General features: G+C 42.0%; 1 protein-coding gene across 1 annotated transcript; it reads left to right on the top strand.

The window, feature by feature from the left end:
- Nucleotides 1-30,895: 30,895 nt before the first annotated feature.
- Nucleotides 30,896-53,519, top strand: GRPR (gastrin releasing peptide receptor). The gene is made up of 3 exons (XM_058849876.1): nucleotides 30,896-31,980; nucleotides 49,056-49,407; nucleotides 51,908-53,519. The coding sequence occupies exons 1-3, from the start codon at nucleotides 31,562-31,564 to the stop codon at nucleotides 52,298-52,300; spliced, it is 1,164 nt and encodes a 387-aa protein (XP_058705859.1). The 5' UTR covers nucleotides 30,896-31,561; the 3' UTR covers nucleotides 52,301-53,519.
- Nucleotides 53,520-72,089: the final 18,570 nt, after the last annotated feature.

Raw genomic sequence — 72,089 nt, 5'->3', positions numbered from 1 at the left:
TCAAATTAATGTTTCTATTGGGCTCCTGCTGTCTTAAATGATGCAGAAAATATGTTTTTCAAAATAGAAATTGGTTTATTTACCAGAAATAGGTTTTACTTACTATTCATAATTTTGAATATATTTATCTGGCCTTATATAATTCACACCACTAAAATTAATACCCTCTTAAATGATCTTTTAAGCATTATATGATTTTTAATATATCCTTTCTAATCATGAACAGACAAGTGCAATTACTACTCACTTCCTGATTTTCTCCTCATAACAACTACTTAGTCTGCATTAAGCCACTCCAAATGGGAGTCCTTCATCAAGCTAAGGAACAATGTCTTTTGTGACTGAAAATTATAATGATGAAATTCTGAATAGCATGCTCTTTGCTTAGGATCAGTTACAAAATGTGACACACTGTTTTTAGATACAATACCAGAACAGGAAGTTCAGGTGGGGGCAAAGGTCCCTTCCAACCCAAAATAGTTTATAACCAAGGGAAGTGTCTTTTCCCACACTCCTTGCACAGGGGCCATTCCCAGCTACTTTCCTGTGTTTCCTGAACCTGGCTCAGCTTAAAAAACAACACATCTGCCCACGTTTGTGGGGAGTCTCATCTTTCCAGGTCTGCCATGTGGACTAATTGGGTGCTGTTAGGTGCTGGTACTGTAAGGAATACATTCACTCCCTGTATAATGTAGTGTAGCACCTTTGCTTCTTGTTTACCTGTCAGAGGAAGGAAACACAACATCTTCCACAGTGAGTTTCATCTCGCTAAATCTAGATGTATGCAGCTTCTTTGACCTGAGGTGGGTTCTTTGTCTTCCTTGTGGAAGTGGAGAAGCAGGAGTTTCCAGGACATGAGTCATTACATCTCGACACAGGCACCTGAAGTCAGACTAATTTCACTCTGTTGTCTTTCTCTCTACTGCCTAGAGGCAGTCAGATTTTTCATCAGTTCGACTGGAGAACCCCATCCGTCCCATTCTTTCTGGAAAAAATTGAACCAAGAAATTTTGAATCAAAAGCTGCTCAGTCTTGGATGGAGAAAGGCAGTCACTGCCTCTATTTTAAGTGATAAACACATTTTATTAACAGCTTAGGGTACATTTTGACTTGCCAGAAACTACATGTCTTATCTATCATGCACAGTGTTTGCAAGTGATCTTGTCCTAGAGATGGGTAAGACTGTTCAGACCCCACACCCCTGGAGATTTGGGCATGTATCAGAAGCCCTACTTGTGTCACTGTGGCTCTAGAGCCATTGTATATCACTGCCAAAATGTGCCATATTTTCCATGTTGTGCTGAAAAAGTCCAGCCAGTACTGTGTCCATTTCCTGTTCTGAAACTTGTTTATAGAGGATAACTTTCTGTTGGTTTGTTTGTTTATTTTTCTGAGAACCATCCCCCTTTCCTGACAAAACCAGTACAAAGAAAAAACCAGAAATCCTTCTGAAAGAAATTTTTGGAAAAAAAAAAAAAGAAATCCTTTTACTCCAGATGTTAATGCAAATATCTAATTTGGAGTTGAACTGGAAGTGAATGCGTAAATGGACTTCGCTCCCCCGCCACCCCTTTTTCTTAAACTCTTCCAAGACAAGTATTCAGGTATTCGTCTTGGTATTTTGATGGAGAAAAAATTGATGTGAAAACTTATGTATGTCTGGTCAGAGTTTTTACAGTTTAAATAAAGATGTATTTCACAGGAGAGAAGCAGAAAGAAGCTCAGTGAGCGTCAATGCCACAGTGAGCTAATTGAGGCTATAAATGAGAAGTGCTGTTTTTTCTGGAATATTCACTTCAGTGAATCTGTTTGAACAGGTAGGTCAGGAACAGGGGTCATTTGAGACTGGGTAATTAAAATCACCCTGGTGGAAATTCTAGGTAAGGACAAACTGTGGAAACTGAGCCTCTTATTTTTGGAGTGGCAATGGAGGAGCATTTTACAGGACCAATCCCAGTGTAGACATAAACACCATTGGTAATTACATGAAACTGTTTTTTCCTAGACACCTTATCTTTTTTAGTACATATTTAGTAGCTCTTTATTGTCATATTTTTCTCAGTTTTGTCTCCATATTTTACCTCCTGCAGGTTATTGAAACTACACAGTGAAGGCAGAACTATTTGCTTCTTCCCATGATGCCTATTTTATGTGAGATTTGTTAATGACTCGTATTTTTTACACACCCAGCAAATGAGTGGGGATCCACTTTACAAAGAGGGATCTGAGACACAGCTATTAGAGTTAAAAACATGCATTAATTTTGAGTACCCAATTAGACATAGTTTCAAACTTACTTTTTCAAAGCCTTTTATAGCAAATTTTAACTCAAGCAACAAATCTGAGTGTTCAGTGCTTTGACAGACCAGATACCAGGGTTTCATATCACATATCACAGAAAACAAGGAACATTTTGACCATATGTGAAAAGCTCACCATATGCCTTGAATGCCCTTGCACAGGAACATGGTGGCAGAGGCAATAATTGTAGCTGATCCTCCACAGCATCACTTGGCCATTCTTTTCTCCTCCAAGAGGTTCCTGCAGCTCCTCCAACCATCTCTTAATAAATGGTGCTGAGATCTTAAAAGGAGCCTTCTTCTCTACTACATGTGTGATATTTATCCTTAAGAAGTTTAATTTTATGTTTTGACTGAGGAGGTGATATTTAGCCAAAATGATAAGTAATCATACAATTGAAGACTTCAAAATAGAGCGCTCAAGAAAGATGTAATCCCACTGCCCTGACAAGCTGAACTCTAGCATAGCATTCCTTTGTTCTGAAACACTTTCCATTTCTCCATTCAGTTCGTTCACAGGCTATTGTTCCCATCAGGGCTGGGTGCTGGGGTTGGATCAACTGCAGGCACCTCAGCTGCAGCTCCTGGGCTGACTCCTGCCCTGCATGTGTCACCACAGCCTGACTGGGACACCCTGGCCATCAGCCCACACCTGCTGGTGTGAAGCACAGAATGGGTGCAGCTGAGGTCTTCAGCCCTGTCTGCTGCTGTGGGGAAGTCTGATTCCTCCCAATGCAGTCTCCTCACACAATCACCATTTCTTCCTGACCTTTCTCTTCCCCACTCCCCCTTTCAGCCTCAGTGTACCCACACTGATGTTTCCCATCCCTGACTCTGCCCAGGCTGAGACCCGCAAGGGGATGAAAGCCTGTGTTGCTACACAGGGAAGGAGACACAGAGACTGGGACAACTGGCTGCACAGATTAGTAATTACAGAATGAATATTCAAAGGAGAAGAGATAATTAAGACACAGTTCCCAAGATCCTGAGCCATAGGGCCTGGATTACAGCTGAATAATCAAAATTGTATCATAGTGCTTTTATTAATACTGAAAAAAGCTTCTCTTTTTGTTTATTTTTGTTTTTTTCCTAGCTGTTTTCTTCCTTCTCAGAAATGGCTAATCTACTTTGCCTGAAACCTCTGAAAAATTTTCAGCTCCGGGTGGGCACATAGCACTGACATTTACAGCCTGAAGCATTCATGTCTGACAAAGCTAAAGGCAACTGAAAACAGGGTATTGTAATAGGAAACCAAATAGGAATACCTAACTTAATAATAAGAAGCTCTATCACCTCTGCCTATTGTAATGAATGATCCAGAGAAAGTTATTCAAAGGACTCTCGTTTGCCCTTTCTCAGAAGATGAACAAGGCAACATTAAATGAAATGGAAAGGCTAAAGGGAAATACTTCTCACAGAGCATGCAGCACCTGAAATTCACTGTCAGATGATAATGCTGAGAACAAGAGTGCAACAATTCACAGAAGAGTCAGTTCCACATAATAAGAACACCTGCAATTGTTTGATAAGACACATTTATAGAGGACATTTTTCTTTATGCTTGAGGACATATGGCAAATGCTAACTGCCTGAAGAACTTTTCCTAACAGATCTGGCCACTGGGATTATCAGATCTGCTTCTCCAAAGTATTCAGCACTGCAGCTGAATATGTTTCAGCTATGAAATTCAAACCTACCAGTTCATTCACACAGACCTAAGCAGTCCACTCAGACAGTGATAGTTGGCTGGTGGGGTGGTTTTTTCAACTGTTTTTCAACTGTTTTTTTTTTCAACTGTGTTTTTTACCTAAGTTTTTTCGACTTAGGAGCAATTTAAAGGGAGATGAGTTGCTTTGTTCAAATGATGAAATATGGGTCCTCTCATGAATTAAATAACTGCAGTTTTAATATCAACATTCAGAGTTCTCAGAATAGATTGAAAACACAACTATTTATTTAAAGTATTACTTCTTTCCTTGATCATTATCTCACCAATGTTTTTAAATTGTAACATATGTCCTATTCAGCATGATATATTTCAAAGTAAGAAAAGTCAAAAACACCTTTCATAGCAAATGTCTAAAGGCAGCACACACTTTAATTGCCAATACGCTTCCAGATATTTCCTGTCACTTATCTAACATACTACTGAATGTTGTCATCAGTGCTACAGATGACTAGTAATAAAACAAACAGTATGATTCCCCTTAGAAGCTGCTCACCCTGCCTAGTCTGATCTGATGGAAACATACAGGCATTTTGTTTAGAACTTACTCTTCAGATACATCTCATTGTATTTGTGTAATAATGGACCTTGTATAAGCAACTTCATTTCCTCTGAACCATAACAGCTTATCACACACTAGGTGTCAATTTACAATAAAATCACTTGCCATTGTCAAATTGTAACATGTATTTTTGCTTTTAGGTTTTTTTAATCTGGTAAATCATCATTGCAACTAAAAGTGTCTACAGACAGTCTTATCCTTAAAAAAAGAAGTTATTCTGTGGGTTAGCTTAAATTAGGCTTGTCTCAGCAGTTCCAGCTAGGATGGAAGTAATCTGAATAATGAGTTTGTCTCACTAGAATATCACAGTGTTCTGGTGAGCTTCAAAAATAATACTTGTATATAATTCAAGTTATATTCAAATCATATAAATATTACCAATTACCACTTTATTATTGTCATGAGATTTAAAAAAAAAAGTTAAAATATCCCAAATGTTTGTGGTATTACTGACCAAATTATTCCAGCATCTTGGATCATCCATGAACAAGGAGCTGAAGGGAGCAATAAGGTTCACTTTTGCACAGGCACAGAGGGAACCACTGAGGACCACACATGTAGGACAGAGAGTTAAGATATGTGGAACTGAACCAAATGGATTGAAATGACTTTGCAAGTTCTGAGAGCAGCTGAGGGAGGGAGGAGGCAAAACAGGCAGCAGGTGACAGACACCTTGTCCCTGCTGAGGACTGGTAGCTCCTGAGCCCTTTCTCACCCCCAGCCACCTGCCTTTCAGCTATTCAGGGTTGCTCTGGTACTTCCAGTGTGATTCTAAGGTACATTCAATAAAAACAATTATTGTGCTTGCTTTTGCCCATCATATTCTGGCTGCTAAGCAGACATCAGGTTATACAAGTTTACAACACCAGGGCATTATTAATCAGTTGTATTGCTTGTGATTTTGAGCAATCCAATTTTAAAAGATTTGGAACCCACTTTGAAAAAGCTCTGATATCTTCCCAGGAAGGGACCTTATGAAGCAGAAATACTACCCAGTGCAGATATCACTTGCTACTACAGATTATTTATTGCACTGTAAAAAATGAAAAAAAAAAAACTTTTATGGAAGCATCAAGAAAGGCTACAGATAAAACTATGCCACTATATCACTTCTGAGGAATCTGTACGTTACGTCTTGTTGCTGCTACTGATTTTGTCTGACTTGCAGCCAGCCCACTCCTGTTCAGTCAGTGATACTTTTGGTTCAGCACACCAGTTGGGATCAACCAGCACAAAATCACTCATGAAACTACGTCAATCTGCATTCACCATCTGGCCTAAGGCAATTGCCGCGTCTCTTATGTCAATAGTTACAATTTTACTTCTGTTGGCTTTACATATCTGTGACATACCAGCTGCTAGACATCACAGCTTGTTTTATTTCTGATTCTTACTGCATATGGTGAAGTGCCTGGGTATTTTGGTACAGTTGGATATGCTTTGGAGGTGCCAAATGGCCCAGTCTCACACAGTTAGCATTACTCCAGTAGCCTGTCTAGAAGTATCAGCTTAGGTCACACTCAGCTACGGAGGTTTGCTTTGGTTTTGTTTACTGTATGCTACAAGAAACCTGGATTTGCCCTGTCCTCCATAAGTGTAAGCTTTGTACATGACTGGGTGCCCATATGGAGTCTGTAGTCCTCTGCAAGGTGAGACTCACCTTCAGCATCCTCCCTCTCACCACCACCACCATGTTTCTCAGCCTAATTCCCAGATCAGGCCATCACACAAGGTTATCTCACTGCCCAACTAATACTGACATGCAAAATTGCAATTTTTATGGCAGATGAGAAACCTGATAAGTGTTTTATCACCATGTTTTATAATGACAATGAAAATACACTTAAAAGTTATCTACATCATTTAGCTGTGGACAGCATTCTTCTTGCTTCCCAGGAAATGTTTGTGACTCAGGACCACCTGCATCTGGAGTATCCTTGTACATGTTTACACCAAGGAAAGAGAAGAGCAAGGAACAATCTCTGAGTCCAACTGGCACAGAGATCTGAGTTGTTAAAAGTACCTGAAGTGACACTGGGGCCATGTGGGAGCTTGTCAGACTGTATTTATCACACAAAGCTGAAAGTGTGTGTTGCACTCTCTGGGGTGGGGTGAAAATACACATGAATGGTTGATGGTTTAGCTAAGGAAAAGCTGTTACAGTGCAGGAGATCTCTACATGGATACTATCCCATCCTCTCATCCAAGTTAACCCATCTTTGGAACATCAAAAAGTCTGTTATTTCCATTCTTTGCTGTAATTTCCATAATGAGCTGACGTCTTTAAATCTGTAGGTATATTAGCTACTTTCTGCCTATTTTATTGCTACATTGCAATTTAAGGAATGTGATAAAATAGATAAATCAATCCCCTCTACAAAAGGCCACAAATTAGCTGTGTACAACTGTCCTAATGCCAGCAATCCACAAGAGGATGTGAATAATAACAGAAATGTATGAATAATGAGAGAAATAAGGGAAATGGCTTCATTAACTAGAAACAGTTATTGCTTGAAGCACTATAACAGAAGATATTTTGTTTATACCACAATTTAAAGAAATTATTTAATCATTCCCATGAGCATTCTCTGACTTTAAAAAACACATTATGTCTTAGTCTGTGCCCAGAGAGTTAATGGTAAAACAAAATTGTTCAGCTTGGCTCTCACTGACATTAAAAGCATTTTGTACTGCCCTGCCAGTTTCAAGCCAGACTTCTGCCAGGCTTAAGATTTAGGAATTGTGCTTTTTCACATTTGGAAGAAGTCCAAAATGTATCCCAATACTGAGTACATTTTAAGCCGCTTAAGGCAACTTTACATGAGGAGAACAGTGGAAAGGCTCATGAAAGCAAATGACAGCAATGTACAAGAGCTCCACAGATGCACACTCTGGCCCCGAATTGCAGCATTGTAGCAGCAATTGTAGCAGCATTGTGACATTCTAGTTATTTAGCTATTTTCCAAGATCAGAGGTCACCTTGGGCACCAATACCAGTGGGACAGACTCAGGTGTGGTGTTCATGACTGCTCCAGAGAACGAAGAATAATATTTTTGTTATAGAGCATATTAGCTGCAATAAAAAAAGACTGTCTTTGGAACACAACTCGTTTCCATATTTGTGGAGAGTTTCTTTCAAATTAAAGCAGTACCAAGTTGCTTTCAAGAAACTCAGTCCTGTTCACCCCATTTGGCAAATCGTTAGGTCCCAATGAAAACCATGTGGTAATAACATGCTACAAACTATTTTTTTAATACTTTTATTAATATATAATTAACACTATGAAATCCAAACACCAGAACAGACCTAATAAATAAGAAGCTTTTAAAACACCATAGAATGTTAGAATGATCCTGCAAAATTAGTATCTTTCCCCAAAGACTGAAAATTTGTCTATATTATGTATTGAATAAAAAACCTTATAATCACAAACCCCACCTTTTTCTTTCAGCCTCTTTAAGACAGAATAGAACCAATTGCTCAGAAATGTTTCTCCTGAGCTGTGTTCAAGTAGCAGTGATTTACATCTGAAGTATCCATGTCTTACACTTCCAAAAATACACATGAATTTTAAACTGAATTTAAGTGGTCATGCTAACTTCTGATTTAACAATTTTTTTCATTATAGCACACTTCTCTGCTCAGATGCAAAACAAGCTAGTTGCAGAGCAGCTAACTTTTGCATATGTGGATTGAAATCCAAAAATGCCTGCATGGTCATAAATGTCAGGCTGTGTTTATTTACATTTCCACCTCCTCAAGCTAAATTCCTGTATGTCTCATTGCACAATATGAAGAAGAATATGAAGAACTGCTCCTCTGCAAAGGGAAGCATGTTCTAATTCTGTAATAACCTGCCTAGACTCCATATCCTTGCATCCCCGCAAAAAATTAAAAAAGGCCAAAAAAACCACAGAAAAAAATCCCCACACCCTGAGACTACACCAAAGGGAATAGAAAACTCCTATTCCAAAAGCATGCAAAGCTTATAAAAGTAGCTCCAGCATAAGACTTACAAAACTTAATCCAGTTTTATTGTATTCTAGACACTAACAGAAAAACTTTGATTAAAGGGTATTCTTTGTAATAGTAAAAAAAAAAAAAATCTTTGTTAGATTTTCTATGTTATTTTGAGAAATTCCTTCTAAATTTTAATCCTGTTTTAATTCCTGTGAGAACTTACAGCAATAATGAGAGCAGGCTGCCTTGCAGAGTGCAGACAGACCCTTATTCTTTATTACCTCTTCAGCTACGTCAAATTTTTGCTCAGGCTAACAGGTACTAGTGAAAGAGAAAAAATTATTCCCACCACATGGTGGACCTTTAGTCTGCTCTTGGAGGTGACTTGGTACATCCAGGAGAGCTTAATTGGTGATATATATCTGTCTCAAATATATATATGCATTGACACATTTACAAAAGTCTGAAGAGAAAACCTAGCAGAAGGCTGACTATTTATCTATATATTCTTGGTAAAATGACTTAGCATTTCTCTCAAGATATACAAACACTAACTATGGGGCTGAAGGGGATTTGCTTCAAATTCAGTTGTGTGGATTGACTTCTGTAGCCTCTGACTGTAGATTCAGAGGATTTCTCTGGCTCCATGTTGAGCCTTAAGGAATTTTAAAATCAGCTACCTATCATCCCTGTTGATACTTCTTTAACATTTCATGCTAAGGCAGTAACAAATATTAACTACTTGTAAGGGGCATCCTTCACTAATATTCATGAACCACCCTAAGGATGGCCTCTTCCTAAATAAGCCTCAGAGGAGGATTATTCAAAAGACAGCAACAAATGAAGCATGACACATCCTGAGTAGTGAAGGGTTCTGAGCAAAAAGCAAAAATGTTACTAATGGCAAAGTCCATTAACACCTCACCAATATTAAAAGTGAGTATCAAATAGTAAGACTTATCCTTCCCCTGAAAGTGTCTGCTACAGCAGGCACAAACATTGCAAAAATTTATTAACTACACTGCCTTGTAATTAAAATAATTAAATAATTGAAATTAAACACCCTCACGGAAGGACGAAGGTGTATTATAAAAGAGCCTGAAGTGATGTTTTGCTGAAGTGGTGAAGTCTAGCACAAAAACAAAGGAAAAACCAGAGCCAGCTGATCTCTGTTGTGAGATTTAGCTCTTTAGAGTCATCCTCTAATCACACTATCCTCACTCAACATTATGACTACAGTGAGTGGCTGGCACTTCAGAACCTGTTTAATCATCAAGAACCAAGACAAAGGGTGTTTCTGGGGCAGGCAGTACTGTTTGATGGCAATTGTCCATAGGAAAATAAAGGGCAGAAAAGTAGCATGGACAGCTTTGATGAGGAATAGTGCAGACAAAATTTCTGTATATTTAAGTGCTTTGAAGTTCACTCTTCCATATGCCCTCACATGTCACACAGCCATCAGCCACCTGTGTATTTTACTGACAGAAGCTGGTGTGATATAAGTTTCCACATAAGTACAGTCAGGCCCACTCTGCACTGAAAAGATTGCCCAGAGGACAGTTATGTCTTTTTGAACTATCCAACACTTCACACTGGATAATGTCTGCCAGCAACCTTCACTCACATCTTTTCCAGCTCAAGTTTCATATGCAAAACTATTCAGAGCATCAAACAAAAAACTGCACCTGCTTCTGTCTTGTACTGAAATTTGATTTCCATATTTACTGTGCTCCATTTGGGAATGCAGAAGAAAGGATGAAAACAAATTGAATACATAGCATCGGTTAGACTTAGTGGTATTGAGCAGTTTGGGAGGATATAATGAATTTTTTATGGGATTTTGAGGTACCATTGTGCTATGAGGCATGTGTGCTTGCAGACCTTGATCTACTATTTCAGCATGCAAGGTTCTTTTAAAAAAATCTTTGTAGTAAGCTTCCCATTCTCAACATTTGATGTAATCACTAAGTTATATATCCAAGAGATCTTGGTCTCCAACTACCTTCTCCCACTTAAAATACAGAACAGTCATGTCATTCTATCAAGACTGCCTTTGCATCATAGCAGAATAATATTTCTCAGTAACAGTAATTTTTTATCATCAAGGGCTTACTTCTATTTATTTGCTGACTAAATCATTATAAATCAAACTGGTAGTAAATTTACTCCTGTTGAGAAGCCTTTACAGAATCATTCAATTTTCTATAAACATGTTTAATTTCTGTAAGCAATAGTAAGATTTCTCTGATTATATTTCAAGAGTTTTTTTTCTTTCATTTTTCTGCCTCCCAGAGCTGTTGATTGAAATCTGGAGGCAGGTGAATAATGACTAGCTCACTCCAAGCATTTGAAATGCAATATGGGCTCCACAGTGATTCATTAAATTAGGTAAAAATACATGGAGATTTTCCCAAATTGCAGGAAGCTAGTTACTATAAATGATAAATATTGTTATGAAAATAAATGAAAACTAAATAATCACTTTGATTCCTCAGGATGTTCACAAATCACTCACAGTAATGAGTCAGGATTAAATACTTGTGCAGTCTAGCAGATCCCAAATGTCTAAACTTTAGACATGAAAAACCCATGTTTCTTGTCTGCTGCCAGATACTTTGTCTAGGATGGGATTTCAGGTCTCAATAAATGGCCCTTGCCCACCAAAAGTTTGGATAAGAGTGGTGTTATTGCCATTTGAGAAAAACTGGTGCAATTTTCTTCTGAAAAATTGTGCTTCTTAGAGATACGGCCTTAGAATCCCTATTGACACTAGGGATCATTGCTGGCGGCCAAAACTTTAGAAATAGGCATGATTTATAGGGCAAGCATGGGAAAGAAAGTTAGCAGCTCTGATAGCTCTGGTCTCAGTAGGGATGCTGGCTCTGTGGCACCTCACAGATTTCCCAAATGGCACCCATTCAGAACAAGCCCCACAGGAAACACTTTCATCACTTCATTTTCTAACTTCATTTCTACCTGTTCCATAGGCATGAGATGCACTTCCCTCTCAAATCATCCAACTGAAAGTTTGCTTATGCCCAGTTCATTGTGATGGCTCCTGACCTGTCCCCTGCCTGGCTGCAGGGCACCTTAGTAACAGTAAAATAGCAGAGTAAACTTATGTGAGCAGAAATTTGTCCTTTGATGATTTTTTCCTGCATGGTAGAGAGCTGTAAAATTAACATCACTACTTTTAGCAAGGCAGATTACATCTCTGATGTCCTGCAGCACTGCTGACTGCAGTCACTGCATCATTAAACCCTGTGTGGCAAAGACAGGTGATGGTTCACTGTAAATAGAACAGGGCTTTTCCCCTCTTCTGCATCTGAAGTCCCTGGACAACAGGAACAGTTTGTAACAACTTCTTTGTGGGGCCGCAGTGAATCAGGAGGACTTGGGAACAGTGTCAAAGCAGTGCCCAGGGCTGGCAGAGAGCAAAGGAAAGGAAGGTTTCCCCCTCTAAGGACTGAAAAGGAACACTAGAAGGGGTTGCCATAGAAAGGGAGATAAACAAGGATGATTTGCCCACAGTATGTTCCAATAAAATAAAGGATACACTAAAACTTTAACAGGGAATGAAAGAACTGTCAGGGGTTTAAACATTCAAATAAACACTTCTAACAATTTTGGTCACAAGGAATTTTCTGTGACTGGGGAGAGTAAACAGTGACTCTCACAGAAGATGATTTCTAAGTTTGTGAGCTGAGGCTCATGAGATATTTAAAATACAGATTTTTTTCCTTTTTCACTCTTCTTCTGAGCCTGAGGGGAAACATATAATGTCAAACCATTAAGTGAAAAGGTGAAAAGCATATGCACAAAACTGCCAGAAAGCATGGACAGGGTGACTCACATGGAAGTGGACGGTGGCTTTAAAGGTCTCCAGCTTTACTCTAACTAGGCAAGTAATTTTTAATTTTGAAGAAGAGCAATTGAAGATTTTAAGAAAACTTCCAGCAAAGCTCCTTGACTACAACTGCTAGAGGCTTGAGGCAAAATCTAGCCCTTCACCTCTGTTACAACCTGCCCCAGAAGGTGAGAGTAACCCAGGTTCTTATTAATAGATCCCATGGGGTGGATTAGAGTGAAATGAAACTGAATGATCCGTGTTTGTAAAAATATATATGGAGAGTTTATTTTTGAACAATTTGATTGCAACAGAAGTTTTCCAACTGAGCCACTCACAGCCTTCATTCCTTATGGGACTAGACTATGTCTGGAAGCTGACCTCAAGTGAGAAGACAGTTCCAAAATTAATTGTCCCAGGTTAAGGAAAGGAAAGAACATATAAATAGGAAAATCCATAAGAAAACAATATTATCTTGATGCTAATTGTTCCAAACATACCATCAGTCTGCCTTACCCATTACCTGAAAATCATCCAATATCTTTCATGAGTATTTTGTGGACAGTTTGCCACAGCAATGTGCTGTTGAAGAAAAAAATCGGCTCTTTCCAAGAACAAGGTCATGGATATTTGATAGTTTAGTTAAGGATAAAGAACTGGCTAGTAGAAAATTAAGGAGAGGCTTATTGCCTCAGTAACAGATAATACAGTTATGAGGGGGTGATGTGAAAGCAAAAAATGGGGCTTCCTGGAAGTGTTCAGACAGTTTGGAAGCCAGCTGAGCTTCCAACATCCAGTTATACCTAACTGAACAAAACCTCCTCCAGCAGATCCCTGGTTTTGCAGAGATGCCAACATTTTTGTCAAAAGCTATGATGTTGATTGACAAAATTAATACAACCTCCAGTGAAAAATAAAAGAAAAAATAAAAGATAAAAGAAAAGGGATTAGATGAAACAGAAAAAAATTCACTCTGTGATAAAGTCTGCAGAATCAGTGTGGTCAATTCATCTAAGAGAGAAAGCATCTAAATAATTATATAGCAAAAGCCTCCTACTAAGATTATAAAGAGCAGTCCCTAGAAAACAGCAGTATGGCCTGTATCAGTTAAAGATGCACAGAAGATGCTGGTCAAGAGAAAAATTGGAACACTTAATTATTTGAGCTTCAGAAGTACTTAAAAGTTTACAGCATTGCAAAGAAACCATAACTGAAGATGAATTAATTGATTTTTTGTTTAAAAACACTGACAGAAAGACAAGGAAAGATGACACTTGTAGGGATAAAATCAAATGTGAGTTTTCACCTGCTACTGAAAGAGCACTTCATCAGGGAGACTGACTCCTTTGTGTCTGTGTTATTAAAGAAGCACCACAGACAAACAATTAAGAAAATAAATGATACAGAGAAGCAAATTGTCATCATGGACTTTTCTATCTGAAACAGTAAGAGCGATAAAGAAGATCTGTCTGACTTTAACTACACCAAAATTCTTCTTCTAACAGGGGAGTGTGGTTGAGTTTCTAAACTGCACTGCACCTTAGACTTTGAGCAACTCAGCATTTTTGGATGTTCAAAGCCAGACATCCCTTAGGTTACATCTTCAGTTCATAAAAATGGCACACAAAACTGATTTTTTTTTTCAGTAATTAATTAGGTCATTACCTAGATAAAAGAAATTAATCACTGAGAATAACAGGCATTTCTGTCTGTGTGCAGTTGTCAGCAAGATGGGCTCAGACTCCTCAGTGCTGCCCAACAACAGGACAAGGGGAAACGGTCACAAACTGAAGTTCCATCTAAATTTTAGGAAAACCTTCTTTACCATAAGGATGACAGAGCACTGGAAGAGGTTGTGCAGAGAGGTTGTGAAATCTCCTTCTCTGGAGGTACTCAACATTCACCTGGATGTGATTCTGCTCCAGGTGAACCTGCTTTAGCAGAGAATCCAAGCAAGATGATCTCCTGAAGTTCCTTCCAATCTCAACTATCCTGTGATTTCTTTGGGGAAAATTTGAGCTTTACTCTGTTTTTTAGGCTCCCATGCTTTTTCTGAAGGCCATACTCTGGAAACTTCTGCTATCATTGTTCAGGTTAATATTGGATCAAATAGTATTTGTTCAGGTTCTCTTGGATCAAACAATGATTGTTATAGGTAACTCTGGTGCAACATACAAAGCCAGCACATAATGCAACATCGGTGTTGCAGAGAAGCAGAAGTGCTCTAGTATTCAACTGTTTGTGTCAAGGGCATCACCAGAATGAGCAACATAGAAACCCAGAGAAGCTTTGGAAAAGGGATGAATTAACTGACATAAAAGAAGACGCTTAAGATGCTTGGCCATGACATGGCAAAAGAAGACACTTTTTGAATGTCCTGTATTGAAGCATGAAACATGCTCCAAAAAAAAGATAAAAAAAAATTAAAGGAAAGTATCAAAAGTATCACCTAATAATACAAGAAAGGAATGCACAAAGAGTGAAGGAGGTTAAGTGGAACCAGTGGAAAGGACACACATCACAAGGTGGGCTAGGAAGATAGCAGGTCAAACACAGATTTTTTTTTTAAAAGGACAGTTGGGATGAAGCATTTGCAGCACATTCTCATTTAATGCATAACACAAAAGACGATACATTAAAAGTCCCCCTTTGGAATGGGGAAAAGAAATAGCAATTTTGGGCAAACATCAAAAGGTGTAATTGCTCTGTTTATACTGAATGAAAAATGTTCTGCAAAGGAGTCAATTTACATAATGTGGAGGCATTTAGTATGATGTATAGCCCTGCCTTAAAGGCAGTGGAGTGAAAAAAATGTTGTTAAAACCCCTGTATTTTCTTAGAAGAATAATTGGTGTTGAAGAAGAAATTTCACGAGTTTAGAGACAGGGAAGAAGCTGTAGGTGGGCATGTGTTATTGCACAGTTAGATGGGGAGGACACCTTTTCCCCAGTACCATTATGGGGAACTGCAAGGACATCTTTTCCCCAGTACCATTATGGGGAACAGGAGGAAAGCACCTTGCAAGCAGCCAGAGTCAGATCCCACAAGACCCTGAAGAGGACAGACTTTCCCCCCCGTGCTCTAATGTATAGTGATATACTCTCCATCTTAAACAGTAAACTAGCAGCCACCTGCCCTGCTGAATCTCCCCAAGCTGCCTGCCTGCCTGTGCTCTAGCTCATGTTTGCTCAGTAACTTCCACACCAAAACCAATCTGGATGTAAAAATTGTTTCTTCATTTCTTTCTGCTCCTGTTGCCAGGTGGACCTGCTTCTTGAGACTGACGAGGTCTCCAGTATCAGTACTCATAGGAACACAGAACACACAGCCCAGCAAAGGGACAGGGCAGGACCTCTCTTTTGACAACTGCTCCTCTGTTTTTGTAGCTTAAAGCAGCTGCAGAATGACAGCCTCATTCCCTGCAAAGATCCCAGCTGGGAAGAGAGCTAAATCGGTGAGGGGCACAAGGCCTGAGATTGTACCAGCCTTCACCGGTAAAAAAACTTTCTTATGCCATTTAACTTACACTCAGAGGAAGAAGAGAGAAGAGCAGATAACTCAGAAGACTCTCCTTTACACCGGTGTGACAGGGCTGCCCAAAGTTCATGGTAGGAGAAGCCTGACGCAGAGGGTCTGGCAGAGCTTTGACAGAGAGTTCCATGCAGGTGAGTTCCCAGCTCTGGGGGCTGCACTGATCACTGCCTGGGAGCTCAGAGGGCACACATGGCTTGAGCACGTGCTGCTGGGTGCCTTTAGGCTGAGCCTAAAATTACAGCTCAGCTTTGCTGCTGGGATCCAGGGCAGTTTTATTCCCAGGCTACCTCTGGCCTCATTTTACTCTTGAAATGGGACTGCTTTTCTCATAAAGATGGGGGACTCTGTGCTTGCTCTCCATGCTGATCCCTGTGCCCTGCTCCTGTTCTACAGGTCCTGATGCCAGGCAGAGTTAGCTCCTTGTGACTGTCACCTGAGTGAGTTCTGCATAGCCTGTGAAATGTTCTCCTTTCTGAGAAAAACTGCTCTGCTACTCACCTTCCAGCTGGGATGGAATTCGTGGCATGCCTATTTTGTTTTGAATCAAAAGAGGTGATCACATTTTGATTTTCCCATGCACATTTAGTGCAGGCTCTTAAAGGGAAGCCTTTTTGCTTTGCTCTGCCAGACATTGAGTACTCCCAAATTTTTAACAGTCTGGTGTAGTGGGAGTTGTCCCTGCCCATGACAGAGTGGTTGAAACTCAATGATCCTTTAAGGTCCTTTCCAACCCAAAACATTCTATGATACTATGATTCACTGATGTAAATGATAAATCATAATTCCCCACACGATAATGGAATCATCTTGATCATGTTCTGGTGATAGTCACTAAGAAATTTAGTAATAGGTAGAGCTAAGCATTTTCTTTTCAAACTCAGTGTTCTATTTACTTCCTGGAAAATGTGGAGATGAAGTGTCCTCAAATGAGTGCAAAATAATTTCTGCCAAACAAGTACCTATGGAACAATCTTGTTCATGTATTTTTGAAAGGTGCAAAAAATGAATGAAGACATTTTTGCAAAAATTGCCACAGATAATATTTTACTGTTTATCTTTGTTTTCTTTGTTTATCTTTGAAAAAAACAAAACAGAACAACATTAAGATAAAGACTCTACCTCTGCTAGCCAGGAGTTAGGAGGTTGATAGTGCATGTAAAATCAATACCAGATAACTTAATTTTTCCCTAATCTCAATTCACACATTCCTAAGGATAAGTGTACTATAGAATCTGCTGGGATTTTTATCCTGTTTCATTAATGAAAAAGGAAAGATTCTTTCCAAGATTACCCAAGATGCTCATTTTATAGACTGTCCTTTAAAAAACACTGTTCTGTAAAAGTGAGGAAACAGGAATCTGATAGAAATCTAATACAGAAGGTAGTCATGTAATTCATAATTTGAGTTTCATTCATAAATGTATTAGCTTTAGAAAGGTAGAAAAATATTTACCCTCTCACACAGAGTCTAACTCATTATCCCTGTCTGGTACTGTAGTCAGGACATTTATCTTTAGAGCATTATTTAAACAATTTAAACTCATTAGCAACCACAATACCATTACTTACAGGGAGCACCATCTTACATAAAGAACATTTTCACCAGTCTCACCCATAGATTTGGCCAAAATCAGTACAGATTGTACAGCAGGGTCCTAAGTGTGTGGTAGCTGTAGCAGAAAGAACAGGAAAATGACATGCTATTATTATGTCAGAATGAAGGGTCTTATTGTTCCTAGCTGAATTCTCTTCATTCCTGAACATGTTCCTGTTGCACACTTGCTGTGGGATTTTCAGGCTATTTTAGAGTATTTATGACTCAGTTATGAATCTTCATAAACACAGATCATTGTCAGCATAGGCTCAAGTGAATTCAGCATTTCTAAGGAGAAATAAATAGTCAATAAGAAGGATACTTCTCATTTCACATGTCTGTTCAAATACTGTCTCACATCAGTCAGATCCATACACTTTAAAGCCTGCCTCAAGAGACTATGGCTGCACTTGTAAATAGGAGCAGAAGTATTCAACAAGCTGAAAAAGACTCATTGAAACAGAGAAGAAGTCGCTGGACACAAAGCTTGGCAGACATTCATGATGGAGCATGACAACATTAAAGCCTTGACTGAATGCAGATCATGTTTATGGTTGTTCATTTGTGTTTTTTTCAAGTAGAATAATCATTGTTTCCAGACTGATTAAGGGTCTTGTTTATTACTTCATTCTGTCCACTGTATAACAGAGCTTCACTACTTTCTCTTTCTTTGAATCACAGAATCACAGAATCAATCATGTTGGAAAACACCTCAGAAGTCACTGAGTCCAACCCATGACCCAACAGGTTGTGCCCAGACCAGGGCACTAAATGTCACATTCAGTCTTTCCTTAAACACCACCAAGACAGCGACTCCACCACCTCCCTAGGCACCCCATTCCAATATCTAAACACCCTTTCTGTTATTAGAGTGAAAAAACTCTTCCTAATCTCCAGCCTCAACCTCCCCTCACGGAGTTTAAGATTTTGATGTCCTCTTGTCCTGTCATGGGTTGCCAGGGAGAAGAGGCTGATTCCTGCTTGGCCACAACCTTCTTTCAGGCAGTTGTAGAGAGCAATAAGATCAGTCCCTCAGACAATACAGTGCTCTGAGAGAGCATTTCTGCCAAAGGAAACACACCAAAGCTTGGCAATTGTCTTGTAGGAAATGGGATAGATTTTAGCTGTGTCACCTCACAGTTTAGTTCATCCTCACTGTCTGCTTCTCTCTTCAATGAAAGAAAAGCGAGTTACATACTTCATAGAGCTTTTCTCCAACAGTCATGAATTTGCTGTCAGATTACATTGAAAAAGACATGCTTATCTGTCTGAGGCTAGTGTTCATATACATTTTAGTAAATAACAGCAATCCCACAATTAAGCATTTTTCTACCTTTGTCTCATAAGATTTGCATTTTTAAGAGAAGGTACTTAATTTTCAGGATGCAAACCATTAGAAAACAGATGTTTACATCTTTACATTTGCCTTAGGGTGTGATGCCTAAACCTAAGACAAAGACAAAAACCAAAACAAAAACAAAAACCAAAATCAATGTAAAGGAATATATAACATATCCTGCATCTATCCCCATGCTTCACAGGTGGGGCCCATAGCATTAATCTAAATATCTGAAATCCTTTCTGGTATTTCCAATAAATTATGAACTTGGGGGATATGAGGAGTTTTTTGAATCCTGGTAACTGTTATAGAAAAGGTGGTCTTACTTCATCCCTGACAAGCATCTCCAGGGAGTTTGCCAGCTTGCCAATTCCTCTTGATTAGGGCCATTTGGGTCAGCTCCAGTGAAAATGTTAATTATTCTATTGAACCAAGTACAGGAAGGAAAAGATGGATGGGTTGGTTGAAGTAATGACTGCTGCATTCAGGGAAGGTGCAGAGCCAAAGGCTTTACAAGGAGTGCAAGGCTCAGGAGTAGGAATGAGATGAGAAGCCAGGGTGAAAAATGTAAAGAGGGCTAAAAAACGTAAAAACGCGTAAAAACGTGGCAAGGGCTCTGTGTGTGCTTTGTGCTCTTATTCTAGGAGTGAAATGGGAGTCCTGCCCCACTAGAATACGCTTAATTTCCCCATCTTTCCACTTGTTCACTCTGTCAGTGTGCAGTGGATGAACAGCACAAGACACAGATGCACTTGAGCTGGCAGTATGCCCTGGTGGCCAAGAAGGCAAATGGAATCCTGGTGGATTCATCCATAAGGAAGAGCAGTGCCAGCAGGTCCAGAGAGGTGATCCTGCCCCACTATGCAGCCCTGGTGAGGCCACATCTGGACTGCTGTATCCAGTTCTGGGCTCCTCAGTACAAGAGAGACTTGGGGATCCTGGAGTGGATTCGCTGGAGGGTAAAAAAGATGAATAAGAGATCGGCACATCTCATGAGGAAAGGCTGGGGAAACTGTGCCTGCTCAGCTTCAAGGAGAGATGACTAAAAGGGGACCTCATCAGTGTTTATCAGTATCTGAAGGGAGGGTGCCAGAGGATGGAGCCAGGCTCCTCTCAGTGGTGCTGAGCAAGGCAACAAAGAGTCTTTGAACGCCACAAACGATAGGTAATTTCTCAGAGTGGAAAACTTTTGCTCATAGCTTTTTATTGTGGCTTAGTTTATCCTCATGAAACACTCAATGAGCACCTTAATAACCATTCTGAGTGAAAGAACAGCTTGGGCAGTGAGGTTAAATGCCTCTACCTGCTGTGTTACCCCAGACAAAAAGAGCACTTGGAACTGCCTTGACACACACAGAGCTTACTGCCAAAAAAGGTATTTTCATTTATCAGCTCCCTCACACAGTTTTAATAATAATATTTTCTAGCTTTTCTGGTTCTTTGGTCTCAAATTAGAGCTATTCAGATGGGAAATGTAGGGCGCCTTCCTGTGTACAAGTATCTTGATACATCTTAGTATTCAGTTCAGTTAAAGCTTTTGGCAGGAAAATGGCTGTGGTTAGACATTGGCCAAGAGTGTTCCCAGTGCAGCCTATTGGCATTAATGGAAAACCTCTTATTTGGCTACCGAGGTTTGGAAAAGAACCACAAAATTTGTACTGAGTTTTCAGATGTGGCTGAAGGTTATACAGCTGTTTTGGGTTGAGTCTGCCTCAAAATTGTTTCGGATTCTGTTGAGGACATGGTTTCATTTTACTTTCATCATATTTAACATGCATGAAATGGTCCATTTGCATTGTACTTTACAGAGACCAGCCTAAACTGTTACTGCTGTTAAATGTCTTATCAGGGTTTTTTTCATCTAAGGGATAGAATGGTTTTCAGATTTGGATGGCAAAGCATTTAATTATTTCTACTCTTCCTTCCCCAGCATTTTAAATATTATTATGATATCTGTGTTTGGGCACACCTGAAAAAGCAGACTGGATAAGGCACAAAAGCCTCACAGAAGGTGGGTGAAGGATAGTCTTGTTTTCAGTTACTGCTCAAGTTCCTGGAAAGGATTTTCAGTGTGACAGCATAATTGGTGTGTTACAGATAATTGTTGATAATTCAGAGTCCTCTGCTGACTTTTATCTATGTCCAATATCCCACCAGCATAGCTGTTTTTCTGAATCTCCTTCATTTTACTGACAATGTCTTTGCAACATAAATGCCTGCTGAAAGTATTTTCTTTTCTGTCTTTTTAAGATGGAAGCTGAGGACCTCAATGTTCTTCATGTAGTCCACAATGTCTTCATATTGCCTAAGGTTTAAACTTCTTTGCTGAACAGAAGTGAATAATTTAGTTTCAGCTGCAGAGTTACTGACAGCTGGAACAGTCCTTTTGCCTTTTCTAGTGCTGCATATCGCATCCAAATTAACAATACAAGCACACTTGAGGAATGCTAATGCATAGATTGCAGGGTGGATGAAAAGCACCCCAAAGTTAAAAAAAAAAAGGTACATGTCCAATGTACGTGCGTCCCAAGGGATCAAAGCCATGTGTCACAACTACAGCTCCAGCTGAATGATTGCAGAGTCATGCCTTGGTAGAGGATCCTCAAAGCATTTGTCAGATGCTTTGTCTTTTCCATATTCACATTTTCACTGAACCTCCAGGATGATACATTCACTTTGTACTTGAATTCTCTTCTAACAGTGCAGTCTGACAGATAATAGGATTAGTTCCACGAAATGCAGAAAAAGCAACAGTTATACTTGTACTGTTTCAGAAGCCCTTTATTTGGGATTTCTATGAATAGGATGTTTGCTGAAGTACAGTGATATGCTGAGAAAATTATTCAAAGTCATTTATTTTTCACACACTTGTCTGAAAACCAATAATTTGTTTATTCAGTTAAATAAGATAGGACACTGACTCACCCAGACACAGAAATGAGTGCTGAGAGCTGTCAATACATTCATGAATACAGATAGTATTTTACACTGACTTTGATTTAATTTTAGCTGAGGGCTTATGCATCTTTTGGAAAGATTTTTTTTTTCCCCTATGGTATTCATGGTGAGAACTGTCAGGGCTGTAAACTCCAGGGATCTTGCAACTCTCTCATTTCATATGGATAACATCCATTGTGGGAAGAAGAGCTGAATTTCATTGGAATGACATAACTGAATTGAGGTCCTATTAAATCATATCCATTGGCACATTCTCTACAAACCTTCAGCAGTATGATTTCTGAGTGAAGTTTAGGAACATGTTTATGAATGTACTCTCCGTAGATGGAGTGGGAATTGCACACTGTGCCTTTCTTCTTTACGAAGGATGGAGAGCTTTCTTCTGGTTCAGGGCGGACGTTTCCAGTGTGCTCATGGTTCTGCATTTCAATTTTGTCTCTCTTCTGCAGTTGTTATAAATGCAGAATTGAATTTGCTGAATGCCATTATGTATCTTTTTCTGGTAAATCAAGACAACAAATCACCAAGTTCAGGGAAGTTATGCCATTCGAAAAGCACTGCAATAGCAGAATTGGCTGTCTGTCTCATTGCAAGCAAAGCTATGCTCCAAATCAGACTAAGCTTTACCTATTTCACACTTTCAGGTTTCCTTCTGATGCACTATTTTTTGGGGGATAAAAAGCCCAGTTATTTCAGCATTGCAAAGCTTTTTATCCCTCTATCTTGATTGTAGCTAACATAATTGCATATTGCAAATGATTGATTTTCCCCCTTTTCTTCCTTCATTAGTTTATCATTAGTTAGATGCTTAGAGAACACCACAAGACCATTCTGAACACCCATGTACCTCTGTGTTTTCAGAAGCTTTTTCTACAAAGCACTCTCCTATTTTGTAACCTTTATTAAACCCTAAGTTTATGAAAGCTTTCATGGAGTCCAAGCACATACGTATTGTCTGACTATCCTTATTTACAGGACTAAATAAGGCTCCTACCTTAATTAACATTGCAATGGCTTCCTTCTATGAATGTTGTGTTGATTTTCCCCCTACTCTTTGCATTCCTTCTGATATTATTTTTTAATATGCTGTCTTCTTCAGACACCAGAAGCAAGGTGTCTGCCCAGCAGCACCCTAGCTCTCTCTCTACACCTTTTGGTGTGTAACATTTGCACCCTTTCCTTCTACTACCATTTGTCTGAGCAAAATCATTACTTGGCACAAAACCCAGCTCTGCCAAGTTCATAGGAGGTGTTTTAAGAAATGGAACTACACTGGTAGATGGCTTTGCTTTTCAGAAAACCAGACTCTGCTTGCTGCTCAGACATCGGCTGGAGTTAAGTAATAAGGATTAAGTCAGATGCTCTGTTGCTATGCAAAGCCACTAAAACAAATACCGTTAATGGGTGTTGGGGACAGCACACGAAATTAAAATCAGAGCTAAATTAAACTGAGACAAGAGCAGAAGCTCTGCCCAACTTCTGCCTCCTCCTCTCCATGCTATAGGAAGACCCTCTGGATCTATCGCTATCTGTCACTTGCTGGTTTCTCGCTCCTGCTGAGGCCTGAGTACAGCAGAGGCGTTTTCTCGACTTGCGGTCGGTGCTGTCGGTGGCTGCGATCCGCGGTCTCGATGCCCGGTGGGGCGGAAGCGGCCCTCACACTCCCCTCGGCCCCTCACACTCCTCTCGGCCCCTCACACTCTCCCCGGCCCCTCACACTCCCCTCGGCCCCTCACCCTCCTCACGGCCCCTCACACTCCCCCCGGCCCCTCACACTCCTCACGGCCCCTCACACTCCTCTCGGCCCCTCACCCTCCTCACGGCCCCTCACCCTCCTCACGGCCCCTCACCCTCCCCCCGGCCCCTCACACTCCCCCCGGCCCTTCACACTCCTCTCGGCCCCTCACACTCCTCTCGGCCCCTCACACTCTTCTCGGCCCCTCACACTCCCCCCAGCCCCTCACACTCCTCTCGGCCCCTCACGGCCCCTCAGGGCCCCGCCCGGCCGTGCCGCCGGCTCAGCGCCGCCCTCTGGCGGGAGAGCCCGGGAGAGCGGGGGCTCTGGAGACAGCCCCGGGAAGGGGCGGCGGGGGCGCATCTCACCGGCCCCAATGCAGCACAGAGGACTTGCTCAAGCAAAACTGCCCTCGGAGCTTCTGTCAGGGTCCAGGGAGTCCCCCTGTTCCGCGAGAAGCCGCTGGAGCACTGCGGGGATGCGCCGCGGGCCGCCAGGCTGACGGAGGGATCCGCGCACGGCTCAACTCAGAGCATCACCGGAGCCTCGGGGCCTCTTGCTTGTCACAACTACAGCTGCTTCCCCTTGCAACTTAAAAGGCAAATCACTGCCCTTAAGTATTTGAGATTTTCTCTCATTCTCATGTGAGGGAAGATAATAGAAAACAAATCAAATACCAGATGTAGACAAAAACTATTTGTTTCGAATTATCATTACTACATGACTTTATATTGCATGATTTTCTTCTTGAAACATCCCTGAAGTACAATATGAGGATGGTAAATGGTAATACTGCCTTGCTGTGTTTCTCCAGTGCATTTATTGGTGAGTTATGCCAGGAAGCTTTGGAACCATTTGTTTAGAAGAAAGCTTTAACAGCCTTGTTGATGATAGATTTCAACATTTTTTCTTCTCTAAAATCTGTATTTGACACTGAGTTCTTCCATTTTTTCCAATCTCCCAGAGTACAATTCTTCTTATTAATAATAATAATATTTCCATTTTTGTGTTTTTCTCTTAGGTGGAGAACTGTACTTTCCCATGACTATCAAGATGGGAAAAAAAAAAAAGTGCATCTTACCTTATAAAAGGAAAAGAAAAAAGAACAGCATGCATTCAGCAATAATTTATTCCACCAGCTGCTTGTAAGTGACAACATTGAAAGAAAAAAATGTTCCTACCCCAGGAGACCAAGGAGGATACAGGGATGATGCAGGGAAGGAAGGGAGTGAAACTGGGTGTGAATCCATCAGCACTGCTCAGCCCAAGGAAGGGCTGGCATGTCCTAAATGATATGCCTGGAAAGCCAGGGGTCAGGAATGAAGACTTAGTCTTGTTACGTTGGCACCTGTATTTCCTGTGAAGTGACACAGCTGCTATACTGATGTCCTGATGGACACAGGGCTGATGCTCACAATTCTAGGTCTCAATATAGACCTTCTGGCCTTTAGTATTCCTGCCTGGCCTTACCAGAGTTAGTGTTTGAATAAACTCTCAGGCTGACTCTGCCCAGGTTTCACCAGCCAAGTGAAGTATGAGGTACCTCCTAATGGTCTCGGTGGAGTTCAGCACTGCCTGCCAATAGGTCCTGAAAAAAAAAAAAAAGGTGTTAGTAGGAAGGATTGGTAACATTGAGGGTGGTGTTACATTACCTGTTTTGTAGTCTGTGTGCCACTCCATGCTCTGCTCTCAGCTGCCTTGCCAGGGAAATGCTTCCACATCCCTGCTAAGGGCCAGCAGCTGCAGGGAGGTGTTGGTTCTACTGATGGCCAAGAGCAGGAGAGCTTTCCAGGAGTGTTTGAAGTGCCATGCTAAAAAGCGCCCAGTTTAAGGTGCCCTTCAGGAAGAATTAGCAAACTCAGGACAATCATGAGTTATGTGCACTTTTCTTGTCCTTCTAATGCTGCTGTCCCCAACCTTCTTGCACCCAGATCCTTTTATTCCCCTTTTATCTTCGAAAACAGATGCATGGATAAAGAGCATCTTCTTTTACAGCTCCAGCCCAAACTTTTAATCTGGCTTCGTCCTTTCCACAGCACTGAAGTTTCATGCACAAAAGTCTGTAATTCTTTAAGATTCCTCTAGCCCAAGCTGTGCTACTAGCTTCACCTACCTTGGACATGTAGTTACTTAGGATGATGTGTTTGATTATACATTTAACCCAAAATCTTGGCTTCCCCTCCATTTCTCATCTGCCTTCTCTTTTTCTGCATGCTTTTTCCCTTCTGCAGGATCTTTGATGGTTTCTTTTTGTCTCCCCTCAGCTGTCTGTCGGATGATCTTTCCTTTGTACCCTTACTTGCCCTTCTGAGCTGTCCTTATCCACAAACTGATGTGTTCTTTCCATGCAGATGATTTTCAAATCTCAATGACTTTGCCTTCATCTATCAAGATGGAAATCTTGTCCTGCAGTATATCCTTGGAAATTTGTTGCCAACATACATGAGCTCAGCATGGTTAAAAGAGGTATTAATATTTTCTCTGCACCAAGGTGGCAGCACTTTTCTTGACTGCTTTTCACTCAGTCCTGTTTCCTATCTGTTGCTCTCCCTGCATCCCCAGGTCTTTCTTGCTGGGTGTGGGTGTGGGGAGGTGTGTGTCTGTATAAAGTATGTGAAATAAAACTTTTGCTACCTCTTTTTTAGCTAAGATTTCTTGCCCATATCTTGCCTGCTGCAGCATTCTTTGCTCTCAAAATATGCACTGTTGTTTCTTGCAGGGTTGCCGAGATCTTTTTCCTTACCTTGGGCTCGCATCAACACTCTGTGCATCTTTTCCAGATCTGCCCTCCTTGAAAGCAGCTCACACAGGCAGCTCTCTACCTTCTCAAGTCCCTTTTCATCCCTCATTTATCAAGTACAGGCTGGTTCCTTGCTCCTGCTGGCCTGCCATGCAACCTTTACTTTCTCACTTACTACATTTTCAGATGCTGTTATTGCTGTGTTATTCTTCAAGCCTGACAGAAGATTCCTGTAAATATGTATCTGCATGTGTCTCCTTTAAACACTTCCTTCTCCATGAGCACACATCCAGTGTGTTAAACAGTTCAGACATCCCTTCCAGCTGTGTCAGTTTTTGATGACTGTGTGTCATGATAAAATGTTGGGAATAAGTAAGGGATTTGTGAAACTAAAAACACACTGAAGGAGTTGCTTAATTTAGAATGAACAAGCTATTTTCAAAGCACAGTGGGAGCACTTCACATTGTATGGCCTGCATCTTCATTTGCACTGTAGGCTGTGCGTCAGCAAGGCTGCAGGATGGAGGCAACTTGACAATGCTTCATTTCCATTTTTACATATGCAAGAAACCAGCACATCGTATCTACTCAGGGGACTTTTATGCTGTGAATTATATTCAGTTCCTTCCCCATCCCCTCTGACCTCTAGTCATGCAGGTATGAGTACAGATCTGTGCTCAATAAAATAAAAAGTTTATGTAATTTACACTCGGTAAAGCCCTGATATAAATATGAACCTTGGAATGAAATGGGTTAGAAAATCACCCTTTTGTGAACACTTTCTGTTAACTTTAGTGACTGAAACAGAATGGTGAACACAGAGCATGATTTGAGCATGTAGGGGTGACAGCAATAAAAATGAAGAATTTGCTTGAAGAGATTATAGGCAGGATGCCTTACACAGCTTTGTTCCCTCTGGGAGATGAAGAGTTTACCGAAGGAGAATACTTGGTAAATCAGCGGATGTTGTGCTCCACAAGCTCAGCAGTGAGTAATCCCTGGTTCACTTGTTCCTAGTCCCAGTAATCCAGTTATCAGGAAACAGCAGAACCCTGAGAACAGGGACTCCTCTCTTGGATCTTGACTGTGGTTGCAAGTTTATCCATCTCCTCTGAGTTTGGAAGAGGCTGATATGAAGGAAAGTCACACAAGCAACTATGACATCCCTGGCAAAGAGCCATACTCCAAGGAGATGATTCCCCATCGCCCCCACATGCCCTGTGTGCTGGAGGTGCTGCATGGGCTGCCCACCCTGATGCAGCAGGTTGCTCCTGCTCTCCAAGGTGGTGGCTGGGCCAGCCTCAGGGTCTGCTGGTGGCTGCAGCAGCATTCTCTGGCTCCTATCACCAGATCATTCCCATGGAATCTCACAGGGCCTCAGAATTCCCTGTTGCATTAGATTTTCAAAGGTGGTCCATTTAGAAATGTAGAACACATGATCAGTGTCTTTTGAAAGACTTCAGCACACTGGCTGTTAGGGCTCTGAAAATCTGCCTGGAGTTGTGATTGTGGCAGTGCAGCTCTCCAAGCACCTCTGAAAAGCGGGTCCTCATGTACTTTTCTCAAGGCAGACTGCATTTGTTTGAAACTCTGCCTCCACTTCTAGGTGAGCTCATAAGCAATGTTGGAGGCTAAATTTTTTTACCTTTCAAGTAGGTTTAAGAGCTTTTGAAAATTTTTCCCATCAAACTTTTACATATCTCCCCCATTGGGCACAGTTAAAGAGTAAAAGAAGGTTGTCTCTTTGCAGCTACCCTTTGGAGATTGGACAAAGGTTGAGAGATTAAAAAAAAAATGCATCTACTGAAAGTATGTGGGGGATCTCTCATTGTCCAATCAAAAATCATTATAATGCAGGAGCCAGCTCATTCCAGTGGTAAAACAGGGTATTGATGCTTACCTTCCTTAGGAGAGAGACTTGAGATCTTGACATGAACACAGAGGTGGTATGCTCATACAAATGCCCAGACATTTTGCCTGATCAGGGAAGATAAACACTAGAGCGAAATGACTAAACAGGTACACCATTTATTGTAAACAAAACCTCTCAAATGCAATTTATGACAATACAAAAACATGTCTGGGAAACAGCCTCCGCATTTTTAAGTTACTTCCTGGGAACATCTGCAGGCCAGGCAATGGTGAATAAAACCTGTGTCCTTCATCTTCCCTGAAACAGTCTATTTACATTTGACATAAATAATGAATATTTTTTACAATCTAAACTGTTTCAAGCATTATAGGATCTGGGGTTCTTTTGCTTAGAGTTTGGGGTTTTGGGGTTTTGGGGTTTTTTTTGGTTTTTTTTGTCTTTTCAGTTTCTCATTCTCTGTGGTCAGAAGACTTTGTCCTAAACCTGAAGCCTGGATTTGTCAAAAGCAAAAATAAGAAAGCTGTAAGTTTAGACTTGAAGTGCTTCCTGGAATAACTATCAGCCTTGCAAAGATAAAGGTGAAGCACATCCTCCCAGATGTCATGAGAGCCCCTTCCTTCACCAATGGAGACATCTGGGATAAAGTGATATGCCCCATCTCAGAAGAGGGATCAACATCACTGCCTGCTGCCAGATGAGCAGGATTTCCAGCATTGCTTCTCATTTCTTCCTTTGCTCACCCCACATAGTTTGCCATGTAAAGGGAAGAGAGGTTCCAGTGTAGAAGAGTTCTTAGTGGTTTTGTTAGAAGATTTTTGTCAAACTGATCACCTTTTTTCATCTGGAAAAATAAAGGTTCATGATGAGAGCTAGAGTTGTTATATCTCTGAGTGGTGGGTTTACAGATCCCAGTGTCAACAAACAGCTGGAATGGGAAGGGAGACAAGTCCCCATCTCCTACTCAGGGTAGGTCACTGCCAGCTACTGACCAGGCTGCTGGGCACAAGGGTCCATCAGGATTAAACTAAGTGTCTGCTCCCACTTCCAGAAGTGTCCTCTCCCCTTTATCCCAATGCTCAGAAGGCAAAGTCTAGGGGGAGGGAGGGGGGAGGTGTGCATCCCTTTGTCATGCAGCCCCTGTCACCTGGCTCCCAGATATGCTGGGAAGTATTCTGGGAGAGCTGTCCCACCATGGTGTGTGGCAGGGCTGCTTCAGTAGCTCCACAGTTCCTCTCTGTGCCTTTGGTTCTGCTGTGCCAAATATGGCATTGCCTCCAAATGGCACCCACCCAACCTGGCAGCCTTGCCCAGAGCTGGCCCTGACTCGCAGAAGTGCCCGTGTGCCCCGACCAGAGTGTGCACAGTTGCTCTGTGTCCTCTGCTTTTAACGGTGGTAACCTCCAGCCTGTTCTTAAAAGAGGCTTCTGTCTGAAAGGAATACCAGAAAAATGGCCTTCTCTGCACGCTCAAGCTCTCAGCACAGCACTTTCATGGGTGTTTGGCTTGAAAAACATATGTAAGTAGCCCTACTTGAAGTTAAGGGTACACATAAGTCCTTTGTTGACTTAGAGTGGACAGCAGAAAAACAGCTGAAAACACTGACCCAGGTCACAAGAATGAGGCAGAAAAACAGCTATTGAAGCCTCCTGCTTTGAATCCCACTCTAGGACACCACTTTCAGACCCCTGGAGATTTTCCAGATTGTGTCCTGAAATTCTTGTTTTATGCAGAAACCAGTGATCACACTTTAATGCCTGCTCTGAATCAGCTCCCCTCTCACTTCCAAGTTACTCTAGCAGCCGGTGAAATATTCTTTTGCATGCAAAAATGATAAGTTGCCAGAGAAAATATAAAGTACAACTTCATTTAATTCTGCAGGCTGGTTTCCAAATTAACTATGTATTGCCACAGCCCAGAAAGGCTTCGTATATATTCATAAATAGCCTAATGTAAAGCAGTAGGGCATCAGTAATAGTTATATCTTAATTCAGTTCTAAGAAGGAGTTTTTTTCAGACTGTTATAAGCCAAGCAAATTTCCTTCTGCTGCATCTCAGTATGTATTATCTATGGATGCCAGTATGATGGGTAACTCATAAACAGAAATTATTGCATAGAATGGTGAACTTTGTCCCTTGGTATTGTTACCTCCAAATTAAAAAATTAACAAAAAAGTGCACAGAGTTCAAGCTTGTTAACTTCAGACTCAGTGCTAATATTCATTTGCCTACCTTAACAACGTTAGGTTTTATCTTAATTGGTTTTATTAATTTCACTTGTCTAGGGAGGACAGGGGAAGAGGAATTTGGCTTTATATCATCATTCTCTTTCATTGGAACAAATGAATACCAGAGTGCAAGGAAAATAGGTATTCTTTTACTTAAGAAGGTGGGATGGCTTTTCTAAACACATTGATTGCAGGATGAAATTAACTGGGTTAGGTTTTGGCTGGTTGGTTGAATTGTTTGGGGCAGGGCTGTTTGGTTTGGGTGAGTTTGGGGGGTTTTGTGGTTTGTTGGGGGAGGCGGCTTGGGTTTTGGTTTTTTTGCGGCGGGGGAAGATTTGGGTTTGGTTGGTTGTTTTTTTTTGGGGGGGAGGAGGGGGTGGGGAGGTGGGTGGCGAGCCAGTGACGCACGTCGGGAGCCCTCAGTGATGAGATGTGTATTTTTTCACCTCAAGAGCTAAGGGCGGTGCTGGCCGGCTGCCCTTGCGGTGCTGCCCGGAGCATCCAGCAGGCGGCCGGCGCTCCCCGGCGCTCCCGGCGCTCCCCGGCGCTCCCGGCGCTGCCTGCAGCCCGCGCACACCGTGGGAAGCAGCGCAAGGGCTGACGTCCAGAACATCCCGCCTATAGGATCCGAGCCGCCAGCCGAGCCCCGCTTTCCCCCCTCGCTTTAAATCCGGCTGGCGAGCGCAGGCACCGAAAGCGAGAGAGATTGGCAATGCAGCGTGACAGCAACTCCCGAAAGTTCTTGCTTTCTGTGACTCCTTGCTTTCGGACTCGGAGCTGCCGGGCAGACCTGGAGCTGGGAGTTTAACGAGCCGCGTTTGCGAAAATGCCTGCCACTTGCTGGCCCTTGAATCCCATAATTTGCCTTCCAGAGCTGAGGAATACTTAACAGCTAGAGAAGCGGAGGGGGAAAAGGCAAGTTTCACAATTCAAACAATGCTAAAACATGTTCTCCTTTCACCGTATGGAAACAGGACTGTGGACAAAGCTGCAGGTGCTTTTTGGTTTGGTTATTGACAAGATATGTCACAAAGTAATATGACTTTTAAACTCTTCTGACTCTTTAAAGCCAGCGAAAAGAAGCAAAATTAAAGCAAGAAATTAATTGGAGGAGTTTGAGGACTTTCAAAGGAGAAAGCTGTTTTCTGCGAAGAGCAAAATAGGACGATGGCATCTGGAGAGTGCCTTCTGCTAGACCTAGAAACAGATAACTTCATTTTCTATAACATCTCTGTCAACCAGAGTGCAAACTTCTCCCTGCTTGGGGAAGAGTGGTTTTACCCAGCATTCCTCTACGCCATCCCCACAATCTATGGGATCATCATTCTGATAGGCCTTATTGGCAATATCACCTTGATTAAGATCTTCTGTACTGTGAAATCCATGCGAAATGTCCCTAATTTGTTCATTTCCAGTTTGGCTCTGGGAGACCTGCTGCTTTTAGTGACTTGTGTGCCTGTGGATGCCAGCAGGTACCTTGCTGACGAGTGGCTGTTTGGCAGAACAGGATGCAAACTCATCCCCTTCATACAGCTCACCTCTGTAGGGGTGTCAGTCTTTACTCTCACTGCTCTCTCTGCTGACAGGTAAGCTTGGCTGTTGTTGCTTTGGAAAGAAGCCTGCATATTGTGGCTCCATAAAATGCACAATTATAAAATTGTATTTTCAGGTAAAAGATTCATTTTTAATGTAATGAGGGAAGAACCACCTAAGGTGATTTCTGTGCACATTAGCTTACAACTTGAGGAGGATGCAGACTGAACACAGGATACTTTTTCTAAACTAAATATTTGTGCAATTTAGCTAATAGTCTACATTAATTCATAGAGAGACAAGAGCAGATCAAGTTAAAGACCAGAGAGAAAAAAAATGTCATTAATGAAGCTCTGCTGAAAGATAGCATGTCCATATTTGCCAAAAAGATAATTGATCCATACTTCATGAAGCATGAAGGCACTGGAGCAGCAATTTAAAGTGCAGTGAGAATCAATTCTTTCTAGGGGCTTGCTTGAGAATAAAGTTAATAATATGTGAGGCAATATTTCATAAAATAATTTTTCAAATATTCAGATGAGCATGCCTGAAGCCAGGAATTGCAGTTGTCATAGCCAGTGTATTTCCCTTGGTTAAACAGTTTGCCCCTTTATCCAGTCAAAAGTGATCTGTGTTATTGGTTCAGAAACTTCATTTTCCAATAATGTTTAGTAAAAAATAATGTGTGGTAAATATGCTGGTTTATTTTCTGGATGCTTCCAAAAGAGATTAAAGAATACATTGTCACCATGCTGAAGTGACACACAAGTACTGAGTGAAAAATTGTTTCAGTTTTGTTGTGATCAAAAAAGACATGGGAATTGTATCCTTGCCTACAAATAAGTGAAACTAGGTTTCCTTTGGGTAGTCTCTTGCATGACACTGTCTCTCACTAAGCTGCTTTAAAACATCAGACTACTTTTGTTCAGATTTCAATGTAGTTCACACACATATTTCAATATACTTTTTGCAGTCTCAATGAAAGCAGATAACTCCTCGGTGTTTCAGAGACAGAATAGTCAATATGTTTGTCCTCTCTTCTGTGTTGGGATATATAAAAATAGCACTGTCTGTCCCAGTAGCAGATGACAAACAGGCCTATATGTAGATAAAAGTCTTAAAGCAATATGCTTTAAAGTTCTGTGAAGGTAGAAAAACTGCACTAGTGAAAGACCACATGCACTTTTGCTCCTGGGTTTGATGTGGTGTCTGGTATCCCTCTGACCACTCTGAAGAAAATACTGGGAAAAAAATAAGTATCTCTCCAGGAAAATGCATCTTTCTAAAGCGGTAATGTAAATTGTTTTAAGAGGTGTAAGGAAAAGAAAAATGCATTGTAAAGAAGACTGTGTTAGAGATATTTATTGCTATCTGATCACATGCTACATAAAGTAAACATTGCAAATGCTTTCACTGAGCAGCACATCAACAGCACGTTTTGCCTGAAGTGGTGGAACAGAACAGAAAACAGCAGCTGTGCCAAGCTTGGGATTTGGTGACTTCAAGTTCTGAACTTCAGCTTTATCAGGAACCTATTAACCATCATGCTGCACGGATGATCAAATGTTTCCATTTCCAAAGGAACATTTTACCCTCTTCTAATACATCTTTGGTCCACTACAGAAGGATATAATAATGAAAGTTATAACTTTGTTAAGTTTATGAATCCAATATGCTGTGCATTGAAGCACAAGTGTCCCTTATCTGTTAAGTTTGCTGAAGTTTCTATTTTGATAAATTAACAGCAGTGCTGGGTTAATTTTGTTACAAAATAATATAGTCTATATTTTGCAGCTCACAACCCATTAGTCTATTTCCTTAAAGCTGTCACCCTGAACTCCAGACCCCAGGATTAATCATGTCAGAATCATTAGGGAAATAACCTTAAAATGTGAAAGGAAAACTTCCAAAATGTGAGTCAAATGTGAACGAGCATGGTGATGCCGGCTGGGGGCTGTGGAGGGTCTGGAAGCCAAACACCCTGCTGCAGGTGAGATACTGAGCCTGGCATGTGGGATGGTTTCACAGACACCCATTTCTGATGACAGACATGGCACTGCATGAAGGTAAACAGAAAGGGGCATGGTGGTGAGATGATTAATGTTCAGTGAGGTGAATCCTACCTGAGATGCTCACATGAGGCATGTGGATATCCCTGTTACCATTAATCAAAGCCATAGACCATGTGAGAGAAAGGCCTCCTAAAGCTCCTGCTGTGAACAGCATTACATGACACTGTCTCCAAGGAGAGGGAGACTTGTCAGTGTACTACAGACATTTTGCCTATAATTCATCATCTGCAAAGAATTATCATAAAACCCCCTTTGTTTCAGCATCCTTCCATTGACAAAAGCAAATGGAAACAACTGCTGGCATTACTGAATGTATCATGGTGATGCCTAGGGAGACATCACAGGGAACAGAAGTCTGCTGTGTAAAGAAAAGCACTGGAGTGTGATACAAGAGGGTCACTTCCAGAGACATGACCATTGAACCACAAGGTGAATGGCAGTGGGTAGGTGTGATGGGCAGATAGAGTATATGAGAGTGTGTGAAACACTTATGCTACAACAATGGTACAAATAATCCTGTTTGCATTGGATCACCTTCTGAAAATGAGGGCCCCAGTTTTAGTAGCTTTTTGCAGTCACATCATCAGTGCAAGACTATATGTCTTCCTCAGGTGTATTTTTATTATTTCCATTTCCACTCTCCCCTGTGTTAGGAATCTCTCATCTGCCAGTGACTACAAACACTTGGCTGAGTGCCAGTCTCCAGCACAGAGCACCTAAAGTTGCTCAGTGGTTTGACCTGCCAGAATGAAGGGTTGTCCAGAGGATTGACTGTTCAATTGCAAACTTCTCAAGGAGAAACAGAGGGACAAACTGCTAAACTCAGCTTTTCCTGCAGTGAGAGCCTCCCAGCCTGCAAGTGCTCTGTGTAGGTATGGACACAGCTGGGCATGCCTGTGCAGGTTTGAGCAGGAAGGGATAGACAGAGGGTCCCTGGGTGCTTAGGATGGCTCTGTGTACAGCCATGAGATTTCATTATTATTTCAGGAAACACATAAGAAAGGGCGAGAAAGAGTTAACAATATTACAAATTTATTTCCTGTGGCTGCACGGTGTCTGCATCTGGCTGGCTGCATTTGCAGGAGCAGTGGGAGCTGTCGGATGACACCTGTTTTCCTGCAAGTGTGTCAGTGTTTTCAGGGCAGCCAGGAGAGGGTTAAGGCATGTGCTGTGCTTCCAGCCACCTTCCATGAGTGATAAGGCGCCAGCGCTGTGTACAAGAGCAAGGAAACAAGCAGCCCATGTGTGTGGTGATGTTTGTGTGTTTTAGAAACACTGTAAATGAGGTTGGTAGAGTAAGGACATCTGTCTGCCCTGCTGCTCTGCACTGTCGAGCCAGTGGTTTCTTCAGCTACTGCTCAGTCTATCCCAGAAAAAACGGGAGTTTGGGTTCTTCCCTCCTCCTCCTCCCCCTCCTCCTCAGTGCAAGGATAAGGGGGACAGAGGCACCCGTGAGAGCAGTGACACCTGCGCTTCTAGCCCAGGCAGAAAAGCCAAGGCTGTCTCAGCAAGGGACAGAAAATTAAGGAAAATCTTTGCACAGCTAGACGAAAAGCAACTATTTAATTGCCCATGTCATAGGAGACGTCTTCATTTAATTGGCTTTCTCTCGTGACTGACAGGGCATATACATTTGCATTTGAATTAACCAGACTGTCAAGCATTGATCATAGTTCCTCACTGTTAGGCTGACATCCTAAAAGATCGAAATGCCCTGGTGCTCATGCAGCGAAACCTTCCTGAAGAAATGCTGTTTTTACAAGCACACAGCAGAGTAAGTGTAAAATGTAATTGGAGTTTACAAGCAGCATCTTTACTTTAAGCACCTTGGATTATGTGGATTCTAGTACTGGAAAACTGCAGCATGCCTGCCAGCCCGAGCTGCCTGCAGTGCTGTGGTGGGAGTGACAGTGTAGTGAGATATGTGGAGTGACATTACATGGGAGATTAGGTGGCTTACAGTGGTAAAACCAGCTGCAGACTGAAGGGTTGCAGTCATGCAGGACACCTGAAATGAGGATGTTAGCTTTGGAAATGTTGACCTCAGTGCCTTGGGTGCAGGGATGGATGCAGGAAAGCTGCCAGGCTCCCAGCTCTGCTGGGTCCCTTGGAATGCACCTTGAACACAACTTTTGATGTTCTTCTGAACTCATATGACAGTTTGTTTATCTAAGAAATAAAACATTCAAACAACACTCCTAAAAAAAGAAGCAATGCAAGGAAAGAAACAAACAAATCCAGAATTTCTACAAACACACTTTTAAACATGCAAAAGTCTTTGTTTAGTGGACTCATCTCTTCTGTGATTTAGATGTCTCCAGCCCCTGCTATTAATATTACCTACAACACTACAGGAGGTGTAATATCTACGTGCCAGTTCATTTATTTTACTTTACAATCACTGGTTTATATCTCCACTAGAGGACTAAGGGAAGCATGCCAGCCTAATAAAAAGCTATGAAAAGTCAACAGATTTCCACTGAGTTGATTTACATAATGACAGTTTTTTAAAAAACACCATCAGTTGTAAAGTACCAAGTCCATAGTAGTTAAGAATATATTCTGCGCATTCTAGTCACAGTATACATGAAATAGCTTCAGGTCACTAAGGCACTATTTTGGAGCATTTTACTTGTGCTGTAATTTACTCTGCAGCCCCAGGGAGGTTTCAGGGGGGAGCAGAGAAACCCACTCTGACCTACCAAGACAGCCTCTAACACAGTCAATGAATGTCAGCAGAATGGAGTTTGGATCCACTAATGTGACCTCATGACCTCAGCCAAAACTTTGGTCCCTCCAAGCCAGGGAAGAAAACTGGAGGGACTTCAGGGCCCAGCCCAGAGCCTTCTCTTGCACTGAAGCACCTGGCAGCCCCATCTCCACCCTTGCCACTGGCACAGTGTCTGTGCTGCTGCCTCTCACATGCTGATGGATGCAGGGTGATATACACATATCTCCTTCAGCTGATGTACAAGAGTCTTAGATCCTGGTTTCTGTCCACTGTGTCGATATAATATAAACACTCTTTACACCTTTAGTTTTAGCTCTCGTTTCCTCAGCCCCTGAATCTGTCTGCACCAAGAGCTACTGATCAAACAACACAAATTTTCTGAATGTCTTGATTAACCAGAGCAGATGGCCAAAACACAATAGATGCACTTCTATAACCAGGAAGATTAGAGCTCCCATTTATAGCAGTGGGAGTGGTATGGAAATCTGAGTTTAGAGTCAGTGCTAATGTGCTGGAGACTGTCAATATTTAAGCAATCAAAAGGAAGAAAAGTCAGATTACCTATTGTTTACATTTCAGTAAAACCTAAAACCCCCTATCAGTTGTCATGGTCTCATAGTACGAGGTGCTGTACACACTGTTATTAAGGAGAGCAAATTCTCCAGCTGCAGAGAATTTGCCGGCTGTGTGTCCCAGCAGTGGGCTGGGATTTCACCATCACTGCTGGGAGATGAGCTTACAGTGGACCCATCAGTTCATGTCTTACTATTTGATGTTCAGATGTGGATAACAACCTGGCTGAGAAGAGTAGGAGGTAGCTGAGATGAAAAAGTAGAAGCAGGCACAACTGCTCTGTGAAGCCTCCAGTAACTGCTTTGCTCAGAGACAACCCTTGCAATAATTTGTCTTCCTTTATTTTGGAAAGAGACTTCACCACTGTCCCTGTGGAGTTCCCTCACCTTCTTTTTCAGCAGTTTGTCACCCAGGTGCCCACCTCACCCCATACAATCCAGGACACCGTGGGCCGTGTCAGGACACGTGTCCAGGACACAGCAGGCTCTGCAACCCCCACACACAGTGACTGCTGCATAGGATCTCAGGCAGAGCAACAGCTTTCAAAATCCCTGTGCCATGAGGCAGCAAACAGGGACAGTCCATGGGCCTCTCACAGTGCTGAGGCACCTGAAGGCATCCCAGCAGCAAGCTAAGTGCTCTGCTGTAGAGAAAAGCAGAAGGCTGGAGATGCCTTGCAAAAACTCCCCTCCTGATGGCAGGCTAACAATCAGTTTAATTGGAATGCAGAAAACTGTGGAGCATCAAAGGGAGAAGCATTGTCAGAGCTCTGCCCATCCTGTCCTCACTTGCCCTCTGTCCAGAGCCAGTCTCTGCAGCTCTCTGGGAAGGCAGAACAGAAAACAGTACCATGACACCCTGAGAGAAAAAAAAATGTTTCTTCACACCTTCAGGCAACCCTGAAGCATGAGATTGAGACATGAATGTTCCAACGACCTGGAAGAAGCAGAGATGTGGACTACACCAGAGATGCAAGACTAGGAGATACCTCACTAGCCATCAACTCAGCAGTATTTCTTGCCCACACCTGTGCACAGAGAATATTGAATATCTCATAGGATTTGGATTAAAACAAATCTTCCCAGTGACATGAGGCTGTTTTCCCAGCATTCAGACTAATGGTGCATATATCACTCTGCCACCCCTTGTGTGTCTGGCACTCTGTTACCCTCTCTGCTTAGAACTTATGTTTCAAATTGAAATTTGTCTGACCTCTAACCACTGCATAATAACCTAACTCACAGCAAATGTGAAAGGCTGAGAGAGTTGGGGTTGTTCAGTCTGGAGAAGAGAAGGTTCTGGAGACACCTTATTGCAGCCTTTTAATACTTAAAGGAGTTTATGAGAAAGACAGAGAGGGACTTTTTACCAAGTAATGGTAATGGACAAGGATGTAATGGACTAGGAGCAATGGTTTTAAATTGAAAGACAGTGAGTTTAAGTAAGACATAAGGAAGAAATTTTTTTTTATGATGAGGGTTGTGAAGCACTGGATGGAGCTTGCACAGAGAAGTGGTGGATACCCCACCTCTCAAAGTGTTCAAGGCCAGACCAGATGGGTCTTTGAGCAGCCTGACTTTACTGAAGATGTCCTTGCTTATTGGGGGAGGGAGGTTGGGCTTGTTGATCCTTTAAAGGTCCCCTCCTAACCAAGCTATTCTATGGCTCTATGATTAGAGAAGTCAAGGATAGCAATAGATTGTTCAGCCGCTACATGCTGCTGAAGGTTCATATAGTGGTGATGATCTCTTATGACACCTATGTTTATTGAAACCACAGAAAGTATTTAAGCATCATGTAACTGGCTTTGCTTTATATTGAGTTTCACTAAAGCCATGACACAATGAGAATTTTGTGAAATGAGAATCTCATTTTGTCACATGCAGAAGACTTGCTCCAATGTCTTCTTTTGTCTCTTCTTTCCTTAACAGAGCACTATTTTTTTGCATCTTCTGCTCACTGGCTTGTATATTTACTATTTTGCACATAACTGAGTTAAAATGGTTTGGCTTAGACTATGGCCACTTACCTCAATGACTCTACAGAATTCTCAGTCTTGTTAGCCACTGTGTCATCTGCAAACTTTTCCAGCAAAGGTTTTACAGCCTGCTCAAGGCAGGTGATATGCACAATAAACACTGCAGCTAGAGAAAGTTCTCAGGACCTAGGCTACAAACTGTTCCACACACTGCTTTTTGCCACCTTGATAGATGAATATCTAGGGGAGCATGGGGCTCAGGGTCCCCACCTGGATCCCCACCTTCCCAGACCAGAAGTCCTAATTTTAACCCTTTCCTGTGGGAGTGGGACAGAGATTGCCTGGATAGGAGAGGGAGTACCACATGGACCCTGGTTCACGTATGTGTATATCTGCATGCATGATCACCCGTGCCAACGTGCCCATGAAAGCTGCAGCTCCTCTGTACACCAGCATGGCCCACATCCTATTTACATCCCCTATCATGTTGTGACAAGATAAAAAACCCCTGACATCTGCTGTGTGTTAAACAAGATAGACATATTAATTATCACCTGTTAGCAGGATTAACCCATCTCTTATTCCCTCTACAGCTGGCCTTGGGCAGCACAAATATTTGCAATTTTCTTGGTCACATCATCCAGCTTTTCTGAACATCACATCTTTGAAGCCAGTTCTCCACTTCTGAGGAAATCCACCACTTTTTCAAGATTTGTAAAAAAATTAGCACCAGCTGTTCCTCAGCTAGTTCCTTTAGTACTCCTAGGTGTAAATTATTCAGGCCTGCTGGTGTGAAATTAGTTTGTGTTAGCAGCTTTTGGCTCATATCATCTTAAATACAGCTCACAAGTTTTCTGCTACCTCTGCAGAACTGCACACATAGTATAGAACCGCGTATATCTCCTGCTCATTTAGTCCTGAAGATGACTATTGGGTTATTGCTTTTCACTTTGTCTCATTGTTGTTCATATCTTCACTATTTATGTGTATTCCCAACTTACTGATTTTTTTTTATTCCTGATGTATTTAAAGATGCACATTCTGTCTGTTACAGAGTGACCTTTGTTAATATGTTGGTTCCTTCAGCTTTCCTTATCAGTCACCAACATTTTAAAACTCCAATACTTGCTGTCATTTACGTTGGCTTTTTTTCCCATCTGTTGCATATTGATTTTTGTAATTACTTCTTTGAGGTTTTAGCATGACTCCTCCTTTTCTGTTATCCAGGGCAGCTTTTTGCTGTGCTTTTTTCATGACAAGGAGGGAGACACCAGGGAGCAGGCTGGAAGTCAGCAACTAATGTCCAGTTAGTGATGTCCCTTTAGATTTGTGTTCTCAGTCAGTTGATTTGAAAGTTGCTTTTAACTTTAGGTAATCTGCTGCTCTAAAGTTAACAGAATCATAGAATCATAGAATCATAGAATCATAGAATCATAGAATCATAGAATCATAGAATCATAGAATCATAGAATGGTTTGGGTTGGAAGAGACCTTAATGGTCATCTACTTCCAACACCCCAGAAGTGGGCAGGAACACCTTCCAGTAGACCAAGTGGCCCAAAGCCTCATCCAACCTGGTCTTGGTTCTAAACATATATAGCTTTTTATTCTATTTCCCCAAAATTAATATAAGCACACTGCATATAGCTTATGGAAGTGCTAATTTTTAGGTCAATGATGAGCTCTTCTTTCTCTGTCAAAACCAGGTACAGTATTGATTTATTGTACAACACAGGCAGGACTTTTTCTGTTGAGAAGCTGCCATTTTTAGAAACTCAAATGAATTTCTATAACTGGCTCTGTGGGATATCCAGCAGTTATGCCACCTGCTTAGATTACTCAGTGATTCTGTCTTTATGCAAAGATGGTGCTTTCAGCAGAAATAAGGCAGATTCTCTAGTGAAATGAGGGGTCCATGTCTGAGACCTCAGCTTTATTTGCCCTGGTCACAGTTCAACCCTCAGGCATGCAGATCTCCCCCACCCAGGCTGCTGACATCCCTGGAGACTTGGGTTGAGGCAGTAGAGCCTTGGATGGAAAGCACCCCTGTGGCTTGCTCCTTCTCATGCCTGCTGGTCCCTGTGTCAGCACCAGTTCTCCCAGCTGCACTCCAGACACTCACCACATTGCAATCTCGACACCAGCTCCAGTTCTGGTGCCACATGGCATGAGCAGGCACATCCCTCTGGCTGTACCCAGGCACTGAGCATGCAGGAATGTGTGCAGTGTTTAACTGGTGTTGGGGACCTGTGTCAGAGTTTGGTGGTTTTGAAATTAAAGGATGCTTCCAAACTGTGTCCAGAGGGGCATCAGATCCAGCATTGCCAGCTGGGCAAGGAAGGAGATTGTCTCGCTCTGCTCTGCACTGGGGCAGCCTTACCTCAAGGGCTGGGGGCAGTTCACAATATAAGAGAGACATTAAACTATTACAGAGCATCCAAAGGAGGCAACAAAGATGGTGAAATGTCTCAAGAGAAAGCCATATGGGGAGTGGTTGAGGTCACTTGGTCTGTTCAGCATGGGGGAGACTGAAGGGTCACCTCATTGCAGTTACACCTTCCTTGTGAGGGCAAGTGGAGGGGCAGCCACTGATCTCCTCTCTGTAGTGACCAGTGACAGGACCAAAAGGAATGGCCTGAAGTTGTGTCAGGAAAGGTTTAGGTTGGATATCAGGAAAATTTTCTTCATTCAGGGGGTGGCTAGGCACTGGAACAAGCTCCCCAGGGAAGTGCTCACAGGACCAAGCCTGACAGAGCCCAAGAGGCATTTGGACAATGCTCTCAGGCACAAGGTCTGACTTTTAGGGTGCCCTGTGCAGGGCCAGGAGTTGAACTCAATGATCCTTGTGAGTCCCTTCCAGCTCAGCATATTCTGTGGTTCTGTAAATGAATGGGTCCCAGCCCTGCTTCAGACAGTAGGTCTCACATCTGTTTGCAAGGAACCATGAAACTGGCCCCACTGAAATCTTTAACTTGGCATGAGGCTGAAGATCACCTTCTGGAAATAACTACCCTGGGTGTAAACATGTAAACATGCTTTCTGATGTCCATGGGACTCACACTATTTCCTTCAGTAACATTTTAACCCATTGTTTTTTCATATATATAGTTATTTTTTGGAATATTTTAGGCTGTGGGTGGTTATGTCTAGGAATAACACATCCACTATCAAATTATTAGTGTTCAAGCTCTCCTTCCCAGTATGTAGTGCAGTTCAGTGGTCTCTAAAACACTCTGTCTCAATTCTGAATTTAGGCATTCCTAGACTGAGATCCTTATTTGTCCATATTCCAGGATAATGTAGCAGTATGCACTGAATTTTGAACATATGTTTTAAAAGTAAGAACTGTGCCACTTCTATCAATGCCTCCTTTTTCTTTTATTTAAATGTTAAATTAATAAAAAGAGAAAGTAGGCAGTACCTGCCAATGTATTTAAGATTTGCCCATTAGAGATGTCTTTGTGCCCATATGCAATTTACTGAAGATTTTAATAACAGATGTTCACTCAAGAATCATGCATAATAATGACAATCTTAACTAAGTATGCAGAAAGCAGATAGACCCAGAATAGGTTGTCGGAGTGTGTTGATGGGTTAGACAGTCTAGCAATTTTGTGGATTTACTGAATTGTCTTCAGAGCTATAAATATTCATAACATCCATGGTGGAAACAATAAAGAAAGTTTGTGGCATTGCATTTGTCATAAATTTCTTGGTATATTTAGTAAGACTTTTCTTGCTTTCCAGGTGGAGCTTCACACTCAACAGGGCTCCATCTTCTTCATTTAGGTAGCTTTTCCATAGCATCAATTTTTCTCTGTTGTCTGAGGCTTTTTTGCATGGTAATTGAGCCAGTCCTTCATATTTTGTGGGCAAAAAAAATAATGTGATGCTTGTAGAACATAATTGCAAAATCTTAATGAAAGGATTTTTGTTTGGTCTGTTCTCAGGCCAGGACCAGACCAATGTGCCATTAACCTTACAAATGGGAACAGATGATTGAGGATCAGAGGGACTGCAAATTTCACTTTTCTCACTGTATCAGTTGCAAGTGGGAGCAGGAAAAGTATCGGGGACATGCTGACTTAGAGACAGTTTTTCCATCATTACCACAGGAAGTCATGGCAATTTCAGGAGCTCATTTTCTAGAACTGGAGGAACTCAGTGTTTTCACTTCTCAGCAATTGACGTGACTGTTTCTGTAAGACATCAGTCTATTTCAGCCAATCCCTGCTTTTTTATTTAAATTTGAGCTTCAAATTAGCTCAACTTCTCAAAATAGAGCACAGTTTAAATAGATTCAAAACTTTGTAAGTGGATTTCTCACACCAGAGAGAAAGAAAGTGGCAATACATACATCTTTCCACCAGCCTAATGCAGTCTAAACAGTGGGACCAGTAATGAAGCAAGGGTGGGCAAGGCTTCTGAAATCTTGTTTGAACAGGTTTGAACACACTTGGGTTTTAAACCATTATACAAATTCATGTGCAGGGCACAGGATCTTTTTATGTAAATGGTGTAGGGGGTGGTAATAGATGATATTACTGGGAGGAAACTTTCCTTGGCAGTTAAGTCCTCCTGCAAATTCATTTTGGAAGGGCACTGTCCCTTTTCTCTGGAGGAAGGATGGGCAGGCCTTTTTTCCTCTTTTATTTCTTGCAAGTGTGAGGTTAAGCTGTAGAAAGATGGACATGCTTGGAAGGACTGAGATAGAAAAGGGCAGTACTCTCTGGCAGAGCCTATTTCAGCTATTTTCTCTCCCTACACTCCTGGGTCATCTACATTAGCTTTACTTGCTGACGTAAGGGAAGGGAGAAAGGCAATACAAAGCAGTCACAGAAGAGGAGAGCAAGCTGAGGCTGCCTATAGCACCAGCTTCTCCACACAGCATAAAGTTACTTCCCTTAAAAAACCCACAAAATCAGAGACTTAGACATATGGGGCTAAATTAATTTAAAATCCCAGGGAAACATCTGATTGGCCTCCCCATGCTTCAGTTGTTTTCATTTAATTTTTGTGGCTGTTGTAGCAGGCATAAGTAAGTGGATGAAGGATGAAGTAAAAAGCTGTGAAAGAGGCACTGAGGCTGCAGTGTATAAGGTCCTTTCTCCCGCAGAGAGCAAAATTGAAGCCCTTCTATGCTTAGAAATGTATAGGCAGTATGACTTTGAAGGCAAGGCCTGTTTTTGCTTCAGGTGGTGTGTATTTTCCTGGCTCAGCTAAGGAGCACAAAGATGGATGAAGTATTTTTGTACCAACAGAGAAACTACATGTAGGAAACACTGATATCCATTTGGGGCCGTATTTTGGTTGGTATCTTTGGATGGGGTATCTGTAACTGTCTTTTTCATGCTACAGCTACTTCTGTGTTTATATTTGAAGCTGCAGCTTTTGGGCTAAGTGCATGGTATTAACCAATGTTTGCATTCTCCAAGTACATTAGGTGATGTTATCTATCATTAGTTACATTATTATTAACACAGGGACAATGACACAGTTCTCCTTTTTCCCTGGCATAGTAACCTCAGTGGGAAAAGTATTTACCACAGGAAGACCTTGGGTGTGCCACATTTTAGTGGTTTATGGTCATTTCAGTAGTTTCATTTGTGAGAAACAATTACTCAATGAGCACAACAGAGATCCTAAGGGATGTGTAAAAGACATTTTCAAGGATTCAGTGGAGATGTATATGCTCTGTGGGCTCCTACCAATCCACAATGATTTTTTGGGATTAGGTTAAGAAGTGATCTGGGTTGAAGCAACACAATCACCAGCTTGCTCTTAGAGGTTAGGATCCTGACCAGGACAGCACCAAAATCACTGTGGCTGGTGTGGAGAGAATTTCCTTAGCAGGTGAATCCTCACAGTGCCTTAATATAATTGCAATTATATTAAGCACACATTGGATAGTTCCATTAGTAATTTATTTTGAGGAATTCTTTGAGTGAGACTACAAGACAAGGAGCTGACTGGCATCCATCCTGGCTGGGAGGTCATTGGCAGCTGCAGTGTACATGGCAGGCTGCTGCTTCACAAGTGGGAACAGACAAATTCAAAGGCTGAGCAGTAGTAAAGGTCAGCATCTCTTCCACACTTGCAATCAGATCAGCAAACCAGTCATTTTCATCTGAGCTGTTTGGCATGAGTTCTTGACTATATCTTTTTTTTTTATTCAACTGAATCTTCAGAAGGCACATATATTTAGTTTTGTGCTTTGTTGCAGTGCATGAATTGTACCTCTGGTTCTTAAACTTTTTCAAAAATTTCTTTAAAAGATGATAGGGAAAGGAGTTTAACTGTAAAGAATATATATATATTTAAAACAATAATTCAATAATTAGAGACTGAATGTGTGAACAGCAGAGGTGATCAGTTCAGGGCCATGTCTAGATCTACTGCAGAGAGCTGAGCATGCAATGTGGCACATACTGTCAGAGCCCATGCTACCACCTGGGCTAAAAATAATGCCATGTTAAGACCTTTGCATGAAAGCTCAATTCCATGAGGTCCATGGCGCCTCTAAGGTGTAGAGGTATATTCATCAATGTTCCCTTCAAAGTGGATTGAAATACATTCTGGATGTTAAATACAGGTAATTGAAAAACAAATTGCAGGGGACAAAGATTTGGAAAGCTTGAAATACTATGTGACATCCAAACTGGAAATACACATGCTGAAAAGCAGAACGAGCTGCTACTCAAATCCAGTCTACCTTGATGAAGTTCTGAAGAAATGTCAAATAAAATTCAGGTTTGACCCTGCCAGAAAGCGGTATGGAAAAGTAAAGGAGTGAAGGCATTTCTGAGCCCCACTCAGAAACCAACCAGGAGGTGCAGCTTTTTCACACCCTGAATACCAGCAACAGGAAAATCCAGTGGTGTCTCAGCCCACACACCAGCCTGGGGGGCCAATTCCTCACCATAGCACCCCCTGTGCTCTCACCAGGAGCAGCTCCTGCAGCTGCTGCCCAGAGCCTGGGCTGGCGTGGCAGAGTAGAGCTGCTGAAACACAAACCGGAGACACGCACTGGCACATCAGCAAGGTGACTGGAAATGGGGATTCCTACCAGATCAGTACTGATCAGTCACACATCAATACTCAGAGACTAACACAGATTACTGGAGATTTCTGCTTAAATTAACCCGCCATCAAGAAAGTCATGCAGATAGTCAGCAAAATAATTTTATTTGATTTTCAGGCTATTAAGAAAATATCTACTTGTGTTTCTTCACCTGAGAACGTATATTTTCAAAATCTGTTTGCTAGCTTTGTTTCTTCTGTTTTACCTTTCTGTTCTTTCACTCCCATGCTTTGGGTCTACACTGAACCCCTTGCAAGCAAAACCTCTCTCATATCTTCTCTTACATCTGCTGTAGGAGGCTTTAAAAGTATACTAAATGCCTAATACCCAGTGCTAGCAGTCCTAGACATTTCTAATTATGTTTTCTCCAAATTAAAATTTTTGTAAATTCCATCTCTGATTAACATGTACCAATAACTTGAAATGGAGTAATTTTCTGGCTCCCCCAACTCTGTTAATGATAATAAAAATTAAAGTTTCCCTATATTCTTTAACTTATCCATGTTCCTGGAACATAATACTGGAAAATATTCTCTCAGCTGTCTATATTTTGTAAGGCAATCCCTGAAATAATCATGCTAACATGTCAGGTTGATAAGCATACAGTAAACATCTGTAGAAAGACCTTTGAATCAACTAAATTTGCTAATACCTTGATATATTATTAATTTCCTTCTTTAAGGTTAACTGAAGACTTTCAGTAAACTAATGTTTCTGTCAATAATCTATATCTGGTCAATACTATAAACTGAGCTATTTCAACACCACTCCTTTAGTAATCTGCCTAGCACTTCTGTTTTATGACTGCAATACCCAGAGCATCATATTTGTTTAAGAGCCGTGACGTTCTTCACCTGAGTTTATGATCTGGTGCTGGAAGATGGTGCTTTGTGGTATGACATCACTTAATCCCCAGTTTTCAGAGTGCAGGTTAAAGAGGTGCCAAGCAAGCCTTAAAAATACTGTGTCTAGACACTGCAGCTGGAAAAAAGAAGGGCTGTAGAGCTTGGAGAATAAGTGGTTAAACAGCAAACTACTGAGCACAGTGTTTGTAGTACATGAAATGAAAAATCCTCTACACAAGGCATCTATATGAAGAAATACCTGCAAATGACAAAATGTCTAGATACAGTCTTCATAAAAATAAGTATGTAACTATGTATGTACTTAAGTATACATGAATACACATGCATAAAAATATGTGTATGCACTTAAAATATATACAGAGATATGTAGACACATATATACCTACCTGGAGGGAAAGTTAGGTATGCTGAGCAAGATATTGCATATAATCAAAAGTTAAATGTATTCTTACCCTGCAAATAAAGCAATTACCCAGGTCAAACAATGCAGGACTGATGGAATCCTCTTTCAAATGCTGAGCTTTAGGATAATGCAGGCTATAGCAGGTGAGGAGTCATGGAGTGTCCGTAGAGCCTGGGTTTGTGCTGCTGCATGGAGGAGCCCTGGGGTGCCGCCCAGACCCAGGCAGGGTGTTGTGCTCACTGCCTCTGCTTCCACCCTAGTGCCCAGTCCAGCTGTCTAAAGGAGGCAGGATGCTGTAAGGAGCTTGGAAATGGACTCTGGAGCAGCTGATGGGATGTACCCTGCCATGCCAAAGAGGGCTGGGACAGCCCAGGACCCAGGCACACACCAGTCCTCAGGGAGAAGTGACCAAGGGGGAGCCAAGTGCACCACGGGCAGTGAGGCAGATCCTGGAAGAAATAACCAACAGTTTGTAACTGTTATTTATAATAATGGCCCTCCATGCTAAGTTGTGAAACCTGTAGCTATAATTAGGAAGGCCTAATTATATATTTTTTTCTTCTACCATGTTGCTTAAGTGCATATGTGAGTTGAGGCTTGCTTGGAGCGTCAAATCCCGCCAGAGCAGGGCTCCTGCATATATGAAGTTCTGATGTTTTCCATTCCTCTCATTACACACACAGATTTCTAATAAGTTTAATTCTTTGATATTCTTGGGTTATAAAGTACAATTTTCTGAAAATTTGAAATAATGAAAGACAAAATTTCAAATCCAAAAATCTCTCTACATATCTAGAATAGAAAGCAATAATGGTGTTTTTTCTGAGGGACTCAGCAGTTCTGGCTACTTAACCTGAATGCACTGAGTTAGGGAAAACTCTTGCCACCTGCACTACCCAACAGCAATTAAGCAGGCAACACACTCTCTGTAGCTTGAGAAAAAATAAGATTTGCAGGAGACCACTATACTCACAGCTTGAAAAGTGTGGCAAAATCTCAGCCCAGTTTCTTTCAACACTATTCCATATAGTACACCCTATAAAGGGTGTAAGATGTACACTTTTGAAGAGAAGTCTATGATTGCACTTCCTGTCTTAATGCTATTTGGACACATATTAATGTCATTAATATTAATTAACATGTTAATGTCAGGGAGGCCTGTGCTTTGTCGGGTCAATTACAAATTAAATGAACTCCTAATCAATGCACATGAAACTGAATGAACTGATGACAGGTGGCTTTGGTTTAAATCAAGAAATCTATTGAAAGTACTGAAATTAAAAACACCAGAAAAAAATCCAGTCTTGAGTAAAGAATGATTTTGTTTGTGTTTTTATTTCTGAATGGAAGGGAAAAACAGGACTACTATGCTTGAATGTTGAGGTCAGTAAATTATTTCTTTTTTTGTTTGTTTGTTTCTTTAGGTATAAAGCCATAGTAAGGCCAATGGAGATCCAAGCATCCCATGCACTGATGAAGATTTGTGTGAGAGCTGCTATAATCTGGATTGTATCCATGTTGCTTGCCATCCCTGAAGCAGTATTTTCAGATCTGCACCCTTTCCACGACAAAGGGACTAATAAAACCTTTATCAGCTGTGCTCCTTACCCTCATTCAGATGGGCTGCATCCCAAAATTCACTCTATGGCATCATTTCTCATATTTTATATTATTCCCCTATCTGTAATTTCAGTGTATTATTATTTTATTGCTAAGAATTTGATCCGGAGTGCTTACAACATCCCCGTGGAAGGCAATGTGCATGTGAGGAAACAGGTAGAGATTTTACTTTCTTCAAAAATCCACATTCTCTATGAATCTGGGAGGAGAGAGGGAATACAGGGAAATTTATACTGTGACAGACCGTGTCTGTCATACTGATTTTAATAGATTAGGTGGGGTAAAAGAATTAAAATGGATGAAAGGAGCCATGATACAAGGCTAAACAGTTAAAGCATCTCCTCCTGTTTGTAAGTTCAGAGACTTTGGCAGAGTGGTTACCATGGCAAGCATAGCAGGAGACCCTTGCCAAAGCCTGGGAAGGTATTGACTAGGATGCAGGGGAAGGGGCAGAGCAGATGCAGTGTTTGCAGATTGAGGCAAAGGGGTGATGTGGGAGAAAATCAAAACTTCACAAAGTTGCTGTCAGAGAGAGGACCTTGGATAAAGCCTTGCCTGTTTCTAAACAGTCTATTTACCTTAACATATTTATCTTATTTGCCTTACCTCTTCTTTTTACTGAAATGTGCTGCAGCCTCAGCTAAACTGACACAAGCCATTCATAGCTAGCAATTGTCCACTCAACTGCACCCAGCTGACACCTCCACCTTAGGATGACCCAGCACAATCATCTTACATAGCCTTCAGGTGCTATGCTGAAGCAGTAAGGCTGTAAAGACTTGGGTTTTACCCATCAAATGATGTGTGATCCCTGAAATCCTTATCTTTTTCCCTTCTGGATGTGCATGAATCTTTTCCCCTGCAGCCCATTTCTCTGCCAATTCAATGGCTGTTTTGATTAGTGGCAATAAAGTGAGCAGTACAAGCAGCCCTTTCCCCTTTGGTTTTGGGGAGAGAGCTCTAAAGCAAGCAAAAGGCCAGGCTGGTCTAGCACCCTCCATCCATCATTCCCGTCCTGCCGTGCGTGCAAGTGCTATATGTCTCCATCTGAGATAACTGGTATCGATTTCTTTATTGCATTGCTTCCTTTCTTTATAGTGCAGATGTGGCCTCAATAGCTCTATATCAAATTAAGAATACATTTCAAAAGAATATATGGTTTAGCCAAGGAGAGCCCTTTCTCAAAGGATTTAATTTTCAGCCTGCTCGCTGGAGACATTATCACCTGGTGCATGTCAGTCCTTCCTGAGCTCAATGGCCTGTTTTTAGTCAGTGCCATTAAAGGGGCACAAAATAAAGTCAAAATGGGCCTGCTATGTCTGCCCTTCCTGGTTGCTGCTTGCAGCTGTCCTGAGAATAGATCAGCCTGTGTAAAATGCTCAGTTTCTGATGTGCCTGTGGAGCTTGGAAGCAGAGTGAGGACGGGGCAGTGTCCTGGGAGTCTGGCCAGGTGCTGTGGCCACAGTGAGGCAGGAGCAAGGGCAGCAAGGCTGAGGCTAGGAGTAGTTGCAGGCCATTCACGTAGGTATAAGTATACATAAGTATAAGTGGGATGCAGCAAATTCCCTAGGAGTGTCTGGGAAGCATTAGTGGGATTACCACAGAGGAGAACATTAGGGAGCACTAAAAGGTCAGCAGTTACATTTTCCAATCCTGCAAACTCTGGCTGTGCAACCTCTCCCAGGGAGCCGTGCATTTTAACATGTTTTTGTGGGCAACTCTGTCTGTCCTCTCATTTTGGGCAACCTCCTTCAGGATTTTTGTGTTCATTAGGAAGAGAGATGTGTTTTTCAGTGGCTTTGTTATCTTAATGTGCAGCACTCATGGACAAAAAGACAAGGTATAGTTTACCTCAACTCCCCTGGGTTGAGCAATACCTTTGGGTTGACTCCAAACCTGTAGAAGTAAGTAAAACAAAAGCGTGGCTGGTCTGCACAAAGGTTATACTGTGTGCTAACTGGCTTTGTGAAAACACTTTTCCCTGACAAAGCTCAGATTATACCGAGAGGTGGTCATCCATCTATTCACCACCTGTAGCTCTCTCCTGGTGGCTCCAGTGCTTTCAGCTGAAGGGTCCACCTTGCTGCTGCCTTGGTGTTCCTCTAAGTACAGAATGTCCTCTCTCTCCTTCTCCATCTCCTTCAGACTCAGAGTGCTGCACTTGGTCTCAGAGGGCTGTGAGCTGTTGACAGCACTTTTGTATACATACACCACATGGCTCCATGGTAGAATGTCCTGCCTGTGAGCTCTGAAATATCCCAGACTCCTACACAATAATTAATTATAATAATAGTAATAATAATAAGGTAATCTATTAAAATTACATATGATTGTATATATTATGTGTGGATAACTAATGCAGATTGTCCACACTTTTGTTACCAGAGCTGGGATTTTGCAAAGTTACAAGCCATTGGAATTTTATCTCTAAACAGGAAAGGAAAGACTTCTTATGTAATAAATTTTCAGAATTATTTGTTTATAAGGGAATGGGGTTAACGAGAGACAAGGATAGTTCTTGACTGTTTACCTGCAGTCCAGATTTCCCTGCTCTGGGCATGCCACCTGCCATATGTTAGCTGGAAAGCAAAAAATAGACAGCCCCTGGTCTGAGCTAGGAATACCAGCTAATCTGTGTTTCCCTTTCTTTGACCAGATTGAATCCCGTAAGCGCCTGGCCAGGACCGTGCTGGTCTTCGTGTGCCTCTTCGCCTTCTGCTGGCTGCCCACTCACATCATCTACTTATACCGGTCCTACCACTACTCCGAGGTGGACACCTCAGTGCTGCATTTCATTGCCAGCATCTGTGCCCGGATCCTGGCATTCACTAACTCTTGTGTCAATCCCTTTGCTCTCTACTTGCTCAGCAAGAGCTTTCGGAAGCAGTTCAACAACCAGCTGCTGTGCTGCAGAGCTCGCCTCCTCATCCGCTCCCACAGCATGGCCAGGAGCACCACACGAATGACCTCCCTCAAGAGCACCAATCACTCCCTGGCCACCTTCAGCTTGATCAATGGCAACCACATCTGCCACGAAGGCTGTGTCTAAAGGCTGCAGTCAGAGACATCAGTTGCTGAGCATGGCTGCTGGACTTTGCTCCGTGGGGATGGTGAGCAGCGCACACACGCTTGCACACACGCATGCAAGGAGGTGTGGTGTGCTCAGAGAACTCAGAGGAGCTTGAAGCATCCAACATTTCATCTGGGGCTGAGGTTGAAGCATCCAGCATTTCACCCTGGACTGAGGCATCACCAGAGCATCAGATCATTGACCACCAGCCCACAGGGTCTCCCTGGGAAGTGCTGCTGTGCTTTCAATGAGAGCAAAATGGGAACCTTAAGATCAAATCTTTTTTGGCACTGCAGAATCTTTATCACTTCCTGCTCAATCCCAAATTTATTCAGACTTACAGCAGTGATAAAGACCATATCAGGTGCACACAATTTGTCAGAACAGTTGCGTCCATCACTTTATGGTGTAATGTATTTTGACATAGAAATAAATCCATTTAAATAAGGTAAATACTTTTACAAAGGAGTTCAGTGTAGGTCATTTACAGACTTTCCAAGTATTTATTAATGTTCTGAGTACAGTATTAATTCATTGTCTAAAAGATATCAAAAGTTTACTTGGGCATGTCTGTGGCCCCATCTGAAATGAGCAGTATCTTACACCACGTCAATGTGAAAGCAGTAATGTGAATAAATGTGAGTTGGAATATGTTTACAGCTTTCAACTGTGTGAACTTTTGCTGTGTTGTGGAAGAGACAGCAGGGCAATTTCCAAGCATTACTGTTTTGTTCTTCCTGTCTTCAAAGGTATGATATAGTGAATATTCCATCACCTAAGTGGTACCACAAAATGTTAGCTGGGTTTAACTAAGGGCAGGCAATAGCAGAAGCTGATGTACATCTATTTTTCACGTAGTAGTGCTTTGTAAAACACTAGTTTTTCAGCAAAAGCTATCAGCAATGCAATTTGTGATCTCCAACCTACATTTTTTTTCTACTGTCTTCACAGAAATCTGTGGAGACAGAGCGACAAAACTGGCTAACAGATTGGAGAAATAGGTCCACTCTAACGTTTGCTCCAGAACAATTCCTGTGCCAGGTACCATCTATTCTGGGACAGGAGCACAGTGTCCTGCAGATATCAGACTCCTGAAGCACCTGTGCTATAAGACACTCAACAAAGCTGCACACCTGATAAAAAAAACTGCTGCCAAAGGACACCATAAACCAATCACTGTAGCAGAATATGCGGGTTTTTTTATGGCCCTTATCCTCTTTGATGATGATCCTTTTCATTGCCACACCAAAAGATAAATGAAAGCTGGTAAAACTTTGTCCTGAGTTTGCTCTGTGTTTGTAGAAAAAGTCATGTGTGCAGTGTAAAAGCACTCAGCCCTGTGTCTGCAGCTGCTTTGGGATGCTGGTGAGAGTTGCTATCTCCAGGGGCTCAAACAGGCTCTGATGACAAAGGCAGAGCTCTGAAAACTTTGGCTGATTTTCCCTTTTGTCCTCTGGATGAGATTGGATGCACAGGTCCGTGAGCTCAGGACGGGGCCCCATCACTGTGCTGCTAAGGGTAACACTGCCCTGCTCCCCCACCAGCCCTGGGCACTGCCACCTGTGTGTCACCCCCTCCTCCAGTCATAAGGGCCCCCACACCCCAATCAGGCTGAAAACTAATGGAATGGGGTTATTTTACAGGTGAGTCAATTCCCTTGCTTGGCTGACTGTGTCACTATGATGTTAATTTCAGTTTACTAAGCTATCCTAGGTCCTCATTTATTTAGAGTTTCAGTGCTTTCCTTAATCTTTACTGTGAAGCCATATACAGCACCAGAAGCTCAGTCTGCAACGATTTCAGAGTTTGTTTGAGTTCCAAGCTGTTTATGACATTTCAAAATGAGAAAAAATTATCTGGCCTAAGGTATTTTTATTAAATATTTTCTTTAGCCTTGTAAGAATTTAATCAAAGGCAAGCAGGAATTACATACTTCAACAGCAAACACACCAGGTGCGCTACATAATGTGTCCTCCTGTTTGGTAACAAGAGATTACTGTTGTTCTACAAAAAAATTCAAAAGTTTCTGAATTTTTGTTTCTGAGGGAAGGGGCTAAAATCATAAATCATGAATCATAAAAATGAGAAAATCGTAAATATGGGGAAAAGAGCACTGTTACAACTCCCTTAGGGCTATGCTGAATCATGAACCCTGTCATCCTGAGAAAGGTGGTGGAGAGCTATGAGGATTTAGCACTGTAGATTTTAGTAAGTACTATTGATTATACACTTTCCTTTGAAACAGAGCTAGTGACTCCTCCAAGAACAGAGAAGATGGTTGTGGCTCTGGTCTGAAAAGTGCTTTCCAGGAGTGCAGCTGCAGGTTGTCCACACGTGTCACTGCCTCACTCCTACCTAAGTTGCTCATTATTATTTAGTGATGGACTTGGCACTGCTGGTTGAACTCGATGGCCTTATAGGTCTTTCCAATCTTAATGATGCTGTGATTCTATGATTCCTTTTAACTTTGTTTTTGCATCTGATAGGCATAAATTTAGGGCGAGCTCCATGCAAAATGCAATCTTTTCATCAGAGTCTAATATAGATACAAGTTATTTTAATATTTAGAAAATTAGATCAAGTATTTTCTAATGAGTTGTCAATTTTCATTAACATTTTTCATTTTATTCAGATCCCTGGCTGCCTGTTCAATACCATTAAGACAAGTTGGTGGGTCTGTGAAAAAAAAAAAAAATACATTGAAAAAAGTTCCTTGCAAAAAGTATTTCGAAACGTATTTCACAAATTTGCACTCATTTTTTAATATCATTGAAAGACCAAACCTAAGACTGGAATTGTTTCTATTTCATCCTCATATTAAAATAATGAAAAAATATCAATGCAGCAGTTGGGGTCAGGGAATGAAGGAAGATTCAAGAAAATTTTCTGAAATATCATAGAATGTAACTGAAATATTTGTAGCTGCAATTTTTCACGTGTGTTTCTCACTCCTTGTCTCATTACCTTGGTTTCAAAAACACGATGTACTTTACACTGCTGCAGCAGCCTGATCCCTTATCGAGGGCTCTGGCAGTGTTTGCTGGCACAGCTGCAGTGCTGATTCTTTGAACCTGGAGCGTTTTCTGCAGCGTTTTGTTTGTTTGGTAAATTTTCAAAGTGCCAAAGATAAAACCTGTGCCCAAGCATAACCCAAGAAAACCTGTGCCCAAGATAAAATCTTGGCAGGCAACTCCAGCGCTGCACTCAGGTACTGCCCAGTCCTGGGGGGCTTTGCAGCCCCTGGCTGTGACCCTGGGGTGGCTCTCCACCCTCCTTTCTGCTCTGCTCTCTCCATCAGCACTGGGAGCATTGCAGTAGTGCCTCAGACCGTGTTGTTTAAGGAATGCTGTGCTCCAATGTCCCTGAAATGCCTGGCTTCTGGGAGACTGAGGAATTTTCCACACTGGGTCCATCTCTAAAAGTGGAAAGGTGAAATTCCCCTTGAACCAGGAAGCCCTTTGGGTTCAGTCTGGCCTGTCCTGTGTGACACATGGCATTTCAACTATCTGCAGAGTGGGGGTGTGGGAAAAATGGTCCCTGGCTCAGAATGTGTGTGTTACACAGTGGGGCAGTGTTGCTGTTCCCCACAGTGCAGCTGTGCTTTCCTCCTGGGTCACAAGTGCTGCCGGGCAGAAAGTCATTAAAAGTACATGGCTGCCATTTGCTGAATCCGTGTGAAATGCAAAACTAATGCTAAACAGGGCATTAGGATCCAGTATCTGAAGGGGGACTACATGGAAGATGGAGAGGCACTTTCCATCAGGAGCTGTAGTGATAGGACAGGGAGCAATGGGTTCAGACTGAAAGACAGAAAATTTAGGTTTAGACATAGAGAAGTTATTTAATGTGACAGTGGTGAGGCACTGGAAGAGGTTGTCCAGAGAAGCTGTGAATACCCCATTCCTGGAAGTGTTCAAGGCCAGGCTGGATGGGGCTCTGAGCAAGCTGGTCTGGTGGAAGGTGTCCAAGCCCATGAGAGGGGGGTTGGAACTAGATGGTATTTATGGTTCATTCCAAACCAAACCATTTTTTGATTCTATATGGAGTTATGTTCATGCTTATACTGAGTTGTGTCCATGCTTTCTCAGGAGAAATTAAATAGGATAAAACATTTTTCTTCCTTAGGAATTTAAACCTTTCTGAGATTCCTGAATTCCCCTCCTGAACCTGGTGGGAGATGAAAATGCCAAGTAAATCACAGCTTTCAGCTGTTCTTGCTTTAGTTTAGGATTATTCCATGCAATTTGGCACTAAAACTATGTATTCTAGGTTTGAAAAAATCACCACAACAGATCAAAAAGTATAGAAACTTGCTAATACTTACACCAAGTAAACACTTCCAATTCTTCACCTCAGTCTATGAGAGGCATTTTTCTTGCATTATTTCCAAATATTGCCTTTTAGAAAATGTTTAAATATGAAAAATCAAACTTGTGTGATTCTGCTGCATGGCAACAATAGGTGTAAGCAAGAAACAATACCAGATGGTGGAAAGAAAGAGTTTTACTTTTAAATGCAAATATTTATTTATGAAAATATTTGTTGAACTCAAATAGTTATTTTTTTAAATCCACCAAATAATATAAAAAGTAATGAGTTTTTCTTTGTTTTAAATAACAAACAAAAATTCAAAGCATCTCGATTCACCTAACAAGAAAACAGGTAACCTGTTATTGATATGTGTTATCCTAATTTTCCCAATTACCTTGATTTATGTGGAGTTTAATGTTATAATTAAAACCCAGAAAGATTTTACATTTATGCATGGTTTGGCAGAAACAATATGCCTTCTTCCTCATTTTTCTGACAAAATACATTTTTTTACAGTAGAAAACCATCTGTGTGTATTCAGTTGGGGAAAAAAAAATCCCTGTTTTTCAGCCTTCTTTAAAGGCAAGAAGCTCAGTGCTGCTTATCTGAGCAGTAAGCAATCCCCTGAATGTTAGCTGCTCATTGTTAGTGCTGGGTCATGATAACAGGGTAGCTTATCCCCTCCATCCTAGGAAACCACAGCAGGTGATGGGCCTCCATCATTCACCATAAATCATTAGGGATTACTGATATTGCCCTTTCCAAGAAGAAGATGGCAGCAGTTCAAGGATGCAAAGAAATATTTAGATGGCATTGTTCAAACCTGAGAGTTTTCTGCACCTTCCTGAAATATTTGTGCTACCTTCACTTCATTGTAATTTATTTTTCATTTTTATGACACCATCTTTATCTATGATACTGTCCTTTAACCCTGAAAATCATGGATGGAAGATAGCTGCTTTTAGCTGGTTTGGGTCTTCTGAAAATTGATATTTATTTAGGAACAGGAAAGTTGTTGTTAGGCTGTAACATGTATTTTAGCTTGTGTAGCTACTGACATCCCTCCCAGGCGAGGGCAGCCAGCCTGCAGGGGGGCTCAGCAGATGAGCTGGACAAGCTGCTGCTCCTGCAGCCCTCCCTGGCACAGGGTGTTTCTACATCTCACATGCACCTACAGCCAGACCCTCCCCAGAGCCAGCAGCCCTGGGCCAGCCTGGTGCTCACACACTCCTTCTGGTCAGACCACCTTGCCCTGACCCTCCTCTCCTCTGAGAAGGGCTGGCAGGGTTCCACCCCTGCCATCCTGCCTGCAGCTGGGGCTGTACCTGCAGCTGGGGCTGTACCTGCAGCTGGGGCTGTACCTGCAGCTGGGGCTGTAAGCAGCTGCACAGCCTCCAGCTGTGCCAATGGAAGAAGAGGCACTACACCTCTCCAAATCGTGCTTCAGCCACCCAGGAGCTGTTCGCTGCAGATCTCCTATAATATCCCTAGGAAGCTTGAAGTTTAATTGTGCAGGCCACTTTGAAAGGCTCAGTGCATTGAAATTTGTTGGAGTTTCATGAGGATTCACCCTTAACCCACGAGTCCTCACACAGGTAGGGCAGCTGTGCAGGTCATGCCCCAAAAGGGATGAAAGAGTTCCCTTTGGAAAGAGTCCCCCCTCGGAAAGTCTCTCACTGCTGGCCAGCTGGATTAATATTATGTGTCTACCTTGCACTTCATAATAATTGAGCACAGCAATTGTAATATCTTTAAAGAATAGAGGCTTCATAACATTCTGCTTAATGCTAAGATTATCAATGAAGACTATGTCTCATTTTATATTAAAATCACATCTAAAACTCATTTTATAAGTGCCTAATTGCTTGTTTATGGAAATAACTACTTCAAATGATTTCTGTGATTAGCTTGACTGTTTCACTGTAAGGGGGTATGAATTAAATAGAATCAATCCTAGAATTCTTTTGAAATAAAAGATTGAATCTATCTTAATGTAAATTAATTATATGTAATGGCAAAATGCCTGCCTTATGCTGAACCTCTCTTTGTCAGTGCTACTTTGTGTTTTCAAGGCAAGTCAGGTCCACCCAGTATGTTGAAGTGAATGGAACTGGGCTTTGTATCAGCACTTGCAGCTGCAGAGTCAGTGTATTATCCACACCAACTCTGCAGCTGGGTTTTGGTGGAGGTGGATTCAGTACCAGGCTCTGCACTGAGGCAGAGAAGGAAGGCTGTAACACCTGTCCATTGAGCAAATCTTCTTGTCCAAAGAATTTCAAAGGGTTAAAGAAAATAATAATAAAAAAGAGCTGTTTCTATCTGTGCTTTATGATTGGCCTAAAGCAGGTAGAAATGAGTGGCCAACTGGCCCTGGAGTTCAATAACAAAGTTGAACATAGTTCCAAAGGCACAGGGTGCCACTCTCCTACCTGTAGCACTGATAAAAGCAGGCACCCAGCCTTGCTGGGCATGCATCCTGTCCTCACCAGTCCATGGAGATGGACAGGCACATCCAGAGCACGTCACACCCCCTGTTTTGGACACCTCCCTTTGCATAAGACACAGTGCCCCATCTCCCATCTCCCAGACCAACTCTAGCTGACCACATGGGCTGAATGCCTAACTTTTAAATGGCTGATGTCTGTCCAGCCAAGTCCCACCACACTTACCTAAGACCCTCTGCCCAGGGCCCCTCTCTGCCCAGCCCAGTCTCCCTGCTGGCCAGCAGAAGGGTGCACCTGATGCCCCATTATTCTACCCTTACCAGCTGGTGCCCACTCACCACCCTTTCAAGTCACCTTAGGCAGGCTCTTAGGAGAGTTTAACAAGGGGACTTTTACTCCCCATAAGTCACCTTAATGAGGCACATAGGAGACCTCTTCAGATGGTGGTTCAGGTCTTTGCTCACTTGTCCCTCTGGGGTTGTCAAACTCCCCACTGGCGTAAGTGAGGAGGATAAGGGGAATTGGCTGTGAAAACACTCCCAATGGCCACAGGGACCCTGTGGGATAACTTTAGACAACTTGGTCAAGCTCTGTTAGAACAGAAGTCTAACTTATGGCCTGTCTCCCCTGTTCCATGTGGTAACTTGTGTAGCAGACTGAATAGGGAGGAAAAGTCAGAATAAAAATGTTTTGTTGCCATAGATTCATAAAGAAGAAAATAGCAAATTCAGAAAGTTTTCAAGCCTGCAGTACTTACACTTTTGCTATCTATGCCAGAGGCTGAAGGTAAAGAGCAAGACCAATGGTCCTTGATCTGATACACACTCATATGTGCCATGAAAGGCACAATCTGTAGGAAAAAAATAATTTATTGATGACCAAAAGGAAACTTGGGCAAATTGGGTGTGTTTCTCCCTGTAAGTGCAGTGCCGCATTTCAGGAAGAGGTGAGCTGCATAGGACCATCTGAGGGACAGAGTCTAGATTGAAAAACACTCTAATTTTATGCCCTCACTCAGCAGTTAGCGGTCTCCAGGCAGAACTCACCTCTTTCCAAGAAGCCCTTTAAAGCCCTTTGAAGGAGCACTAAACTCCAGGAGGGCATTTCAAGTTCAGTTGTTTGTTCCTGGAAGAAAAATGATTGAACACTTGTAATCGTTCTGAATGTGCATTCAGAACCAGTTGCTGGCAACCTAGAACAAGCCAGGAATTGATTCAGGAAGGGTGGCAATCCATTACCATGACATGCACTTAAAAATATCTTAAAGGGACCACACAGTATTTGCTTTTTATAAAAATTGTAACAGCAAGATGAGAAGCCACAGACTGGCTTTATTAGCAGTGCACTCTGAGAACAGCTGAAGACACAGCCCCCATTTCAGTTTCCAAATGCAGGTGTGCAAAGGCTTAGTTACAAACTACAAGATTGTACATATTTCACAAAATGTGTGTAAGTTTGATATCTCCTATGAATATTATTTATTGGTTTGTAAAGTAATGTATGTATGCATTCAGCCATCTGTATAGAATGTAAATATCTTGAATTGCTGTGCACAGAGGCAATGCAGTTTATTTTATCTGAAATATGCTTTGCTTTCCTTTTCCAGAGGCTGTATAATCTGCCATCTAAAACAGTGAAAAATAATTTCCCTATTAAAAGAAAATTTGCATTGTCAATGTCTCAGCTCTCTTGAAATAGCATTTAGAAGGAAATTTAGAAGAAAAAAAAAGTCAGAAAGTAAAAACGTGTTGCAATTTGGATTTTTTTTTCTGTGACTTTGATGTATTTTCTAATTTTATATACTATGCTTTTAAAATTGCTCATGAATGGCCTCTACATAAATATGGACTCAATTGAAGATTCTGTCAAACGTGAATATTGAATTGTACAAAATTTAGAGCTAATAAAGCATGACAGAAAAAATAGATTACATCTGTTGCTTCTTAGTTGGAAGAAAACCCACAAGTTTCATAAGCATTTTTATCCACTTGCTTTTCTGTCAATTTTCAAGCATTAGAAAGGGTTATCTTCCAGTGACCAAATACACAACACCAGAGGCTGTGCCACCAAAAATCCCACTGAGAATCCTCATCCCAGTTGCAGTTTGCTCCCATGGGCAGCACTGGACTGGTAACTGTTGTGCAAACCCAAAGGGCTTGGCAGAGGTTTTTGAGACGTGTAGTCCCAATTTCTGCAGCAGCAGTGGAGATGTGGATGCAGTACCAGGGGGCTGTGAAGGGAGCAGGGGAGAGAGGAGGCCACAGACAAAGTAAAACTGTAGTCAGCATTGCCTGTAAAAACAAAGGGCTCAGAGCAATTGTTTTAAAATAATTGGATACATCAACAGTTATTGGCTGTGAAACTCAGCTGCATACAGTTGATTAATTAATAGAAAAGTAAAGAGGCCTGTTGTGAAAGCTCTCCTGTGATATGTTGGCATCCGTGGGCTTGTGTCTGGCTCACTGGAAAGCAACTGAGTGACCTTTGCTTCAACATCCATACCACTCTGAGCATTTGTTACACAGCAGTTTTGTCCCTCTAAGAAGCAATTGCAGCTAACAGCTTGAAGTAGATGTTGCTTTTATAGAGAATTACTGCACTTGGGGTCATCAATCCAATCCACCAAGTCTGTGGATCTTTTCTATCCTCATTACAAACATTGTGAGCTGGATGCAGATATTAGGAATGTAGGAGTACTGCAGGAGGCAGAATGTCACACTAACTTCAATTTCTTCTGCTTGCCATTGTTTGATTCCCAATCATAATGCAGCTCACACTTTGTTCCATGTTTAACTTACTATTAAAAATATTATTTAAAGCTTAAACAGTATAGACAACTGACAAAAGACTGTTTATTGGAAAGGTTCTCTTTACATATTTATGCCATCCTTCATTTTAAACTTCTATCTTTTTTTCTATCCTGTTGGCTACAGTGCTTTTATTTATTATTATACAAAACTGCTTCTTATATTGCATTATCTTGCAAGTGATCTGTGTATTAGAATATTAAACACTATGAAATAATCTGAATACTGCATCTGAGTAGGTATTTTTCACAGACTGAATGTATTAAAACAGACCTTTCACTGTGCATTTAGCATGAAAAGGTATGGGATACAGTAATATCTCATTAGTTTGTTGTTTGTTTTTTTTTAATGTAGCACTTTGCACAAATTGGAAGGTCCCTGATACTCCCTGGAAAATCTATAGAGAAAAGTTTTGCAAGACATCTCATAGCACTGCATGCAATGAAGTGCCCAGAGACTGCAAATTCTGCAAGTCTGCAGTCTGGTTTGTTTCTGCTCAGGCAGACAAGGCTAGTACGAGTTGTGCTGGCACATCAGCAATCTCATGACTTGAACACATGAAGGAGTAAAGAAATTCTCTGGGAAACTTGTTCCAGCATCTCACAGTAAAGAAGAATTTCTTTCTGACATCTTATTTAAACCTGTGCTCTTTCAGCATGAAGACATTCCCCCTTGTCCTAGCACTCCAGGCCATTGTAAAAAGTTCCTCTCCAGCTCTCTTTCCAGCTGCTTTAGGTGCTGGAAGGCTGACAGCAGGCACCCCCAGAGCCTTCTCCTCTCCAGGCTAAACAGCCCCAACTCTCAGGCTGTCCCCATAGAAGTGCTTCAGCCCTTTGTCCTCCTCGTGCTGGTCCCCAGAGCTGGGTGCAGAACTCCAGGTGAGGTCTCAGGAGAGTGGTGTAGAAGGAATGAATCCCTTGCCTGGACATCACTTGTGATGCAGCTGGGGACACAGCTGGCTTCCTGGGCTGCGAGCACACCTTGCTGGGTCATGCACAGCACCCACAATTCTTACAACAGCTTTGCCATATAATACAGAGAGTAGTAGGAAGAATCACCTTGTGCTGCCTGACATTACTTTCAGATAATAGAAGTGTTCTGGAGCAGAACCATTCTTCTCTTTGTTTCTGCTGCATCTTGTCCAATGTTGACATTAATTACCAGTTTACACTGTATTTCTATTTGCATGGGAGGTCTTGGGAACTCTCAACTGAAAAAATACATTTATTTTCTGTTTCATACCATCAGACTTAGGGATTTATTAAGGTACTCATTAAGAAAATACGTCAAGTCTCTTACCTAGTAGGTTTTATTAAGTATTTTGGGTTTTTTAACTTAACTGGGTTTTATTAACTTTTCTGCCACTGGCTTAAAAGACACCCTTACCAGGAAATGAAGTTAATGAAGTGTTTATTTCCATATTATACTTATATTATGAATATTATCTGCACCCTCATTCAGAGCTGGTCAAATGTAAAGAAGGATATCTTTCCTGGGAGTTACTCTAGGTTCCTTCAGACCACTCAATTCAGTTTAATCAATATGATTGAGAACTGATTCTTCAGTTTTCTTGTGTAACCTCAGCTTCTCGCTAGTCCTCCTGGAACAGAGATTATTAGCCTTTGATTAAGGTAGATTATTATTTTCTTTATTATAATTTTTAATTTATTTGTAGTAACCATACTTGAATTTTTTAAGCTTCAGGAGAGACTCCTGTAAACTGGTGAGTGCAGATCTGATCTGATGAGTCACTATACATTCACACAAACACAACATATCTTAGAACAGGCTCTAAAATTCAAATTAAGGAGGAGGATCTACACACACATTCCCTTGCACTGAAAAATGAAATAAAGCATGTTGGGTGAAATAAGCGTTTGCTGAAAGAAAAATGTGCCCTCCCTGCTGCCTTGCCAGCCAAACAGATCTTTTCCAGGAACAAGAGGTGCAGGGAGGACCAAATGAAACATCACTACAGCTGAGTTGTGGTGCTCAATCCATTGACAAATTTGAACTGAAACATTTCCAATGTTGGAGATGTTAGAGAAAGTGTTACCTGCAGCACTGGCTTTTCTGCAGACTTTTTCTAGATATCATGTGAAAATAAGGCTTCAAAGAAAACAGCGAAGATGGATGGGGTGAGTCTTCTCAAGCAATGCAAGATGGTTTTTGATAAAATTAGGCCAAGTTACTGTGCCTGGTGAAAAGAGCAGAGAGACGACTGAAAAAAAAAAAGTGAAAAGAGATATCTAAGAGAAAGACTGAAGTTTGAAAAAGTGACTGGCCATAGAGGCTAGCATTACTTTCAGTAAAGAAAACAGGGTTATCCTACTCTATTTGAAGATCAAAACATCAAGACACTTCTCCAAACATTGCAGACTCTGCTGTTAACTCTAGCATTGGCACTGCAGAGAGCTAGAGTGTTATTAGAACAGGCTGAACCGTGTTCATTGAAAACAGGCAATCACATGGATTTCACTCCTGCTAGACATTTATACTCATTTTATTACATTATTTTAAAGAGTGTAATTGTTATCCTAACTTTTTCTAAGAGCACAGGATCAGTTTTCCATCTGAACATAGGTGTTGGCAACATATGGAAGATGTTAAGGTTATGTTTTTGGTAGTCAAAATTTCCAAAAAAAAATAAGGCACATGAGTACAGACAAATAATGATGCTTTGTTTTTAGATTTCGCTTCTCACTGCACTGAATTTTATAATTAAACTAAATGCAGTATAGACAAAGTGCAAACACCAGAAAAAAACTGATCTGTGCTTTCATAGGCAGCATTGCCATAAGAGCTACATCTCCACAGGTATCAGGGAAACAAAAAGATAATGTTAATTTTCATGCTTCAAAATGATGAGTTGTAGGAAATCTTGACAGTTCCTTTATAGTCTTTTTGATTAAGCATTTATCAGTGTTGTCAGTCAGTTTAAGCTATAATCTCAATGACAAATTCATCTTCTCCCTGTGTGCTGCAACAATAATGAGCTGGACACAGAACACTCCTTTCTTGCATTGAGGTTGGATGGTCCATTGGCTTCAAAAAGGCTGTGAGAATCTCTTAGACTCTTCTTATGGAAAGATACAGGGAGTTAGGTGGTTTGGGTTGACTATAGCCTGCTGTACCTTCCAAAGTGGAGAAACAGGCCTGTCTTGAGCACTGGAGAGGAATGTGATTGTGTGCCTTCTCCTGGCTGTATATGAATGGTCCTTCCCTATTGATGGTTGCTCTTGTGGTTGTCTGGCATGGATGTGTGGGTTTAGAGATGCTTTAAAAAAAAAAGGTTCTCAAAATGCAATTTTGAATTGTAATTTTAGCTATGAGTCATTTGTGTGATGAGTGTTTGTTAATGTTAAATTCTCCCCTTAAAGGGAATATTCTTAGCCACAGATATTTATTTCAAGCCATCCTTAATCATCCTGAGGCAGCTCCCATTTGAAGTGGCAGATTCCCACTGAAGTCCTTTCTAATTTTTGGAAAAGATGCCACCAAGGCTGAAGAGTCAGATCACAGGCTCATGCTTCTTTTCAACGTTGCTTTGGTGAACACATGTCCCTGATAGTGTGTAAAGGACAGGGGAGCAGCACTCAGACTTGATGGAGCACAAGTCCATCAGCTCCACAGGTTTGTTGCCACTCTGAATCTGTAGCCTTTTCTGGTGTCTAATTCCAGTACTGTATTCTGCACAAAGCTGGGCTCTTTGGAACACTTCCACGTAACTGTGGCAATTGTTTTGTCTCACAGTGCATCCAGTCTGCCTTCAGCTGATGGTGGCATATGTGCCTTTAGGCAGCCTGAGGTAAGTGCAGAGCCTAGCTGGTACCACCACATTCCAGAATTTTCCTGAGGAAGCTCCAAGACTTGATTCTGTCAGTACCTAGAGGAATGCCTTTCCATGGGAAGCTGCAAAGGCAGCAGAAGTCAGGTGTGGACATCACAACACCAGCCCTGGTACAAGCTCTTTGCCCAGGTGACCTGGCTCTGCTGCACCAGAGCACTGCAAACTAAACTTCCAGTTGCTTGCATGGCAGTTTTCCTAAGCCAGACAGGAAACACTAGTTGAGCTGAGAGATTCAAGGGCATCTTTCAGTGGGGACATGTTTGTATTTGAGATTTATAGCACCCTGAATAAAATCACAACTTACTGCTTATGCCATGGAAATTTCAATTCCCATGATAATCCAAATTCTTCAAATCTAGTTAAGAGATGCCTTATTTTAGCTCCTGAAGTAGATCACAAAGACTGAAATTCCCATTAGATTAATTAATATTTTGAAGGCACACTCCTAAGACACTTTGTGAGAGCCCAGGATGAGAAATAAATTTCATCATGACACCCACTCTGGTACTGCCTTCCAAAATGCCCAAACCTTTCAGGGTAGCTCATCACTCATGTGCTGTGGATGAAATGTTTATTAGATGCTTTGCATCTGTCCCCCCTATCTCTGCAGAATGTTTTCTTACATCTCTCTAGACACAAATTCTATTACTATTTTTAAATTGTATTTCAGAACTTGTTAATCTTTGCTGTTCTTCAGTAACTCTGTGAGTCTCTCTGCATTCCTGAAAGATTATTTTAGTATCACAGACATCAGAATTTCTTTTTAAATATAAGGTTTAATCCTAATATAATTTTTATCAGCAGTAAATTAGTACAGCATCCAGGCAATTTGCAGAAAACTAGGACATGAGAAACAGCAGTGAGCAAGAAGCCTTCAGTAAGTGTATAACTGTAAGATAAATATTTGGGGGATTTTTTCCTTATCTTGATTATTTGCCATATTTGCCATATCTCTGCTGGAAAGAAGCAAGAGAAAAATCTGTTCTGCTATGGTTTTGTCTGCCAAAATATGCTGATTTGGGCTGGGATAAAGTTAATTTACTTCACAGCTGGCATGGGGCTATATTTTGGATTTGAGCTGAAAACAGTGCTGGTAACACACGGATGTTTAGAATCATAGGGAAGGCAGGGAGGGAGGGAGGGAGGAAGGCAGACAGGCAGGCAGGAGGGAGGGAAGGAGGGAGGGAAGGAAGGAGGGAAGGAGGGAAGGAGGGAAGGAGGGAGGGAAGGAGGGAAGGAGGGAAGGAGGGAAGGAGGGAAGGAAGGAGGGAAGGAAGGAGGGAAGGAAGGAGGGAAGGAAGGAGGGAAGGAAGGAGGGAGGGAAGGAGGGAGGGAAGGAGGGAAGGAAGGAGGGAGGGAAGGAGGGAGGGAGGGAGGGAGGGAGGGAGGGAGGGAGGGAGGGAGGGAGGGAGGGAGGGAGGGAGGGAAGGAAGGAAGGAAGGAAGGAAGGAAGGAAGGAAGGAAGGAAGGAAGGAAGGAAGGAAGGAAGGAAGGAAGGAAGGAAGGAAGGAAGGAAGGAAGGAAGGAAGGAAGGAAGGAAGGAAGGAAGGAAGGAAGGAAGGAAGGAAGGAAGGAAGGAAGGAAGGAAGGAAGGAAGGAAGGAAGGAAGGAAGGAAGGAAGGAAGGAAGGAAGGAAGGAAGGAAGGAAGGAAGGAAGGAAGGAAGGAAGGAAGGAAGGAAGGAAGGAAGGAAGGAAGGAAGGAAGGAAGGAAGGAAGGAAGGAAGGAAGGAAGGAAGGAAGGAAGGAAGGAAGGAAGGAAGGAAGGAAGGAAGGAAGGAAGGAAGGAAGGAAGGAAGGAAGGAAGGAAGGAAGGAGGGAAGGAGGGAAGGAGGGAAGGAGGGAAGGAGGGAAGGAGGGAAGGAGGGAAGGAGGGAAGGAGGGAAGGAGGGAAGGAGGGAAGGAGGGAAGGAGGGAAGGAGGGAAGGAAGGAAGGAAGGAAGGAAGGAAGGAAGGAAGGAAGGAAGGAAGGAAGGAAGGAAGGAAGGAAGGAAGGAAGGAAGGAAGGAAGGAAGGAAGGAAGGAAGGAAGGAAGGAAGGAAGGAAGGAAGGAAGGAAGGAAGGAAGGAAGGAAGGAAGGAAGGAAGGAAGGAGGGAAGGAGGGAAGGAGGGAAGGAAGGAAGGAAGGAAGGAAGGAAGGAAGGAAGGAAGGAAGGAAGGAAGGAAGGAAGGAAGGAAGGAAGGAAGGAAGGAAGGAAGGAAGGAAGGAAGGAAGGAAGGAGGGAAGGAGGGAAGGAGGGAAGGAGGGAAGGAGGGAAGGAGGGAAGGAGGGAAGGAGGGAAGGAGGGAAGGAGGGAAGGAGGGAAGGAGGGAAGGAGGGAAGGAGGGAAGGAGGGAAGGAGGGAAGGAGGGAAGGAGGGAAGGAGGGAAGGAGGGAAGGAGGGAAGGAGGGAAGGAAGGAAGGAAGGAAGGAAGGAAGGAAGGAAGGAAGGAAGGAAGGAAGGAAGGAAGGAAGGAAGGAAGGAAGGAAGGAAGGAAGGAAGGAAGGAAGGAAGGAAGGAAGGAAGGAAGGAAGGAAGGAAGGAAGGAAGGAAGGAAGGAAGGAAGGAAGGAAGGAAGGAATCATAAATCATAGCTCCAGCTTTGATCCAGCTGTCCAGTGTCCTGGGATGTGTGCACCCAGGCTTAACAGGGATGACTGTTTATAGGTAAGTTTTCCTCACCCATGAGCTAAGTTTCTTGCTTTCTGTGCAAATTAGTTATCATACACAATTTGTTCTTCTAGACCTTGCTGGAAGTGGGTCAGACAGCTTCATGGATCTTTGGTGGTTTTTCCTGGAGATGGCAAAACACCTGCCTGCCCATGGGAATTGGCTGCATGGGGCTGAGCTGCCAGCTGGAGGTAAAATGGGACACAAATCTTGCTCTCATTGAGAGTGACCTGCAACAGATGGAAGGGTAGACCAAACTTTCCCACTCTTGTGATATGCTGCCAAGTCACAAATTACTTTTTTCCCCCTAGTGGATGTTTCTGTTTGTGAAATTAGAGGAGATGAAGCAGAGATTCATTTCTTCTGGCTGTGCCAGATGAAGTAGAACAGATGATTTAAAAGATTTTCCAGTGCTCTCTTTAGTTCAGAGGTACAATTCCCACCCTGACCTCCCTCACCAATGCTCCCCCAAAGGCCAGAAGAAAGAAAAAAAATTATTCTTTACTTTTTATATCTTGGGCTACATCCCTCTGAACAGCCCATCAAATATCCAGCTTTACCCCTCTCTCTCTCTCTCTCTCTCTAGGAAAAGTTTCCCAGCTAAAAGCTATCCAGTTTGTAAGGTATGACACCAACTTCTGGAGCTTTCACACCCACCTTCATGCTCCTCTCCTGCTCTCTCTGGGGTCAGCTGCCCTCATTGTCCCCTTCAAAGTGAATTGGTTGTGATAGTTGTATCTGAAGGCTTTTGCAGCTAATGAAAAAATAACCCTGGCTTTTGGTGACCTGTAGTTCATGCCCTGATTCCATGAAAGGTCTAATAATAAGTTCTTCTACCTCACACGGTGATGAACAGTGACTGATGTTTGAGAGGCTAAGTCAACCTTTCACAAAAATTTCATTACTCTGTTTCACCAGGTCAAAAGGCTTAGGAAACAAGACACTTAAAGAGCTGTGACAGAGGGAGTGGTGAATGAGCAGGAAATGAAAAGGGCTGGTTGCCTGCAGCAGTTCGCGCTGCACTGACTCAGGAGGAGCTGTCTGAGAAGGGACTCTCATTGTTCTGGCATCTCCATTACCAGGGAGAGAAATGAATTCTTTGCTGCAGCACATCACCCCAGAAACAGCCAGAGCCCATGGGTTGGGTTGTCAATGGGAGCAGAGTATGTCACACTGCTATTTCAGCATGTACCCACTGCTCCTCCTCCTTGCTGTCCAGGGAATTCATTCCTTCTCTCCTCTGCATTTTTACTCACAAGAAAATACTGTGATCTGCATGTATTAAGTATTTGATGATCCATATGCAGATTGTATCACCATCATACATACCTTATTGGAAATATAAACTATACTCTGTTATCTTGTCTACCTTTAAAAGATATATAATTGCTCTGTGCAACATTTTGGTTGTCTGATTATTCCACCTGTGAGCCAATTAAATTATGGCAGATGTAAAGGTAATATATTACAGAGAATGGAGACAGTCTTTGCTGTTGACTGCAGGGGTGAGAAGGGAAGAGAGCAAATCTGACAACACAGGACCACATAATCTAATGTAAAGAGCTGTAGATTGTGAAGAGCTAGAGGTGAACTATGCTGAGTACTCAGGAGACTAGAATGGAGATGTGTCAAGGGGTAAAGTCCTACCAAAGCAGTTTTCTGCTGCAAATAATGGTTTGGCTTAGTGGGTCTGAGAGTGGTAATTGGATCTTCATCACATATGTTATACGTATGTGGCAACTACTCCATTCTCTCTAAATAGGCAAAACCAACAAATACACTATTTTAGCTGCTTGTGCATTTTGCTACTACAAGATAGAACCCACAAGTTCAATTAACACAGTGTTGCTAGGGCAGTGAGGCAAAAATTATCATGTTACAAGATACATTAACTATCATGATCAAAGGTTTTTAATTGCAGTGACTCTGTTGCGCTGACTGGCTCAACTGAGAAGTTTAGAAAACAGGACTTCAGAAAGAAGGGATCTGAGTAGTTTCTCTGTCACAGGCGTGAGCCAGTGCTGTCTCAGGTGGCTAATTACAGAGATTTTGCCAGACCCCTTTCTGAATTGCTCTTTTCTATATCCAGCCAAAAGTCTCTCCTTGTCATTTAGTCCTTGCATAGCTTCACTCAGTGAAAGATTTCTGCTTGATCCACACTTCATCTCACTCCACTTTGCAATGCCGTCTCAGTCATCTTCTGGAAAAGAGGAAGATGTCTGTGTGCTGAGACACACCAAACATGAGGAACATCAGTCCCCACAACAAATCCCTGTGGGACCTGCACTCTGACGCTGGTTTGAGGGAAGAGGGATTCATCCACTACGAATGCCTTCAAGAGATATCCCGAACAAACACCACAATTAACTTAGCTGTGTTCCTCTGTCTTTTCCACCCAAGCCATCACTCAACCTAATGTCCTCCCTTCAGGACATGAGCTCAAGTATATCTGCTCTGTGGGAAGGGATGCATACTCCATCTTCCCTGAGCGTTACAAGTGCAGAATATGAAGATTTTGGTTAGCAAATAGATAAAGCAAATTCCCAAAGTTTCCTAGAGGGATTTACACATAGCAAAGGCTTAATGTCGTGCGATGTCCATGGCAGAGCTTCATCAGTAGCAAGGGGACCTTGGAAACCATGCAATGATCTTCACTGTCTCCAGTGGCCTCCATTCCCTTTGTCTGGAGGTGGGAGCAGCCCCCTGTGGCATCCTGGTTGCCCTGTTGCCGTCCTGTGTGTTCAGGCAGCAGTAAGAGCTGGAAAGCCAAGATGGGGAATGGGTGCAGAGTTGTGCTGCACCCTGATTCCTGGCTTCAATGTGACCTTTTGTCCTGCACCATCTAATGGAGGGGGGCAAGCCATACAGGCAAGTATCTCTATAAATGTATGATCATTCCTGATCTGTAAATAGAATACCACAAACCGAGCAGAGAGAGAAGAAACAAAACCATGAATATCATCCTCCCTCAGTTCCCCCAAGGAAAGTGAGAAATTAATGCTCTTGTGGCTGGGTACTCCCACTGGGAGCATCCTCTTCTCTGTGCAGAGAGGATTTCAGAGGCCTAATGATGCATGTTACTTCTTGATGCTGGAACTGAGATTGTGTCCTGCCGTGGCACCATGCCTGGGAAAAAGTGTCATTGTTGAAGCCTGGCCTCAGATGCTGAAGGAAAGAAAGGAACTGCAAGTGTGTATGTCTTAGAATAGATATTGAAACTGGGATATGGTTGACAGTACACCAGGCCCCTGGGTTAAATAACAAGTTAATGTATAAAATGTAAAAAACTTGGGAAAGGGGAAAAGCTGATGACTACAAATTAGCTATTTTTATGAAGCCATTAACATGTGCTCTCTGGAATGTTCTTTGTTATGCACTCTTTTACTTTATTTGGGAAAAAGGATAGTGCTGGGGATGGAGACATTCTCATCTGTGCTATGGAGCAGTGGAGCAAACTAAAGGCATGATGTGAAAGTACAATTGATTTTGCAAAATTTGTTTCAAAATACTTTAGGAAGGCATGACTGTAGCAGGATGCTCTGCCCTGGAATTTGGTCAAGCTTGGACAATGTCTTTTTTGCAAAGCTATCAGTAGTGGATTGCAAGGGGCTGCCATGTGCTGGTTTTGCTGCTTTGAATTAGGCTAAAAGCAGTCTGGCTAACTAACCCTGAATTACCATCCTGATAGTGAGGCAAAGATTTCACAG

This window comes from Poecile atricapillus, chromosome 1 (genome assembly GCF_030490865.1).
Source record: "Poecile atricapillus isolate bPoeAtr1 chromosome 1, bPoeAtr1.hap1, whole genome shotgun sequence".
Classification (NCBI taxonomy): domain Eukaryota; kingdom Metazoa; phylum Chordata; class Aves; order Passeriformes; family Paridae; genus Poecile; species Poecile atricapillus.
The sequence above is the reverse complement of the archived record's forward strand: the minus strand, read 5'-3'. Positions and strand labels throughout refer to the sequence as shown.

What these genes read in the sequence shown, in the direction of transcription:
- GRPR (XM_058849876.1), top strand. Translation starts at nt 31,562, where the DNA reads ATGGCATCTGGAGAGTGCCTTCTGCTAGACCTAGAAACAGATAACTTC. An exon ending in ACTGCTCTCTCTGCTGACAG is followed by an intron (nt 31,981 to 49,055) that starts GTAAGCTTGGCT and finishes TTGTTTCTTTAG; the next exon opens with GTATAAAGCCATAGTAAGGC. An exon ending in ATGTGCATGTGAGGAAACAG is followed by an intron (nt 49,408 to 51,907) that starts GTAGAGATTTTA and finishes TTCTTTGACCAG; the next exon opens with ATTGAATCCCGTAAGCGCCT.